This window comes from Colossoma macropomum, unplaced genomic scaffold (genome assembly GCF_904425465.1).
Source record: "Colossoma macropomum unplaced genomic scaffold, Colossoma_macropomum, whole genome shotgun sequence".
Lineage (NCBI taxonomy): Eukaryota > Metazoa > Chordata > Actinopteri > Characiformes > Serrasalmidae > Colossoma > Colossoma macropomum.
In genome coordinates this window covers 7,504,084-7,576,172 of record NW_023494790.1, presented here as the reverse complement: position 1 = coordinate 7,576,172, position 72,089 = coordinate 7,504,084, and the positions used below count along the sequence as shown (strand labels likewise).

General features: G+C 40.3%; 2 protein-coding genes across 2 annotated transcripts; both read left to right on the top strand.

The window, feature by feature from the left end:
- Positions 1–43,036: 43,036 nt before the first annotated feature.
- kcnj16 (potassium inwardly rectifying channel subfamily J member 16) lies at positions 43,037–59,349 on the top strand. Its single transcript, XM_036572010.1, has 2 exons — positions 43,037–43,172; positions 57,391–59,349. The coding sequence occupies exon 2, from the start codon at positions 57,407–57,409 to the stop codon at positions 58,502–58,504; it is 1,098 nt and encodes a 365-aa protein (XP_036427903.1). The 5' UTR covers positions 43,037–43,172; positions 57,391–57,406; the 3' UTR covers positions 58,505–59,349.
- Positions 59,350–62,798: 3,449 nt separating this feature from the next.
- Positions 62,799–68,120, top strand: kcnj2a (potassium inwardly rectifying channel subfamily J member 2a). Its single transcript, XM_036572009.1, has 2 exons — positions 62,799–62,959; positions 66,028–68,120. Exon 2 carries the CDS (start codon positions 66,285–66,287, stop codon positions 67,566–67,568), a length of 1,284 nt encoding a protein of 427 aa, XP_036427902.1. The 5' UTR covers positions 62,799–62,959; positions 66,028–66,284; the 3' UTR covers positions 67,569–68,120.
- Positions 68,121–72,089: the final 3,969 nt, after the last annotated feature.

Here is a 72,089-nt window from a genome sequence, read left to right as displayed (position 1 = left end):
TCAGCAGGTCAACTGTCACGAGGAAACATTGTGTATATGAAAATGAATTCATTTGAAAAGAGTGAACCTGTTCAAAGCCGAGCTCAGAAAAATGACTGACTCCTTGTGCTCAGCAAAGGGAGAGTAATTTAAACGCAGCTAATTAACTGAGCTTCTATTAGCAGCTAATTTTCTGCCATGGAAAGTCACCCCTTGATCTTAGGCTCTAAAATAAGCCTGCTGACAACAAAAGGAGAAAACAGCATCCAGGCCAATCCAAATGGACTTCCAGCTGCCAAAACAGATCAAGTTCAGGATCCTGGCATTCCCCCTGCCACTCCAAGCCACGTGCCAAATGTTTAATTGCACAGATATGACTGGATGTAAAAGCAACACGAAATGAGTAAAATTAGCCAAAACAACATGCCTCACTACTGCAACATCTGTCCAGCGTCTCCTCCCGTGTGAGTTTTCCCCTCACTGCTGCTGATCCTGTTATGAACACACACACACACACACACACACACACACACACACACACACAAACTATACAGTCCTCTATACCCAACACTGTGTTAAGGTATGCATTTTATTTATATCTCTACAGATTTTACAGCAGTTCTGAGCCTTTTAATGCGCTGCCTGCCATGTAATTAGTGACTACGGCTAAGTAATTCCCAGTAGGACGTTTTAAACACTTTCCACGGCTGCCCAGTTTGCTGCCTCTCAGCAGCACACTGGGCCTTTAGTGGAAAAAGCAGCCCCTTTCCCAAAACACACAAGATTTAAGAGTACATCAGCACAGCCTATTTCACAGATTATCCAATCCAGTGTAAAAATGTATTTCAATGGAAAAAGCTAAAAATAGATGGAAGGAAAGTTTTGTTTGTTTTTTTTCCAATTGTTTAAACATGTTCCATTTTGCATTTCCAAAACTAAACATGAACCCCAAACGGACTGAATTTTGACCAAATTCAAATTACTGAATAGCAAATTGCAGGGCAGAAGTAATCCAACTGGCAACGCATTAGGGCTTTTAAAAAAGAGCCTTTTAAAAATGAAAAAGAAAAATGACCTATGAGCTCAGGATGAGTAATAGTAAACAAACATTTATATCACAATGTTTTGGAGATTACTAGAGTAATTTGCATGAGGAAACTGGAGGTTGAGCATATAAAAATTTGCAGTCATACTTTTCTGCTCATTTTTGGCCTTTCATACACAAATTATGGCGCACGAAGACGAGGCACGTTGTCGTAGACATATCCTCAGCAGAGCGTTCCTGAGGGTGGAATACAGTGAGGAGAAAAAGTATTCAGGCACTTTTGTTTTTGTGATTTAATATAGTCCAGTGCATAAACCCACTTTAATTTTCACATAGAATGTCTTTTGACTTTGTGCTTATTATAAGCATAAATGAAAAACTATGTGTTCATAAGCATAAACAAAGATATGTTCAAAAATTAAATTGATAGAGCAAAAAATATTCAGGCACTACAAATCAACAGTAGTACTTTGTTGCAAAACTAGTGGTGGCAATTACAGCTTTGTGGCATCTATATTAAGAAGTAATTTGCTTTTTTCAGCAGTTTGTTTTGATTTTGGCCCATTTCTTTTAGCAATTATGGTAGATGTACAATTTCAAAATTCTCTAAAGGTTTTCAATGGGATTAAACTCAGGAGATGGCCAGGCCATACAAGAACCTTCACCTTTTTCAGATAGCAATCATGAATTTGGCTCTATGTTTAGGGTCATTGTCTCATTTAAACATCCATTTGTTCCCTTTTCTTGGACTTGGACAATTCTTCTCTAAACTGTCCCGGTGCATCTTTCCATTCATGGTTCCTTTAATGACCTGTAATGACCCAGCACCATATGCAGCCTCATATCAGGATTCTCCCACCTCTATACTTCACAGTGGGCTTGGTGTTCTTGGGATCAAATGTGCAACCCTTCTTTCTCCAAACATGATAAGCTGACCAGAGTACACTACACCAAAGAATTGTGATTTGTTTACTTATGTACTTATGTGAAATCAAAAGATTTCAGACATCATGTTTGTAAATTTTAAGTGTATATATCCACTAGAAGTATATCAGATAACACGTCTTTCAGTCTATTTACACTATATGTCCAAAAGTATCCAGAGAACCAGTGACAGCTGGTCATAATATTGGATTTAAGGGCTAACAAAAATTATACCTATCTATGAATCACATACTATACAATCACATTTAAAAGCCCCTTCCAGTCACAGCAATGTAACAATGCAATAAGCTGCCCAGCAAGCTGTCACACGTAAATATTTAAATGTTGATGTGCACCATTACCTAACAGCTATAGCAAGCTAAAAGAACAATCACACAAGCAGCACTGTATTTTTAATCACCTACTGTATGATCAAAACATGCCAAGATTTAAGTTAAATCATTATTGAAGGATTTTGTATAAATTTCTTCAAATGTCTGAGCACAGCTGCTATAGCACCACCGTTCGCTTGGAGTGAACATACTAATCCCATAAGGCAGCTAATAGAAATAAGCATTATTGCAGTTGTGGTAATTGGAAAAATTGTTATGAAGCCAATTAAAATGTTTCTGCATTACACTTTGCCATGCAGTCACATGCTTACAATGTCACTGTATCTGACTTTCAGTGTAGACAAATTTGTACAGTTCATATTCATATGTGCCAACAGAGTATTTTACAATGGCTTCGAGCCATTTGGCTCTTCATCTCAGCCAATCAGATTTTAGAACCAGACTCATTCACCTCAACTAGCAGACTGTGGGATGGTGGAGCTGAATATCACAGCGCAAATGGATGCAAAATATAAGGAGCATTTCAATACATGGAATACGTCACAAAGCATTTCACACAAAATCACAGATAGCTTGGTCTGTATGTAAATCAGCCACATCTTAGCCAATTCAACACATGAACCTAAGGTCACCATGGTCAACACCAAGCATCAGCTAGAGGAGTGTAAACCCCCCAGTATCAGGCTATGGAGCAGTGGAACTGTGTTCTCTGGTGTGATGGAGCTCCATCCAATACCTTTAGGATGAGTTGGAGTGATCCAGAACTGATCATCCAACATCAGTACCTGACCTCACTAATGCTGTTGTGACTGAAGGCAATTAAGTCCTCACAGCAATGTTCCAACATCTAGTGTAAAGTGTAGAGGCTGTTACTGCAGCAAAGGGGGGCAGACTCCTTATTAATAGCCTTGACTACAGAAGAAATGTTGGATGAGCAGGTGTCCACAAACCTTTAGACATGCAGTGAAGCAATCACTGCAATCAGAAATTTGAGTACATGATCTCTGATCTCTGCTAGAACAGGAAAATAAGGGCCGCAAAATGTAGGCCGCAAATGAAGCATGCTGAGTTTGAATGCAATGCGCTTTTTTTTGCAGATTTCAGAGTGCAATGCAGTAACAGTGCTTTTGGTTTGGCAGATATGGTGTAAGGTTTTGGATACAGAGCATCAGGTTAAATTTTATTGTTGAAGCGATTGGGGTAAAATAAAGAACCTGCTGCGTAATTGCTTCATTTGCATTGCCAGTCAAGCGTATGAGCCGTAGTAATGCTTTTGAAGAGAGAATGATGCAATGGCAGTCTGCACCTCAACATGATGTGTTTTGATCAGTCGGCCCCAAAAGTGAACGCTGAAACGCTGATGGTGCCTTCAGGCAACTCCGGCCAGATTTGCGGGGCAAAGGAGCAGCTTGATGGAAAAATTAGACCTGTGGTGGGGCATGTGTGTGTGTGTGCGTGTGTGTGTGTGTGTGTGTGTGTGTAGGTTTGGTGTGTGTGTATGTGTGTCTTTATTAAGCATCTGGATCTAATCAGTAACTGTTATTGAACTACTGAGAGCTCAGTGCAGTCACTGGATGCCCACCAGCTATATAGTGGCCCTCCAGTGGGAGAGATTTCACAACTATGCATTTGGACAAGTTGAGTTAAAAAGATCTTTATAAGTAAGACTTTATCCAAACTCATTACACCAAGAAAGTGTGCTAAACATTTCATTCAACTTCTCCAAAGATCACACTTGAGGATGTCATGGGGGCTTCGGAATATGCTGGACATTCAATCAAATATGAGTGATATAAGATCAAATCAAGTGCTAAAGACATTAGTTATTATTGTGAATGGGGACTCGAGCACTCAGGTAACCATCCAAGATGCTAGTATTCAAATACTGAAGTCACGATTTGGGTACTTATTAAGTTTCATCAAGGAAAGTCAGAGGAAATAAACCGGCTAACAAATCTGTTGTAGTTACATGTTTGTAATCCATTATATGTTTTGACAGGAATGTGAAATATGGTGAGTTTGCTCGTATTACAAGTAGGTATGTATATTATACTTTGCAGCTTTGAGACAATGTGAGTGCATTGTAAAAGACATACTGTTAGTTTGTGAATTAGACGGCAGAAGCAGCTCAGTTTTATCACTAACTAGGCTAACTACTGTAGCTGATGTTATCTAGGTCCACAAACAGTGAAAATATATTTTTCTGGCACATCGTTCACTGTGGACAAAAGACCACCTGTAAGAAACTGATGTAATCTCCAGCGGCATCCAGTGTTGTACCAGTTAGCTGTGTTAGCTCATTAGCTCATTTGAGACTCTGTTAGTCATTCAAAATGAAAACCTACCAATTTCCCTCAGCTAATTTTCAATAATGAATCACGCTTTAAAACATATTCCTTTGCATGCTGCTATTTTCAGCCAAAATCCTTTTTCTTCCATCCCTGCGGCTAGCTGATGACCTGTTTATTAACTCTTAAGGGTTCCTGGATATGAAATTACATCCATAGAAAAAACTGCAGCAAGCACAGAGAACATATTACTTCAAGACATATGTATGAATTGTTTTCAGTTGAACCCAAACGCTGTGGTATGTCAGTGACATTGATAGGATAGAAGGAACTCTCATCATCTTTGCTTCTCAGTGAGAATGTATTCTCATGAATTTGAGGCCATGAAGGATGAATGGCAGTGTTTCTCAACCCTGGTCCTGGAGGCCCCCTGCCCAGCATTTTTTTTAGTGTTTTAATTGCTCCTAGCACACCTGATCCAACATCAGCTCATTAATAGCCCATTAGTGTATTAAAGTGGGTGTGGTAAAGCAGGAAAAGTATTAATATGTGCAGGACAGTGGGCCTCCAGGACCAGGGTTGAGAAACACAGGTGTATGGCATCCATTTCAACATTTATGACTATTCTTCTATAGGTTACAACTGTATTGCAGGGGCTAAGTGTTGGCCTGGGGATGTCACAGCCACCCACTAGCGTTTTTGGCCTTGCTCTCTCTAGGGGAGTAAGATTGCCTTCTGTATCTCTATGTCACTAAGCATGATTCTAGCCAGTTATCTGTTATCTGTCATAACAGAATTGGAAGTTAGTGTTCTCCTCCAAGCATGTTGAACTGTTCAATCACATTGTGTTAGCAATAGTTTAGAAAGATGCATTAGTGCTTTACATGTCTTGGAAGAAGCACATGCTAGGCTTCACTCTCCCAGCATGGAGAGTGTGTGATGGGGATACCATGCTAGTGGGTTGTGGCATGCACTTGTCCCAGGGCCCGGATGACGACCATGAGAGCTGGCAGGAAGGCAGTTCTCCTATCCACGCTATCCTCGTAGGGCTCTGTCCTCGCTTGGGGTTCGAACCCAGAGCAAGGATGAAGCCCCACAAGGATGGGCGCATGCCACATTGGTGGATTTGACCGTGACCAAATTTGGGAGTAAATTGGGTAAAAATGCCAACAAAAAAGAATAAAAGCTGTACTGTTTATTATCTGTTTGGTATACAAATTGGCCATTAACTCTGTTGCAGTTATCACAGGTGAGATAGATGTAATTTTGTTTTCAGATTCTTCACTCATAGCTCACTAAAACCAGCTTGGACAATTATGTAAAAATTGCAGATTCTAAATTTGTATCAATATCACATTTTTTTAAAAAAGTTTTTGAATTTGTTGCTGTGCACTGTTTTGTTTTGCAGATATTTAATATTCTTGTAATGTTTTTGTCATTATTCAAATGAAATAAAAAAATTGGAAGCACAGATTCCAACCTGTTGATACAAAATGCAAATCAAATGTCAACATTATATCATGTAATTAAACAGCAAAATGAGAATAATAAATGTATACTTCTGTAAAAAGGGTTAATCGAGTGCGTGGTCTCACATCAGTTTTCAACACTGACCCCCACATTGAATCCGTATAAAATAACATCTGCCAATAATGTTAATTGAGCAGTCTGCCAATTTAGTCTGCCAATAATGTTAATTCAGTTTCGCTGAAGGCTTCGGCGCGGCGTCGGCAGCAGCAGTAGCGTGTGAACATCCGTTCAGCATGGCCGGGCTTCACGTTGTGTAATGAAACCTTCACTGCTACTACTTAACTCATTAACACTTACCACGGAGGAGAACACAACACGTTTCCTTCTGCTCTTTCTCTCTGTCTCGCACACACATACACATGTGCACACATAAACCACCGCTCGGAGGGAAAAATCGCAGGGCCCGAGAGCCAGACACGCAAGCGGATATACCTTGGAAGTGATCTTTCAGGAGGGGCTGCTGCATTTCATTTTTCATCGTTGGCCTGCCCGCTCCGTGGCCTCGCAGGACCAGCCCCTTGTCCACCAGTGCTGCAGATGTATGTTAACTAGTAGCAGAGGCCGCACGCTCTCAGATGCCTGTCAGGGCCGCCCACGAACTCGGCGCTCCATACCAGACGAGTGCATCACCTCGCTTTTGGAAAGAATGAACGCATTGCTTCCTAATGTGTTTCAAATGAGTGCAGGTATTTTGTGGGGGAATTGGCGCGCGGAGCAGTCCCACCATAGTCACACATGTAAACCATGAAGAGATCTGTTAAGTTATGGACTGGAAGAACCTTATGAGCTACATCAAGATAACGGTGGACGTAACAGTGGCCTGCAAGCAAAACTGCACAATATGGCTTTATTTAACCCCTTCAAGTCTAGACTAATTATTCAGTTTGCACTCTCAAAGCTTGTAGATATTATGAATATGTAAGGTGAAGTTACATACTGAAGAATGAAGCCACTGAAGGGTCGAGGGATTCAGAAATGAAAAAGAAACACTTCATAACATAATGATGGTCTGCGAGTGAGAAGTCTGATTCACAGTGATGCTTCCTGCAGAGTTCTGTGAGAAATGAGAGAGGTCAGTGCATGACTCAGTGTTTGCAAGCACTAAAATATTAATTCAATCAGGGAATGCATGATCAACTTCTTTCAGTCATGCATCCATATATTTGAATAATACGTGAACATAAAAGGCGATCCCCCTCGATCCAACAGTAGATGCAGCCCAAGCTGTAGTGTATTGTTTGAAGTGAGCTGACCTGCGGAGACGGAGCAGAAGCCCTGCCGAGATGACAGAGTCGACTTTGGGGAGGAAGACATCAGGGCCACTCAGAGCCCTCACAACATCCCCTTTAATTATTTTTATAATGCAAGTGAAAAAGTGAGTGGAAACTATGCACATTCCAGGCTCCTGTGGTGCTGAAGAGGGACTTTTTTTTTTCTTTTCTTCTATGGTACTGCTACAAGGTTGGATCAATTTACCCTCCACAATCTCACTCTCAAACACACACACACACACTTTTGTGTGATGGTTTGAGGTTTGGGCATGGGGACAGTATAAATACGTTCCTGCGTGTGGGGGCCTCAGTTCCTCTACCTGCCCCACTGCCCCCACTGTGCTGGTCCACACTGTATTCCTGCTGCAGTTGATTCTACTACCCCACAAACATCCTCCCTTTCTACTTTTACCCTTGCTTTATGTTGCTTTTTGGCAAACGAATCAAAGAGTTAATGGGGAAAAAAGCTCAATTCATACATGCTAATCTTAAAAAAAAGCGATAGGTCGACCAACAATCAAATGCAGTTTTGTTTGTTTGTTTTTGGGTGAGATTTTTCACCCAATTTCTCCCCAGTACGCCCCGTTTGGTCATGGCCAGTTTCTAGGAGTGTCCCATACATGCAAATCTAACCTGTTAATCTAACCTGTTAAAGCGATATCGAATGCAAATGCAAATCCAAAAATCGAATGCAATATTTTTGTCTGTGGGTGGGATTTTTCACCCAGTTTTTCACCCAAATTTTCCCCCAGTTTGGTCGTGGCCAATTCCTAGAAGTGTAACAATATAATGCATCCTATAGAATTCTTCAACTCAAGCCTATCAATTCAATACGCACAAGTATCAATGATACATTCAACAGGACCAAATAAAGTACTCTTAGTTTAATCTGATTACATTGTACACAAATGTATATGATATATTATGCCCACAATTTAGAACCCAGAGTTTAGAGCAGACCCTCCCTCTTCTGAAAATATCACTCTCTATTTACCCCAAAACCGAGAGCAGGGAGGAAAAGCACAATCCCTGTAGGCATGTTAGCTCAAGGCTAATATATTAGCCTATGGCAGGCACATTATTATAAAATACTGTGCTTTTTAATATTGAATGCTCTAATGAGCTGAAAATGGAAACATTAACATTAACCTATGGCAAATTTTCAGGCACTCCTAATTTTGGCTGTATTGAAAAATGTATTGGATTGGATTGTATCATGTGAATCATTGCACCTCAACCAGTTCCATGTGCTAGCTAGGTCTCTACCAAGCTGGGATTGTGAAGGTTACTATGTGCTTCCACCAAGACACATGAAGCCAGCCACTGCATCTCTCACCACGCTTGGAGGAGAACACTGACTGACAATTCCATTACATCTGCTAACAGAAGCCTGCTTTTCCTAACACCACACTGAGAGGTCAGATGAGAGGACCATCCAGAGAGAGCGATGCCAGTTATACTCTTTTGGATTCCCAGCAAAAGATGACTGCAGCATCACCAGGAATCGAACTAGCGATCTTCTGATAATAGGGCCAACACTTTGATGGTTGGGCAACTCAGGAGCTCCAAATTTATACAATTTTCCACCTTAACCTAAATGTCACTCATCCAAGACATGTTTGATGACTGAAGTTTGTGTCTTTCATTTTGCACTAGAGCTATGAGGCCAGCAAGTAATAGCTTATGCCTTTCTAGTTAGCATTGTAAAAACTGCATCCCTAAATCATCAAACAGCGCTGACTTGTTTAATAATTTCAAATAGACTCACATGTTTTCTGACACTGAATTACGTCGGCCTATTGTTATCTATTACAAAGCAAAGACACAGAAAAGACTCAGGCATCAAGATAATCAAGCTGCTACTGTTTTAGCTGCATGCAATATACATTTTGTTCATTTTAATAGTATTACAGTGTCACAGAAACCACACAAGCAAGTCTGTTTGAGATTACTTAACAACTAATTTAACCATCAGTTTGCACAGTGCTAATTGGTGGGATACAAGCTTCCATTGCTTGTTAGCAACAATAGCATTGTAGCTCCAGTGCAAAACTAAAGAAGCAAACTTCAGACACCAAACATGTCTTGGCTGATTGACTACATTACTGCTAAGGGGAAAACTGTGTACGTTTGATTTTTGGCTAAGCCATCACTTCACATCCCAACTCTTCTTTATTTAGACAGTTTGTTAGTAATTTTGCACCACTGGTGGCCAGCGACCCCTACTGCTTCTCTCTGAAGTCGTGTCTTCTCTTAAGCATGGTGTCATGACTCCAGCAGGACTGACCACACTGCACTCATCTCCTTTCCCCTGTGTCTCCTGCTCATCACTCCAGGTCTTCCACCCTTGCTCCTTGGACAGTTTTGGAGATTCGCAGCGGTTGACAGCAGTTTCTGGCAGCTTACCATCATCCTTCTCACCCCTATTGGCCTCTCTGTGGTGTGCCTTGACCTTTGACCTCATTGTCTGTTTTGTCCAGGCTGTTACCCCCAGTCTTTTTCTCTCCACTTTCTTCTCCCGCCCTCCAGCATCTTCTGTCCTCATGCTTATTGGCTTTCAAGTTTCCGTGCCTTCTGTTTGTCTACACGGAATGCTCTGCCTGTGACATTATGGTGCGTTCTGTTCCCGCGTTCTCCCCACGTCCACTCTTTCTTCCACCCCTCACTCCCTCCCTTCCTCCCTCCATCTCTTCTCCAGCCACCCTCCATCCTGGCCCTTTTTACCCCGGTCAGTTTCTCATTATGCTCACCCACCAGAATGTGGAACCGCTCCACTTCATGCGAGCGCAAAACCGCGAGTGTTGTTCTAGCTGGAGCGCACCCAAAATGGGCCTTCAGCCTGCATTCACCCCCACCTCCTTCTCCCCTACTCTCTCTCTCTTTCACTCTCTTCAGGAATAGAAAGGGGGGGGGGATGTGCTTGGTGACTGCTCTGTCTAGTTGCTTGTGTGTCCGGCCCTGAAGATGCTGTCGCTGATCCAGGCAGAAATGAGCTCCCTGATGGAAAAGCCAGAATGCTAGAGCTGAAAAGCAGCACTGAGGGTTTCAACTCTAAGAGAAGGCCCATGTGAGAGGATGGTGGAGGGCACTCATGTCCTGAGATCTACTGAGAATGGACTTCTTACAAGATTTAAGCCCAGTTCGTACTCAACCCTACCCCTTTGCCGTCATCTTGAGTCCCTGCCCATTTGCCCACAGACTGTACAAGTGCCCTCTTGGTCAGCGTGTTTAAGCGTTCCGTTGTAAGTATGCTGGTGAAAAATGGCTGCTGCTTTACATCGTTTTTTTGTTTGTTTTGTTTTGTTTTGTATGGTTTGTGTGTATGTTTTGATGTTTCCCTGCAGGCTGAGGAGTTTGCCATTATGTCCACCAAGATCGCAGCCGAAAGTGATTTTCCAACCGTGGCTCAGAGGCTTCTTGGTCTGTCCATTTGAGTGACACTGTATTGGGACTATGAGGCTGCCTGGACCTGCTCAACATTACATCACAGCTATGTGGCTGCTTGAGTCGACTGCTTGGTTGACGCTGCACTGCAGCTGTGGGGCTGCCTGGACCGAAGTGTTCAGGTGCATGAGCAGCGTTACACTGTGGCTAGGAGGCCACATGCAGGAAAATGCTACCCCTAGGACATTTTCGGCCTTCGAGGCTTCCTGGGCCGGCTGCCTGTGTGACGCCCTGTAGTTGTGGAATGAAACTTTCCCCATGGCTAAGGACTTTTTTTGGGCTAGCTAAGTGACTCTATACTGTGGTCATTGTAATGCCCCCCCTAGCTAGCTGTTGGAATGGTGGAGTTGTGTGCGCATGTGTGTTTGAGTGTTCTGCGTTGTTTTATTTATTGTTGATTATGTATTTTTTTTTCATTTTCTGATCTGTTTGTAAAGCGTCCTTGGGTTTGAGAAAGGCGCTATATAAATTGAACTTATTATGATTATTATCATTATTATCTGTTTCAAAGAGGCAAGGTGAAGCTTCGTCACGAGTATAGAGCTCACAAATCTGTTGTTCCATTAGCTTCATTGCTCTTCGGCACCCCCTCTGATGCAGAACCAGTTACCTGGAGAGATTTTGCCTCTGTTAACTCTGACCTGTCATGGATGCACAAAGTAGCACTGTGTTGGAAATCCCACCAGTTAAACGCTGGTAATATCTTTAGGAAAGCATCACATTGCATAGTGTAGTTATTGGTTATGAATCATTGAATTAAAGTAATTAGATAGCCTAATGGGTCACATGTTACAGCATTGTTTGTATGGGATAATGCACATCTAGGGGAGCCCCCAAAATGTTTGTGTCCTGGTGACTGACAGAATGCACTATATAAATTAAACTGATCTTGATGTGCATCGATGGGCCTACGAGGCCGTTTATACCTTGCATTAACGTGGGTTTCATGTGTGGATTATATCTGGATAAAGCACATCAGCACATACATCCTTTTCGTTTTACTTTTGTTTACACCTTTCGCAGACATGATACAAGTGGACAAGCTTGGCTTGGACACTTTGATTGGCCTGGAGTGCATGAAAACTCCACCCACATATAGCGCCTACCTCTCGTTTTAGTGTTTATTCTCTTACCTGCTAGTCATCACTCAGCAGAGGCATTTCCGCTCACATAACGAAAACACATTCCATTTACGCTTGTGTTAAATGCAGTGAAGATCCATCTCTGACCACCATCAAATGTGGTTTGAGTGATCAGATCATAATCTGATCACAATGGAGGTGTTTAGTCCTGAAATCAAGTGAAATCTGAACATGATCTGATCATTAAAAATGCATGTGAATACAGGTTAAGATGCACTGATGGGTCATTATGGAAATTTGTCATATATGAACATGTGGTAATGCTCAGAAAGTGGTCATGTATACATTGTGTGCCCACAGTTTGTAGACACCTGCTCAACCAGCATTTCTTCTGAAATCAATGGTATTAATAGGGAGTTTGTCCCCCTTTGCTACAGTAACAGCCTCTACTCTTCTGCATTTTCTGCTTTTCTCATTTTCTCATTTGTAAAGCACTTTGAATGACAGCAGTGTATGAATGGTGCTATATAAATGTGTATCAAAGGTTCTATATAAATGCCTTGATTACACAACCTTTGCATGCTCAATTGAATCAGCAATGGGAGCCCCGTAAAGTAGCTAAATCACTAATTAGAAGCAGTATATAGTGTGTATATGCTTTGGACATACAGTGTATCAGCTTGCCCAAAGTCTCTGTCCAATGATAGTTACTGTAGAGAGAAAGTGAGGCCAACTGTATGATGTAAGCTTCCACTATAATTCGCCTACCTTGGTGCACTGGCAGTGACTGAGAGCATTAACTGTGCTAGCATGAGGGTCTCAAATGGGTTCACTTTCATTCCGCTCGGACCACAGAGCTGTGTGTGACCACAGATGTGTCAGCCAAAAGATCAAACCCGCAGGGCAATCGTTCCCCAACTTAGATCCTCGTCAGAAGGTTCCTCTGTAAGCGTTTGGGTCATAAATGGGCCTAAGACACCTGCAGTTGCGGCCTGGATGAGAGAAAGTTTGCAGTGAGCTGTCTTGAAGTTATGTGGGTTTGTAATGTGCCGCTGAAAATGGAACAGGTCAAAGCGCAACGCCTGCCTTTCGGTCCATTAATATAACAAGAATTATTTTCATTATTCTTCTGGTTTGGTCTTTTTTTATATGTCTGGTGACTTCATGCGCTAAGTATTTGTGGCTCAGCACTCTTCGTGCCAAGAAATACCCAACAACGAAGGAAGGAAAAGAGGATGAAAAGAAATTATGCTCTTTTGAATACTTACTTCCTAAACTATGTATCTAGGGAAAATGCCAAGCATCACAGAACCATTAATTCGCACCGCTGCCAAACTTTCACAGCCGTACAGAGTCAAATTTGGCTAAGAACACAATCGATATATTTGCTATTCAACTGTAAACCAATCTGATCATACACCACAATTAACCACACAAGAAGAGACAGACCTGGAGTGAAATATCTATAATTATTAGATTTATTATGCTGCTAAAACGGAAGGTAAGGAATCAATTATTCAGACCCACCATATTCTCTTGCCAAATCAGGGCTCTGAATCCTAACTAGAAACATGACCAAATAAGCTGTTTCTAATGAGAACGATTTCTAGCCCTTACCCATAGCTGTCTCCTGCTCTGTTCTAGTGGGTAAGATTTACTGTTTGGTTGGGAGTTCAAAGCCATTTCAGTAAATTCTTCATTTAGGAACGAGGACAGGAGAAGTGAACTGTACCCTTATTATGAGCTGAAATGTTGTTGTTTTTTTCCTGCCTTTTATTGCAGGAGATTAATAAGAAAAGCACTGGAACACCCTCAAAGTCAGACCTTGACTACTCAAGACCTGCTAAATCATAATAAATTAACTTAAAAACGTACACCTCCTTCTTGGGCATTTGCCGCCCACTGCAGCCCCTTCCACCACTTGAGGCTCCAGGGGGCTTAACGGGGTTGAAGAGACTGGTGAGACTGATGAGAGAGAGGGAGAGAGGGAGAGAAAGAGAGAGGGCAAAGGAGGTCATGCCTCCATCTCTGCTTGGGATACAGGCAGCCAATCACCAACCAAGACTGCCAGCATCGTAGTCACTGAGCGAACAGGGGTGAGAATCCAGGGCATGAACTGATTCACACAAACCTCGCATGACCCCACAGGAGGAAAATAGCTCAACTCAGACAACTCTGGATATAAATACATTACATTATGTTATAGTTATTGTGATGAATTGGGTCACGGTGCTCTTTTCTTAGCAGATCGTGTGTAACATCAGTATTTCTAGAACACTGAACAACTGCATGAATCATTAAAAAAAGTTACAATCGCTCTTGTAAGGCTGCAGGCATCAATGACTGTTGTTAAAAGCCCTATATAAATGAACAGAATTGAAATGAATGGAATCTTCTGTTTTACAACATTGTGGCAAGTCGAGTAGTGTGAAAGCTGTTGCGAAAGCAGGAACTGGTAAATCTAGTAGTGTGAAAAAGCACTTTATTGGTGGCCTGGCCTTCATTTTCTCATGTGTCTCATGTGGGTACTACACAAATGAAAGGGTATGAGAGACTGATTGGAGTCTGGTCGACCGGAGATGGCTGTAGTCTAGTGTGGGATTTCATTGTTCTCTCATTGTTGCTGCGTGAGGGCTGCCATAAGCGTGTCCTGGAAAACCTGAGGGACAAAGAATGACATATGTAAACAAAAGTATGCATTTAAAAACATAAGGACATGTTTAGAAAGTGAAAATAGGAAAACAGAGTATTCAGACACCACAAACGAATAACATAAGTACTTTGTTGCAATTACAAGCCATTGCTGGCAATTACAGCTTTGAGACATTTACGGTAAGAAGTCATTTGCTTTTTGTAGAATGGTGGATCAATTTTGGCCCGTTTCTCTTGGCAAACCGTCTTCAGCTCCTCAAGATGACAAGGGTCCCTCTGTTGGATTTGTGATTTCAAAATCCTCCATGCATTTCCAATGAGATTCCTACCAGGAGACTGGCTAGGCCATGCAAGCATCTTCACCTTTTTTTAGAAACAACTTATTTTGGCTGTATGTTTGGGGTCATTGTGGTCAAATGTCCAGCTTCTCCTCCTTCTTGGAGATTAAATTCTCCCAGGACATTTCTCCATTCATGTTTCTGTTGATGACTTGTAATACTCCAGTGCCATTTACACAGAAGCAGCCTTGTCTTGATGCTCCCATCTTCGTGTTTTACTGGGTTGGGTGTCCTTGGGATCAAAGGTGCAATCCTTTCTACAAACATGATGAGCTGAATTATTGTTTCGTCTGACATGAATATTTTGTTTCAAAACAGTTCTGATTTGTCTAAGTGCTCATGCAAGTCAAGTCAAGTCAAAGTTTATTTACACTGATCAGGCATAATATTATGACCACCTCCTTGTTTCTATGCTCATTGTCCATTTTATCAGCTCCACTTACTATAAAGGTGCACTTTGTAGTTCTACAATTACAGACTGTGGTCCATCTGTTTCTCTGCGTACTTTGTTACCCTGTTCTTCAGTGGTCAGGACCCCCATGGACCCTCACAGAGCAGGTACTATTTGGGTGATGGATCATTCTCAGCACTGCAGTAACACTGACGTGGTGTGTTAGTGAGTGGATCAGACACAGCAGTGCTGCTGGAGTTTTTAGACACCTCAGTGTCACTGCTGGACTGAGAATAGTCCACCAACCAAAAAATATCCAGCCAACAGCGTCCTGTGGGCAGCGTCCTGTGACCACTGATGAAGGACTCAAGGATGACCAACGCAAACTGTGCAGCAGCAGTTGACCTATCGTCTCTGACTTTACATCTACAAGGTGGACTGACAAGGTAGGAGTGTCTAATAGAGTGGACAGTGAGTGTTTAAAAACTCCAGCAGCACTGCTGTGTCTGATCCACTCAGACCAGCACAACACACACTAACACACCACCACCATGTCAGTGTTACTGCAGTGCTGAGAACGGTCCACCACCCAAATAGTACCTGCTCTGTGAGGGTCCATGGGGGTCCTGAGCACTGAGGAACAGGGTAAAAGGGGGCTAACAAAGTACGCAGAGAAACAGATGGACTACAGTCTGTAACTGTAGAACTACAAAGTGCACCTATATAGTAAGTGGAGCTGATAAAATGGACAATGAGCATATAAACGAGGAGGTGGTCATAATGCTATGCCTGATCGGTGTGTATAGCGCTTCTTACAATAAGCATAATCACAAAGCAGCTTTACAGAAAAAACAGGCCTGAGCCCCCATAAGCAAACCAGTGGCGACAGTAGAAAGTAAAATCTCCCTAAGAGCAAGAGGAAGAAACCTTAAGAGGAACCAAGAGTCAAAAGGGGAACCCATCCTCCTCTGATCGACACCGGATAGCAAACAATAACATCAGAGAATGAGGTCTGACCATCAAAATAAGGGAAAAGAGGAAAAGCAGGAGAAGCAACATCTATGATTAGAAAATGCAGCAGTATCATCAAAAAAGTCAGTTCATGCAGGTGAGGTTTGCACAGCATTGTACAGCAGGAAGTTCCATGGTCCAGAAGGCCAGCGAGCAGTGGGCACCCGATCATGCAGATTTTAGACGTGCATCTCTGTGCTTCTCTTTTTCAGAGTTTTGAGTGGGCTGTAAGAACGGAGATGATTGCAGTGCAGTTCGTAGCTTCTTGTTCTCTGTGTTGCTTTTGTTCCTACTGCTTTCAGATCATCCTGCAACTCTTTTTCAGGCGACTGCTGGCTTCTCTCTTACCTTCCTTATCATCAGTCAGAGAGGAATCTTCCATGGTGCACCTGTGTGGGGACAGTTAGTTGTGGGTTGATGAATTTTCTAATTGCATATTGTCAAGCCAAATGCACTGACAGGGATCTTTAAGGTCTTTGCTATGGCTCTGTAGCTTTTTCCAGTGTTGTTTAATAATGTTGTCCCTGAGAACTTCCTTTCATTATCACCAAAATTGCCATGAGAAGTTCCTTCACTTTCAAGAGAAGAGAATTTCAACAGAACTGCTACTTGTTGCAGTGCCCAAACGATGGCACTGCTATTTAAAATGAAACCAGAAGCTTTTTATTTTAGCAGCAATATGTAGAATTGCAGTTTTTCCCTCATTAATCTATCTAAGCACTAAGTCAAAGGATATATGGATATTTTCCCTAGAAGTAAATTAAATAACAAAAGTAAAGTGTGAAAATATTTATTTCCCATGACTACAATTGCACATTTCACTTCTGGTCTGAGAGTAGGTCCCAAAAGTTTGAGGACAGTTTGCCTTTTGTTAAAAGTTTGGTTTTCAGTGCTTCTATTTAAAGTGAGAAGTATACCTGCCACAGTTTTGTGTCATATTATGCAACACTCGGTTTTACATTCTTCAAATTGTCTGTTTTGATATGAAAAGCAGATTTTGATTAAATTTGACAGTTTTCATTTCCAAACTCTTGTTAAAAGCACATATTGAAACTCTTTTGGCCTGAAAGCTTTTAGTCCTTTTGAGTGCTGACATTACAACAAGTGGATAAAATGTGTTGCCTTTGGCTTTATTACTGCTATCAGTTGTTAATTTAATTCTAATTCTGCAGTTTCAAAGGAAAATGGCAAGAATTAAAACCACTCTCTTAAATATTTCAAATTCTTGCGAACAGACCAAGGCAATGTGCTCATTTATCACAACGTTAGGCATCTCCAAACTTTTGACAGGCAGTGTTGTATTTCTGCTGAAAGCTACAAGCAACGGTGACAAAAAAGCAGCAATTAAACAGCTTAAAAAGTGCTACAAATATCTCCCTGAGGCTTTCATATTCTCACTCCAGCTGTTTGCCCTTCTGTTAATGAACTGTCAGCGCGCGTCACGTCATTGTGTGCCTTGATGAAGAACTGGAAAAATGCTACTTGCACGCATCACTGAGCTGTTGTTTAAAAAACTGGCTCGAAGACTAATGAAAAACGTCACAGAGTGCGTGCCAATAGACATTTCATACATAAGTTACTGAGTGTTCTTTTAAATGAATCATCCTGGGGTGGGCTGTTGCTGTGAGAGAGCGATGTGTGATCTCCGTCATTGTTTTGAATACGGTTTTATAAAAAAAAAAAGCACATTAAACTGGAATTGGGCTTTAAAAAGACTGATTTATCCTATCAATGCAGTACTTAGAAATAATTATTGAGTGAGCAAGGACCACCGGACAATTAAATGATATAATATGTAGGAGAATGTGAGCAATTGTGGGAAAATATCATGGAAAATATTAGCAGGATGGAAAATATTACAGGTAGTTGGATTCCATGAGATACTGTAATAATATAACGCTTTCTGTCTTCATGATGACAGAACTTCCAGAAAAACATTAGATTTCTTCTGATCCCACCTCCTCACATGCCACACACACACTCTTTCTCTCTCTCTCTCTCTCTCTCTCTCTCTCAGAAACACTTGCCTAATGAGTTGGTTTGGCCGTGGTTGCGATATGGGCAAGAAGGCACATTATGACTTAACTGGAGCTGACGAACTGAGGAATGAAGCATTCGTCTGATTCACACACATCTTGGGAGAGAGCGTGAATGAGAGAGAGTGAAGGAGAAAGAGAGCAAGTGCAAAACACAGAGCAAGTTCCAATGAAAAGGCCTGAGGGGCCCTGAGAACAGAAGAGTGAAGATGATGACATTGTTTTCAAGCAGCATCAAAAGATGATACATTTCTTACTCCTGTGACTGTCATCTTCCCTTAAAGCAGCACTATGTAGGATTTGGGCATTTGGAGTCCTCTTTGGTGGAAATATGTAATTGCACACAATGTGCAGAAGAACATTTTGTAACACTGGTTGTGCTTCGGATCCCCACAAAGGGATGAATCTACATGTCTTCCAAGGACATGAATGAATTGTCTGCTATTGTCATTGTTACGTGTAAGCACGTTTTTTTTTGTTTTTTTTGTTTTTTTGTGTTTGTACACATGTACTTTTGGTTAGTGGCAAGGGACGTTTAGAGTAGTTAGCTTTGGTTTCCTTTTTATTAGATTAGCTAAATACTTTTGGTTTCAGAGTAGGCAAGCGTGGTTCGGTTTGTTCTTTTCTTTGGTGCTGTCCAGTTTGATTCTTCCAGTATGGTACTAGGTATCACAGCACTCTGGTTTTATTGAGGTTTGTTTTAATACAAATGGCTTCAAAAGCTCTATTTTGGTCTGTTCCTCACACTTCTAATCAATTCTCACCAGTTCAGTATTTTAATGCCACGTTATTGATCCCACGCACCCTCGACAAAACGTGGGGTCGTAACAGGCATCATATCTTCATCAGTATGATGTAGATTTTACATTTGAGACTTATACATCAAGCCAGACCTTCTTTTTGGGCCTGTTTGTGTGATGTTAATACATAAAGACGTATGACGTCCCACCAATTCTCCCACCAAATCCGTCCTGATACCTCAGACTTTTAAATGATTATTTCAGGATTTATTTTACCATGTTTTTTTTCTTTTTTTACTCCATTCTCAGTAAAGCTACTGTTTTCAGTTTTAAAAGAAAAGTATCCTAAGTGCTGCTGTAACTGATGTATTGGGTTCTTGTGATGGTTAAAGTAATAGCACGGCAAAAAAACCAATATCGCTTAAAAAATAGTTTTGCACTCCAGCTACAAGGCTAATGTAACTAACAAGTAATGGACACATTTGTTTGAAACCAAATGAACTTGTAAAAAAGGAAATTGTGGAAAACTAAACTTTCCTGATTATTTTTGTTAAATAAAAAATAATAATGTCATATATAAACAAATTTCAAAACATACCATTCATTCTCCAGTCCATATTTAAGCAATAGAACACGAAAGGGAGTGTGTTATTGCGAAATAACATGACGGCTGTGATTTGGTCGCAGGCACGAGCCTGCGATAACACATGACCTCGAGTGTTCTATTGCTTTTACACAACAGTTAAATAAATAAAGTAAGAAATAAATAAACTGGGCTGTGAATGCGGTGTTTAATATGTTTTAATGTTAGCAGTTCCTTCCGCCAAATTATAGTTCTTTAGGAAGTAGTATAGTTTCCTTAGCAGCTTGTTGCTACGTCAGAGTAACGAGCTCCGCCCACTCGCTGCCCAGCCGGCAGTTCGTTCTCCAGCTCCACACAGACCAACTGACAGTTTGGGAATTTAGTGTAGCCTCATCTTCAGAGTCTGACCAAATTGGCTGTAGGTCAAATGTGATCTTATCCATTTTAAGTATCCATTTTCTGTTTGTGCGCAAAGTAAGAAGTAAAAACGTTCAAATGGCTTGAGCATCTCTTACAGGCGTCTCAGCAGAGTGATACAGCGTTTGTGAAAAAAACGTGATGTTATGGCAAAAAACCGCTTCTCAACCAATCAGCTTGCGTTCAACTGTTGCTCAACTGTTGTTTAAAGGAAAACTAAGCTTCAAAAACAGCCTTGAATTCATTGTTGCTGTAATGTCACAAAAGCCATTTCATTTGTGTAACATCCTGTCACCCTCTGTCCCTGTCTTTCTCTGGTTTTGCCTTTGTTTTCTTGTTTCTCTGTGTCATGTGCTTTTGTTTACATCTACCATGTGCCTTTGTCTTTTAGTGGCATGTGCTTTTGTTGTTGTGTTAGCTCCTCCCCTATCTTGCTCTGACTTCAGCCCCCACCTGTTCCTTGTTACCTAGCCCCGCCCTCTCGTTAGTCTCAGGTGTTCCTTGTGTACTGTGTTAGTATATAAACCCTTGTGTTTCCATTGTTCTCCAGCTAGCATTGGTTGATGTTTGATGGTGTGTGTTCCTGGTTTAGGTTTGTTATAGTTCTGTTCTTCTTTCCTTGTTTGTGTTTTCTAGACTTTGTTTTGTAGTTTAACCAGTCAGTTCATGTTCTTAGTAGTTGTTGCTACCTTACCCTTTGTTACCTTGTTTTAGTGCATTCTCCAAGGATATGTGCTTATTTGCATATGCAAAAACAAACTGTTGTTTGACCATGAGCCCCCAAAACTTTTGCACACTGTATATCCACCCATTCAACCTACAGAAGTGTAGCCCTACTTACACCCACATACACGTTATAGGAAGTGTTTCAGCCTGAACTGCTTTTTGAATGAGGCACAATACAGGGCAGCCAATCAGAGCAGAGCTGATTTATACAAATCAGTCCGGCAGAGTAAAGAAAAAAGGTATGTTTGATTTTAAGAGATAAAGAGAGACTGTTCATGAGATGTTTGTGTTAATATGAATTATGACTGTTTTTTGGTACATCAAGTCAAAATAAATTGTAAATGGACTTTAAAAAAAAGTTGGGTATGGGCCCCTTTAAGTAATCTCACCTAGACTTGCTTATGTGGTTTCTGACACTGATAGTTATCTAAAAACACAATCAGAATCACTTTATTGAATCACATCAGTTCAGAAAAGTGCAGAGAAAATTCAGATTGTATACTTTTAGTGAGGTATACATTATCATCATAGCTCCAGCGTGAGGGTAAAGAAGCAAGCAGATTGGATTTTTCTCCTTCAAACTACATCTTTAAAGCTTCTATTTTAATGAAACCTTCTTTGTAGCTGCAGAAAGGATTCTGAGGATCCATTTTAGAAGATGCTATGCCTTTTTTTTCTTATTCAAAAGAGAGAGACTACTGCGCATGATGTGAAAAGTAAATTGGTTGGATTTGTAAATGTGTAGTTGTTGAAGGTATTAATGAAACAAATAGCTACCTGTTTTGTGTCACTTCACCCTTGAGCAAGATCTGCACATTCTAGATGATAATATAAATGTTTATATTTATTAGTTGTGGATATGGTTGATTTTGGATTTTACTTTTGAGTTTTATAAGAACTATTTGCAGCTTTTTTAATACATACTATATAGGGAAATATGTGTTTGTGTGTGTGTATGTATATGTATGTGTGTGTGTATGTGTGTATATATATGTGTGTGTATATGTGTGTATATATGTATATATTTATATATGTGTGTGTGTGTGTGTGTGTATATATATATAGTGTATTTTTTTTCTTACATATGTATGTAACAAGGAAACTGCTGGTGTTATGTACACACACATAGTCTATGACTTTTTCACATTGCTAAAATAAACAATGAGTGTGGGTACAGGGTAGGCGTACCTAATAAAGTGGGCAGTGAGTATACATAAGACTGTAAACGAAAGATGGTTGGAGAGGAGGAGATGTGTGAATGAGAGTGGTAAGGGCAAACAAATTGTCCTAGAAAGCTCCTCTTTGCTTTAAAGTGAAAGAGTAATGAGTGTGCATGTGTGAATGTGTGTTTACGTAAGTTTAAGGATGTATGTACTGGTGTGTGTGTGTGTGTGTGTGTGTGAGAGAGAGAGAGAGAGAGACAGAGGAAAAAGAGTGCGCGTGGGAGAAAAGCGGGAGAGTGTGGAGGTAATTACCTGCAGCTGCTTGACTTAGCTGGGGGGGCAGGTGGGGGATAAATCTGTAACCACATCAGAAATTATCCATAAAATTTACAGCTTAGGAAAGCCATGTGTGTGGCTCTTAGCACCCTTTAACCCTCACTGCCTTCTCTCGCTCACTCTCTGAGCAGGACGGCAAGACAGGGGGCCAAACGTGTGGAAGGAAACCAAACCTGTCCCCCAGTCCTTAATCTTTTATAAGTAGCCCATATAACCTGCCCTTTCTGTTACATATGGACAGCATAAATCATGCAAAAAAACAACTAAATACATTGCTAATGGTACGTCTACATACCCCAACCAATCATTAACTTCTTTACAGGACAAAAAAATAGCTTCATAGTCTATCCATCAATGTAATAAGGTGGAATGACTTACAGATAAATGCCTAAAGAGACCGTGCAGGATATATATGGATTGTATATGTCTTGACTTAATTGATAAAATATATCCGTGAGTGAAAGTATGACCCAAAATTTCCACCGGAGCTGGAGCCGGCTGCACATCTGAAATGCATAAGTGCGTTATAAAAACATGTGCTTGTGCGCTACTGTAGATGACTGGCAGCATTCAGCGGACCGAATGAACCCAAAGTGCAGCCGGAAAGCTCTGGGCCTAGACTGAGTATCATGTATCTCCAAGTTGGAGTGCTGATCTAAGATCAGCCACTCTGCATGCTTCCTTGACAACATAGGCATTTGTATGCAGTACACAAACTGATCCTAAATTAGAAGTTGAATGTAAACACAGCACAGCTTTCAGGTTCGTCTAGGATTAGACAATAGGAAAGTGATGTGACATCCAATATATGTCTGAAAAGATTGTGCATTTCAATCAGAAACCACAAGAGGGCGCTTTCATTGCTTAGGGAAAAAAATAAAAATCTTGGCTGCCCTTGCAGTGCGTTACTGTGCCTTGTCACACTCTTAATCTCTAAAGGCCTGCATTCACAGATGAAGGCAAATAAATACTATTGTTCTTGGAGTCACACTTTTTTAAAATGAAGTAGCACAAATGAAGCATCTGAATACATTGAGGTCAATATCTTGATGTACTGTTTATACATTACTGACATTAAGTAGCTGTATTGTTGATATACTACATGAAGTAGACTTTATATGGTACTTCCGTTAAGGAAAATCTGATTTTACCCAAAACATAACCCTAATCTTAACCCTAACCTTAACCCCACCCCAAAACCTAATCCTAACACTCACCTGGCCCTAATCCTACCCTTAATCTCAACCCAAAACCTAATCCTAACCCTAACCTCAAACCAAGACCTAATTCTAAACCTGACCCTAATCTTAACCTCAACCCAAGACCTAATCCTAACCCTCATCCTGGCCCTAATCCTGACCCTAACCTTAACCTCAACCCAAGACCTAATCCTAACCCTCATCCTGGCCCTAATCCTAACCCTAACCTTAACCTAAAACTTAATCCTAGCTCTCACCTGGGCCCTAATCCTCACCCTATTCTTAACCAAAACCTAATCCAGTTAATCTCCAGTTACAGCATGGTGTCAGTGTGTCTATAACAGCTTGTTGAGGATGTTGAGATGGTCTGTATTAAACCCGTTCAGCGACCTCTCAGGTTAAACATCTACAGATATGAATTTGGACACGAAATAAAGTGACAAACAATTGAATTCAGCAGATTATAAACAAATTTTATTTACATAGTTAATTAAAAGTCTCTTGATAATCTACTGAACGTATTCACTGCTGCTACATTGATATATTGTTGATGTCGATATGATATGTTAGATTCTGTTGAGTGTTTATTGTATCTATAAAGGACCACTCGAAAGTGTAACCAAGATTTCTCGGCCTATTATGAGGATTCCATTTTCAAATTATAATTGGGTAAACAAAGCAATTGAAATCTGTCTTTTAGTTCTAAAGCCCCAAACTTTGATTTGTGGGGTGCAACCAGAGTAAGGTCATCACAATAACTTACCAAATAATTCCCTCACTGAGATGTAAACAAACTAATTCCAAGTGCTTTGATGTAAAATGGTGCATTGTAGAGAAACATAACAGCTCAGGTTTTTGGTGGTGATAGGAAGCAGGGGTCACTGCATCTACAACACAAATAGTCATTTTATTTACCATCCAAAATGACCAGTTACCCAACACATGCCTTTTGAGCTTTTATATGTAATGTTGTTGATTGTGGTCGTAACAGTTGTATGCAAAAGTTTGAATACTCTTAGTCAAAATACATATTTTGTCGATATTCTAAGTGAAAATAAAGTACCACATCATTACACACAGAAAATACATTTAAAAATGGATTATTTTCTGAAATTTTTAGCCCCATAATTTCTGTACATTTGCAGAATTGAACATATTATAGAAAATGAAAGCTTAAAATTCCTAAAATTCAGCAAATAAACAGTAACTAAAATGTACAGAAGTGTGTCCCCTGTAGAGGATATGTTGCCTTATTTTAACTTAGAAAATTGCCTGAATTTCTGTTGCTCTCGACCGAGAACGTATTTAAAAAGATGTCCCAGGCAATAGGCATCATATTCCTAACTATTTTGTGTTGTACCTTTCTGTGAAGGGGCTTTAAACACATTGGATGTCTGGTTCCTATCACCACCACTGTGAACAATTCTGACTCTGTAAGTTTATTTAGAATGTGGCATTTCACACCAAACCCCTCTGGTTGACTTTGTTTACATCTCAACCATTTAATTTCCCAGAAATTTTAAGAAATCTCTGTAATTCTCCTTTAAGCCCAAGTTGCTGCTATTGTGTTTACTAATGGCCTAGTCTTTGTCCAGGCTAGTCACACGTTAATGAGTTAATCACATTTTAGCTTTGCTATACAGCATTCTGATTGCATCATATGGTCACAGCTTTTGACCTCAATAATGGAAAATGTTGGGGGACCTAATACACATGTTTGGGGATGTAAGGAGAGAAAGAAAGAGAATAAGCGAGTGGGAAAGGCTTTTGTGTCCCCGGGATGATCCCCTTGGCTGTATTAGATGGCGTCAGTAGGCTCTAGGAGGTAATAAGTGTGTTTATTGTCGCAGGTGGGCCAGTGTGTGCATCTCTGTGCTGGAAACACAGCTGTAGAGAGCAGAGAAACTGTCTGCCGGACTGTGTGTGTATGTGTATGAGCTACCCAAGGCTCTTTCTCATATTGTGCTTTGCAGTTATGACATCTGACCTTAAGTTAGCAGGAGCGAGTATTAGTTCAAAAGCAATGTCAGATAACTCGCTCTTTCATTCTCTCTCTCTCTCTCTCCTTCTCGCTCGCTCTCTCTTTCTCTTCTAAGTCAGTTTACTTGTGTCTTATCAGATTGAGAGATTCCACTGAATCCTCGGAGGAATCCTGCCAATAACGTCTGACATTAGTGCTTCGCTACTGTGGCTGCAGCAGAAAACACCACTAACTCTGCAATGCCTTAACAAAACAGCTGTTCATTTTATCTGGACTTGTTGCGTATGTATAAAGAGACGTTGCTAGTGCTTGAGTCAACATTATTTGACCTTTTCTCAGTATTCAGCGTATGCACTCTTTGCCTTTATTACAGCTTGCGTTCTTTTTAGGAGCCTTGCTTTGAGACATTGAAATTTGGTTGCATTTTCTGTTTCTTGCAATCCAAGCAATCCCAAACACATTAAATAACGTTGTGGTCTGGACTCTGGGGTGGTCCGTCCATTGTTCTGAGAAGATATCATCTTTTTTTCGTGCATTTTCTTTTCTCAGTGAGGGCTTCAGCTGCACATCCTTTCAGACCCATAGCGAAGAGTTGTCTTCTCACAGTGGAGGGATGGACAGAAATGGTTGTGGATTTTTCCTTTAACTCAAAGATGAAAGCTTTAAGTGCTGTTTATCTGGGGACAGTCTTGATGGTCTACCATGTCTTGCATTGTGGTTAAGAGTCCCATTTTCTCTGTAGCTTTTAATAATTTTTTGAACTTCAGTTTTGGAAACTCCTGATTTTCCTTTGACGACCTTGATATAAACGAAGGGTGGTCTCCTACATTTGCACAGTGCTGTGCAATTGCATAATCATCTTGGCCCTGTTAGAAACTCCAAGTTATGCTGCTTGAAATAATAACAGTTGCTGGATATTAGTTTTGTTATGGCTCCAAAAGCTCACCTGAAACAGAGTCCAGCCACTTTCCTCCTCAGTTTAGCTGGACGAGGGAATGAAGAGCAGAGTGAGATGGATGTGACTGGCCTGGGTGACAGACAGAGAACAGCAACATGAGAGAATGGAGAGTAATTGAAAATGCAAGAGAGAGGGAGAGAGAGAGTCTGCCAGACACTGTGGTGAGTTTTGGCTGAGCTTCTGTTCCTCCTAAACAGCTGATTTCCTTCTCAACGTAAGCCTTAGGGCTGACTGTGTGGGTATGTGAGCTGACTTCTTCTCACTGGCTCTCGAAGTTCATCCTAGGACAGATTCTCATGCACCCAAACACCAGGCAGCCAAGAAACAAAAGACCTCATAGTGACATGCGCAGGGACCGCGAGTGTATGAGTGTGTGCTCTCAAAAGACCGCCAACTGCCGATAAGCAGCATTTCTTCGTGAAAGGAAAGAAAGGGGACACAAAATTGCGGTGGATCTCCAGGCCGAGGGTTTTAAGAGATAGCATCAAAAAGGTAGCGAGTCCATCGCAACGAGAACGTTGAACACATGGAAAAACCCAATGGCTGGAAACATTCACATGGCAATTCTCCTCCTCCACTTCTATCTACAAATAAACTCCGGCAGATTTTCCAAAGCTATGCCGAAGTGCGAGGGTGAGAGGGAAAGAGGAAAGCGAGAGAGAGAGAGAAAGAGAGAAAGACTAAATGTGCTGTTTGAGTCGTCTTCCATGACAAAGGCTTTCAGTGCTTAACCCATGTAATCCCTCCAGTCACAACTGTGACCGAGTTTGTGCAGCTCTAAAAGAGCTGTTCGTGTGCTTTCATCTGAACTGCAAACTGTAAATTATACGTTGTCTTGATTCCATATGTGGGTGGTATAATTGTTGACAGGACCGCAGCCATTGCACCTGAGAAAGACGATGTCCGCAGGAAGGAAGTCAGTAAAAATATTAGATTACAGCTTCATATGCTGCCATATTTGGTACATATAATCTTAACAGGGTCTATTATTGAAATTTGAAATAACTTGTACTGCCAGATGTATATCATGGTCACAGGAGATTTAATGTGGATGGTTATAATTGTGGTGGGTGGAATAACCTAGTGGTGCATGTTTACTGTTGAGAATCTATAAACTATAACCAATCAATCAGTTGTTTTCTTTCACATAGTCTCACTTTGTCTGAGAATAATTCAGACCCAATAGATTATATGCAGCACTTCCATCATTACATCAGTTTTTTTAACATAGTTTACTGGTTATTAATTCAAATTATTCTTATGTTTTTGTATGTCATGTATTTGGTTCTAGTTGACCATTTGTAAAATTATGACACTCCACATCAGATTCATCTCTAAAAGCCACATACTCCATCAAGTGAAGAAGAAACTGCCAACATCCCTTAAAACAAGCCTGCAGTGAGAACAATGGTGGCAGTAAATCTGTCAGAATAATTAGGCTAAGAAATGGTGCAAATGTGTTATTGAGGAATGTACACACAATGAGCACTTTCTTAGGAACACCAGTACACCTACTCATTCATGCAATTATCTAATCATCCAATCATGTGGCAGCAGTGCACTGCATAAAATGATTCAGATATAGGCCAGCAGCTTCAGGTAATGTTCACATCAACCATCAGAATGGGGGAAAAATGTGATCTCAGTGATTCTGGCTGTGGCATGATTGTTGGTGCCAGACAGGCTGGTTTGAGTATTTCTGTAACTACTGATCTCCTGGGATTTTCACAGACAACAGTCTCTAGAGTTTACTCAGAGTGGTGGAACAAAGAAAAACATCCAGTGAGTGGCAGTCCTGTAGACGGAAACGCCTTATTGATGAGATAGTAAGTGGCCAGGCTGGTTCGAGCTGAAAGAAAGGCTACTGTAACTCAACCACAACCACACTGTACAACTGTAGTGAGCAGAAAACCATCTCAGAATGCACAACATATTAAACCTTGAGGTGGATGGGCTACAACAGCAGAATACAACATCAGGTTCCACTTCTGTCAGCCATGAACAGCAAGCTGAGTCTGCAGTGGACACAGGCTCACCAAAACCCGGATAGTTGATGACTAGAAAAATGTAACCTGGTCTGATGAATCTTGATTTCTGCTGACACACAGTCCATAGGGTCAGAGTTTGGTGCCAACAGCATGAATCCATGGATACAACCCGCCTTGTGTCAACAGTCCAGGCTAGTGGAGGTGGTGTAATGGTATGGGGAATATTTTCTTGGCACATTTTGGGCCCATTAATACTAATCATTCATTGCTTGAACACCACAGCCTATTTGAGTATTGATGCGCATGTTTCTTTGATTAACTCCAGTGTCAGCTTTAGTGTTATCTTTAGCACTAGCACCTTTGGAAAAACGTTTCCGAAACATTTTCTGAAAAGGCATAGAGTTTGTATCATGGGACCTTTGAGGAGTAAAATTTATTTTGTTATTTATTAACAGTGAAGAATTTGGGATTAAATGCATTTGTCAGGAAGGAAAAAAATAGTAATTTGCCATCAAGGCGAGACAAATCAAAGGGTCAGTTTTAAGATGCTATGTATCAAATCAGAGCAAAAGATATGCATGACAACCTTGCAGCGTTTATAGTTACATTTTGTAAAGCCAGTATTCAGAAAAGTTATTTTTTTTACAATTTTTAATATATTTAGAGCATTCACCTACTAAATAAAAATAAATCTTCAAAAGAAACACCATCAATTCTTGTTTATTAACTATTTTAAAATCATAAAAAAGCACATTGCATATAGCAAACATGCTCATTAAAATTAAAAACGTCTTTGCAAAAACTGAAGTTCCTGCTAAAGCCTGAGTAGACTGATAAACCAGTGTGATGGGTCAGTTATCAGTCTCAATGTTAATAGACTAATCAAACTAATAATCTCCTCCACTCACCTTGTGAGTGATAAGTTAATAATTTCAGAAGTTCATTTAAATAAAAAAAATCAAATTTTGCATGAAACATATCAACAGAAAAATTACATCAAGAAAACTGCCAACCAGTAACAGCGAGGAACAGTGTGAAAGTAAAAATTACAGCCGTTTTTCCATGTGTCTTATCAATATGCATTCTGAATATATTCTAAATGTATTCTGAATATGTTACTCTGTATGTGCTGTAATGGAATACATTACTGAATACATTTTGGACAGTGTATTCAGGATTCAGCCATCACTACTTTTTCAAAGTATTTTGCCCAGCGCTGCAGCTTTGATTCTTGTAGTGACCTATGCTGTGTGCACTGACTAGGCACTCCTCACTCAGACAACTCCTTCAGGTGATGCCACAGTCACCTGGTCCCCATTAGAAGCCAAGAGGCTCCGCAGCTTCTCAGCTAAAACTGATAGTGTAATTGCTTGTAATATTTACTAAATTCCAGCGGAGTCTGACCCTCATAGGTAAAAGCTCAAGATTAAGAGATGCACATATGACGCAAATGACTTTTGGATGTCAAACAACATCTAGCACTGTTTTTGCTGAGCCACAGAAGTCACAGTGTGCTTTACTAGCACTTTACTTTATCTCGCTAGGGTTCGAAAGCAATATTGACTCAAACATTGGTGCTTGCTGATTTGTCTGATATAGCACTGATATTCAGTGGCTTGTTTTATGCCTATTACCCTTGTTCATTCTGTTCAACTTAAGAAATTAAAGCATAATTTTTGTCCATATAAAATTATATTGCTTGATATCTGTAATCAGATATTAGCTACACAAAACCATAGCTATCAGTATCAGTGATCAGAACCTAGAAACTGAATCTCAAAAAAGCATATAGGACATCTCTTTATGTACACTGACTATGGAGTTACATAACAAAAAGTGCTCATCTGTTAATGTAAGTGCACTCTCACTCTCAGGTATAAAGGTCATAGAGGTCAACGGCCACGAGGCCTTACTCACTGAGAAGATCCCTAATGCATTCACATTAGAAGAACAGAGCTTACTGTCCAGCACTGCCCAGCTGCTCAGCAAGTTCATCGATACATGAAAGATTCATTATTTTAGGACGCTATTATAACAATCCCTCTGCTCTGCATTGCAGAGGTATTAATGGAGCTATGTCCAGGATTATTCCCTTCAAAATATAGTCAAATGACCATGCTGATTCAGTACTTTTGACGCATGGTCAGGCTGCCGCCCTGAATACCCCTGCCAAGTCTGCACCCCACCGCTGTAATTTGCTATGCATTGTATTTAGGACATTTTTGGACGTGTGCCATGTGAGTTGATTCAGTCAGATTTAGCTCCAGGCGAGAAGGTCTTGTGCGATTGGCAGAAAGATTGTGTGAGTGTCAGAAAGAGAGACTGTGGGTTTTGATTTCTTTAAACGGGTTAAATTTTTTATATATATGTATATATATATATATATATATATATATATATATAAAATTCTTTTATAAAATCACAGACAGAGAGGAGAAAATCAAGCTCCACTCTTGCTTCAGATCTGAAAAAATCCATAAATCCAAAATCCATCTTCAGGAAAGAAATTTGCAAAACCAAATAATAAGGCCTCAACATCGCTGAATGTGTTCCATTACTTGGATCATGAGAATCAGAAATCCAACCAACTTCTAAGACTGAACTTTGGAGATTTCTTTGAAAAATTGAAGGCAAGTCTCCTAAAAAGAATGGACGCTGTAATAAAGGTAAAGGGTGGATACAATGAATATCAAAAAATGTAATATTATATTTAGCTAACCCAGATACCTTGCTAATAATTAAAGCACATGTAGATCATCTATACTGGGTTATCAAAAACATGATCAATACATCTTGTCACGCATCCCTTCAGCTAAACCCAGAACCCCCTGGGTGATCATATGACATCTAGGCCTCCCAGTTCCACCGATCAGAGATCAGCTTCACCTGTGTATTTTATCATGTGACTATATCCAGTTAGTTTATAAGCCCGGGCTTTAGGCTTAGTTACTTGCAAGGTATTGCTTGTTCTATAGAGCTACTGAGGTTCTCGTCTGTGTTCTGATTTATTCTTGTGTATCTGACTCTTTGTCTGTATTTATCAACTTTGCCTTTTGCCTGCTCCTTTTTGGATTTCGGTTGCCTGGACTCATGTTTGCATATTTTTTTACTCATTCTGGATCAGACCTTCGCCTGTTACTTCAAATGAGGATTGTGAACAAACAAGTAAAGCCTCTTTTTCACCTTTTCACCACAAGCGTCTGGCTAAATCTGTCTCTTTACAAATCTAGAGTTTAAGAGGTTAAGAAGACATGTCATCATGTATATGACTGATAGTAGCAGGCTACAGATCTGTGTGTAGCTCCCGCAAATAATTAAACTCCCATCCCCGCCTTTGACCTGTTGTACTAGTAATTTATTCACTAATGAAATGCCAAACACGCAGAGAGGTTCACACACAAGGACTTTGATCACTAGATGCGTCATACAGTAAGCTCATCTACAGTAGTGTGCAAAAGTCAGAGAACTTCATTAAGAGTTTGTCAAACTGACCATTACTTACAACTTATACATTTTTCAGCATCACAAAGAGACACAGATAACATGTTTAAGAGAAAATTACACAGAAATCCTCAACAACTTAATATAATATCAAATATTTCAGTATTCATTGTGTCCACCCTTTGCATTTAATACAGCTTCTATTCTTTTCAATATACTTGCTTTCAAGTTTTTAAAGAAATCTGCAGGGATATTTTTCCATATCTCTGTCCAGGCTGGGTGTTCTAGTGCAAATGGGCAGAATGGAAGGATGAACAGAAACACCTGTGGATTTTTTTAAGCGCTGTTTATCTGATGGTGACTAGTCTACCAGGCATGGTTGTTTGGAGTCCTATTTTCTCTATAACTTTTTTTCATTTTTTAACTCGTTTTCTTGTTTTTTTTTAACTTGTTTTCCTTCGACTTTTACCCTTTCTTACGCAAATGGATTAGTTTATATCTAATCTCCTCATGAATATCTCCTTTAGCCATTTTAGAAGCACATGAGAAAGAAATTCAGCTAAGGGAAGCTTCAACTTAATGGCGGTTTTGACTGGAAATGAAATAATTGAAAAGATGGTCTCTGACTTTAATTTGAGTTACTATTATAATAACTAAATAATAAACCAGCAGTTTAAGGGGTTAATGCAGTAAGTGCCACCACACTCAAACTCTAAGTAATAAGTGAAGGTAATTAGCACCATCGGCTGGTTCAGAGCGGTAAAATTCAGGCCCGAGGCTGTATATTTCTGCTGAGGTTAAAAATGAGGTCAGACGTTAGGTTTCCGTCAATCAACCCATCAGTCAGTTAGTCACCTAATCGATCAAGTTAACGTATTAACGTGAAGTGTTGACAGAGCATATTTAATTCCATCAATGACAGACCACAGACTATTCCGTGACTGTGCTTTATTCTCTCCATTTTCTGCAAAGTATCAACTTTGCCCTTTTTCCTTTTTTAGTTTGTCCTTTTTTTAACAGCGAGGCATACAAAAGTCCCTGTTAGGTAACAGCCTCTTTTTTACCACTGCAGCAACTTCATATTACAGAAAAGGAGGTCAGAGAAACTCTGACACTGGCACAACCCTGCAAACAGCACGGCTCAGCCAAAACTTCACTCAGTGTGTTTTGTGTTGGTTTGCTCCATTCTCTCTGTTCTATAGTCATTGTTTGGGTAGAGGGCTGGTGTGAGCTTCACGGCTCATCAGATAGACCAAACACGGCGACGCTTAGCACTGCCGGCTGCTCGCACTCATGTTAATCAGTGTACTCAGGCCCTCCACAGCGCAAATGAAAACAAGCCTGTCAGACATTCTTCATGGAAATCATTTTCCAACTAGAAACAGGAGAGGGAAAAGAGCGAGAGGAGAACGAGAGAAAAGAAAAACTTCCTGTCAAAATAGTCATGCAAAATTCTAATATAACGCATTCCGACAAAATTCTTTCAAACTGCAAGGGACCTGAAGCTCGATTCAGGCATCCAGAGGAGTTCTGTCCAAAGCTAGTAAACTTTCTGCTACTCAGAGACTAAAAACAAATGGTATTTTTAGTGCAGCTGGAGACAGATCATTTACATTCAATTATTTCCAAAAGAGAAAACTTGTTAAACCACTCGGCCCAAGGGCGCTGGATCGATTCATGAAAAAAAAAAAGAACAGAGGGAAAAAAACAATAATGGTTAGTGCTTAAAGTCAACAACATGGTTGAGAGGCAAATTCAACTACTATCTTGGCCAAATAGAACACTTAAAATATGACCCTGATTGAAACCAATAATACAGAGATTTACAATTTGAATCTCTTTTCGACAGTGGGTCAAGTTCAAGATCTCTGGAAAAAAACACAGGTCAAACAAAGGTCAAAGGCCTGATAGTTTCTGTGAAATGCAAAATACATGTCTGGAATCATCAGAGCAGCAGCTCGGTGCTAGGTTTTTTACTATAAAACTGCTACATGCAAGGTAAAATATACGTTCATACCTGCTACAAGCTTCAAATAAAACATGACACATTTTTTCAAGTCTGTGTTCAATCTAGAACACAGTCAATCACCGCTAGCTTAATGCTAACACACTACTGCAATCCCACTGAGGTGCTAATAAAAATTTGTATTATCGTACACACTTCAAAATGATGGTTCTTTAGAAGAAAATGGTTCTATACGGAACTATGAACACTCAAAGAACCCTTTGCATGATTAAAGGGTTCTATGCATCATGAAAGGGCTCTTCAGATTGATGGAGAATGTGCTGTAGATGATTCTGTATAGGACCTTACAGAGAAGGGTTCTGTATGGCACCAAAAAGGGTTCTTCTATTGTTATGATGTCAGGTTTGTTACAATAGAACAACGCTTTTTGATGCTATATAGAACTTTTTCAAAAAGACAGCATGGTGCGAACAGCCCTTTAATTTAACGTAAACGGTTCTTTGAATGCTCATGGTTCTATATAGAACCATTTTCTTTACTAAAGAATCCTCGAAGGACCATCATTTTTAAGGGTGTAGACACTGCTTTTGCCAAGTTTTGAAAATTATGGCCTAAAGTTACAATTTGCCACTGTTTTCCAGTGCTTAACCCTTAGAACCCGAAGTAAAATGCATAGTTGACTTCTAGGCTTCATAACTTCAGAAAGGTTTAAGCTACAGACATGATACACACATCAGAACATTCATCAGACCCGGCCCTAATTAGCTAGCACTGAGCTATGGGGTCAGCATCAGTGAGTAATTTGGCCTGGAAAATCACTCGAAATCCTACATTTATTGTCTAACTTTTAGCCTTCATATTCCAACAAAGGGTTAAAACATGACATGATTCACAGATCAGATCATTCAGCAGACTCTGCCCTCACCATCCAGAGTGATTTCATCCACCTGTGACCATCCATCAGCCAGCAATCCAGCTCCAAAATCACCCACAACCCACTCGCTACTGTTATATTACATCACTGCTTTCAGTCTTCATATCATGAACAAAGGGTTAAAAGTAGTGACATGAATCACACACCAGAACACTCAGAGGAACCTGCCATCACTAGCCAGAGTGAGAGAAACCAGCTCTAATATCCCACAACCCAGAAATACAGCACAAACACACAGACAGATCACTGTAGAACCTGCTATTAGCTCTCTACTTTGGCCTTCATTTGGCAACAAAAGGGTTAATGCTTAAAAAATCTACAAACAAAAAAGAAAACTTAGTGGGTTTCAATTATTTAGCCTAGAACATTTAGAGTCTTTCTTTCTCTAACACACCTGATTCAATTAATGATATGGTGGCAGTCACAACAGGCTCTACTCTACATTTCAAAGGGGGGTCAAGGGGGTGGCATGTAAAGTCGCACCTGCACGCCCCAACTCCTCCCGTCAAAAAGGACATTTATTGCTGTCAGTGTTGTTGTTTCATTAGTTGAAATGTGTTTATGTATTGGTTGTGTTTATGGTGTTACCTGTGGGTTGATTCGTGTGGTTTAGGGTTCAGTGGGTGTTGCATGGCTGTTGATAATATTCACTACTATTTTGACCGTGAGGCAGTTGCCTTTGTTCAATAAAAGAGCATTTTCCTTGAGCCGGAAAATGGCATCCTCTGGTTCTTCTATGTCGCCACTACAATACAACTATACCCTCTCTTTATAAGCCAAATTAAGCAAGAAAAGCACAATGCTGTGCATTGCATGGGGTCTGCGGGACTGACCTTGAAAAGCACTGAGCTAAAGCAAGCAAACATCTAAGGAGCCAATGCCAGTGTTGTCCAAGAGCGGAAACATAATCAATGTGAATTTGAGTGGAGGAAAGACAGAGTAAGGACAATGTAAGATAGACCCAATTGAGGGGGGAAAGAAAGGGTCTGGATGCAGAATGCAACATGGAAAAAGCGGGTTTGAGATGGAAAGTGGCGGGGGGAGCCAGGCGCTTGGGTCAGTCCAAGGCTCGTTTGGGCTGGGCCGCTGCAGGGCTGGAGGAAAGTGGCTGCTTGCTTCCCCTTATGCTGTTCCATCAGATTAGCGTCAACACACCGCCTCATCAGCGCTGACATGAGAACGCTTATGAAACTGAGACACAAACGTGCCAGAGCTTCTGAACAGCACCGGAGGGCCCCGATACACGAGCATTCACACCAATGCACGCATACTCGTTATCATACAGCAGCGCTAGATAACTCTTGGATGTAACACTACACTACGTTAGAGAGATGTTTTCACTAAAGGCAAAAGACAAGCGTTTTGGTCAGTGTGTTAGTAAGTATAACTGCAAAAATGCTCTAAAATGCCCTGTCTGCACATTTAAGTGTCTGGATGAATGGCTTTTACAGTGTGTGGCCACTCTGGATGATCGTTTTCCTCTACAGGACGCTAAACATCTACACCTAGCCATAGCTAAACCACACCCTTACTATCGCCCAGAGGCACAGCAGGGAATCACTGTGAAAATGGAAGTTTAGCCATAGTCAAAGATGGGATAGAGTAAAACAAAGCTTTATTATGAACCCAATGCACTCCAACACACATGAAATCGTACTGTTATGAATACAAACGCTCAATTACACGACATGCCCCAGCCATGTTGACCTTTAAGGTTTGCTGCACAAAGTACGGGCCTGGAAAAACCTCAAAAATGTGTTCTCCTGTCTCACTTTACCGCCTGTTTAGCCTGTCTTCATCAGTGACGTCTTCATCTACAGGAATGCCAACAAAGAATATAACTGGACAAAATGACCGAGCAGGGAACAGTGGGGAAGTAATGTGAATTCTTAACTTAATAACCAGATAGACCACCAGTTTTGCTGACAACTACATATTCTGACCATGAACTTCAATTTTAGTCCACATTATGAAACCCTTGGAAGCAGATAGCTTCCCAGTTTTTGCTTTGGATTCAAAATGTATTTATTTCTGAATGATTCATCAGATTAAGCAGATTCAGTGAAATGTAAGCTCAGCCTACATAAGAGTGAGAAAAGACGTCATATAAAAACCCCAAGTGAGAAAAAGTATGTAAACTACTATTAATCAACTCACTGCTAATCACTGCCTGGTTTCCCTAAACCACCAAAGCACAAATATTTTCATGATGGCCAAGGGAGAATCGCTTTAAACAGTCTTTCCCACAAGTATTTTACATTTTCTGAAATATAACAGGATCTAAAATTGGCGTTGTGTGTTGTCAGCGTGGGCAGTCTGACTATATTTACTGTTATTGTGATAAACTATGTCACAATATGCTTTTCTGACGGATATCATGGATATCGTCAGTACTTAAAGAACACAGACCGACTGCATGTTTCATTACAAAGAGAGCATAATTTTGTGTTCAGAGAATAAAAATTGTATTCATATTTTTTTTTTTTTTCGTATTTATTAAATGTGGCACTTTCATCATTCAAAACAGCAAATTTTACCCAATAAGTTTGCATGTATGGAAGCAACTGTTCACGCCGACTGTTGTGTGCAAAGGTTTGGGCACCCCTAGTCAAAAAACTCATTTTTATTGATTTTCTAAGTGAAAATAAGTAAATATATTCACTACAGAGAACAATCTCCTGCACAATTTGGTTCCTGTTTATTTACTGAATTTAACATATTGAGGGAAAAAAAACATAAAATATGGTCCGTGCAAAAGTTATGGCACATCATATGTATATCGCTGCTGCCGGAACAAAACCTCATATCTCCATTTTTGTTGTTTTTCAGTTTTTGCCATAATTTGAAAATGCTTGTTGACTTTTACGTTGTGTGTAAACTTCATGATGAATGGAATGAAAAAGTCTGGTTCTGGTTCCATACATATATGTCTCTCTCTCTCTCTCTCTCTCTCTCTCTCTATATATATATATATATATATATATATATATATATATATATACATATAAGTTGAAATTATGCACTAAAATTAGTAGAAAACATGCTATATTAATTTTACTTAAATCAGCAAAACATGTAATTTCACCAGTGGTATTCATACGATTACATATCCGTTGATTCTGGATTGAACAATGTCAGTTTATTGGGTTTGCTTTTGGCCACAGATTCTGATGTGGTCTCTGCTGTAATAAAAATACACAAAAGGCATTCGACTGGTGTTGAGCCATTTATTTCCTTTCAGAAGCTTTCTCCACTTGTAGAGCACATTCACAAAGCTATTTAAAGCCCGATCAAAATCATTAGCCTACTTGAACTGTTATTAGGAACTCTTTGGTGCTCTTCGGACATCTACAGCATAAATAAACCTGGCTCAAGTCTTTTCTTCCCTTAATGGTTTACATGTGAGAACAGCTAATGACCCACCTTTAAGCAGTGCTCATGCAGTCAGTGTATATACTGTAGGCAGGGTGGGCCGCCGAGGTCCCTGCAGAAATAATCCTGTTTCCTTGTTGATTCGTTTGTTTGTTTGTGTGTTTGCTTGAAGAGATAAACTTAAAGGAGGGATTCTTTTGGAACAATTAGACACTAAATACCCAGAACCTGTTAACACGCACACTCACACATGTACATACACCGGGCAGGCCAGGATCATGGACAAATCGAAATGCAACAAATTCCAATGCGGACATAAAAGATGTCCGGAAGCTAAAGAGTAACTACATATTCACGTCTGAAGCCACACAAAAGCCACAGGGAAATCATCAGAGATCACTATGCTGAGAGATCAGAGAACTGGAAGTGAAGTGGACACATGGCCTCAGGTAATGGGCCTAAATGATTTTAAGTGAAGTGCAGTTAAAAGGGTGAGAGCTTTGGCACACAGGCCACGTTTTCTAATTACCAAACCACATTAAAGGGCCTGATTGGATTACAGCACGGGACCCAGTGCTCTGTGATCCTGAAAGATGCTGCTGCACCAACAGAGGGACGGTGAGCCCTGGAGTGCCAAGGCAAAACAAAGCCCAAGACATGTCACTTAAACCAAATCCAATATGGCCAGGCCTCATTGAAAGCATGTGCACCAGTCTGTCTATAACTGTAATTCTAACTTTCAGAGCGTATAATGAAATAAGGTGAGCGAGCCTCATTACTTTGTTGCTGTTCCAAAATTACTGTCATATACTTTCATGTCTATAGCCAAAAATAGAGTGAGTATAGACAATTTACTTAGTTTTCGCTCCAGATCAGTCCACAAGAAAACATTTTTCTCCAAATTTCAGTAGTTGGTTTCAGATTAAAAAAGTAGAAAAAAAAAGATCACTAAGGTTAAAGTCATGTGTTTGTTCACCTTAATAAAAGTTGAATTTCAGTACACTCAAATGACTGAAATCACACTTTTATTTGTTATTAGTTTTGAAATGTAAATGAGTGAGTAGTGAGTACTGAGAGTCAGTATTGTTGTTTTAATAATAATAATAAAAAATTGTTAGGTTCACTTAACCAGAGTTTGGTCAACACAATCTTAAAAAAACCAACAACTTATACATCTGCATATTGAATAGTCTTTTCTCCTCATTTTACTTACACTGAGTGTTGTCCTACCATCCAGCATACGTTACATGTGTTGTGCATTTTTTCCTGATCTTTGGTTAACCGCCTAGTATTGTAGGCCATAAAAGACCATGTGAGCAGAGTTAAATACCAGCTAGACATCACAGTAACAACTTTCACGATGTATATCTAACTTTAATTGAACTGTGAACTTGTATTAGTTCTAGGGCTGCAATGAATATTCAATAAAATCTTTAACAATCTGATAGGGAAACATGTTTTGTCAGCAATAGCATGTGATAGCAGCATATCTAAAGAGAGCAAGCTAATCTGCCTGCATGTCATGCAAAAATAACAATTTATAGCCTTTTTTCATGTCAGTTTGGTGGTTCTTTGCTGTCGAATGTCAGTCATGCTCAAACAATAACTGTTTTATTAGAGGTTTTTTTTTTCCATTATCTTGTGGTATTTCAGGATTCATAAAGAAATTATAGTAATAGTAAAACAAGAGCAACAATGATACTAATAACTACAATATCAACATCAACAAATACATACATACATCATCTAAACCGCTTATCGTTCTGGGTCGCGGTGGGGTGCTGGAGCCTATCCCAGCTGTCATTGGGCGGAAGGCAGGAAACACCCTGGACAGGTCACATCAACAAATAATAAATAATTTTTCATTTAAGCATTAAAGTGAAACCCATTTTGAGCTCTGCTTATTCTTATAGTATAACATTCAATGATGCAAATAAATCACCACTTTTCACTCAAATCACTTTTGTGTGATTTCATCGTGTACAGATTACTCACTGATGTGTCTAAGAAGCTACTCAACTTAGCTACATAACCGTTTTGTGGAACCACTTGGCGAATCATTTCTAAGTAAATTTCAAGTAATTCAGTTGAATAAGTTACATTTACTGATAGCTAACTTGCTAACTCTTGTTAGCCAGTGGTTTTGTTCTTCTAGCTAATGACTGTAGTTAGCTATTTTAGCTAGCTACTTTGATAGCAGGCTCTCATTTCTGCTATGGCAACTTAATGTAAATGTTTTGTGTTGACACTTTTTATTCAGAAATGTTGCTATTAGTGCTGCTAGTCTAGCTAATCTTACATTTGTTCAGTCTGCCTTTCCATGGTTGACCCACCTATAATTATCACAGTAACCAGCAGCCGCTAAGCTAGTCATTTTGAGATCCAACAAACCTTAACTTACAAGCAACGAGTGGATTTGCCAGTTATCAAGGTCACAATTGTCAAGGTTGTCAAGGTCAGGAGCAGATTTAGAGATTCTGTGGCTCTAGGTAAAAGAAAAGAAATGGGGCCCAGCAGGTATACATTTTTAAATTAGTTGAGATTCGGGGCTCCCGAGTTGCACAGCCAACTACGCTGCAATAATGTCTAGTCAATCTAGTCAATATATCCAATAATTCTTATTTTAGGATTGCTGTAAGAATATTATTAGATTATTTAGCATATTCCTAGACTATTTTTACCTAGGTAATTATGTCACTATACTGGCAGATAATTTGTCTTATTTTAAGAAATATGCTTGAAACAAACAAAATTACATGTCAATATAGTAAGATAATTTGATACAGAGCAATGTAGAAATAAAGTAAGGAGTAGTGAGATTATGTTTTCCATAAGGTAATAAGTAACATAATCCCATTACAGCTTGGCAGAAGTAATTAGTAACTTGTGGTTGATTATTTTGAGTAATTACCCCAACACTGGAGCTATCTATACTGACAATAACAATAGCATTATGTATAGTCTACTGAGCCTGTGCAGGGCTCTGTCCTGACTGAAAAAACATAATTAGCTTTGAGACTAAAGTGACAAACTTTTTGCTTTCCTCTACATTTTTGTGTTTCTCTGCTTGGATAACTTTATTTCACTGACTCTCTCAACACCTGGAAAAACACACCGAAAAATCTCCTCTCAAAATGTAGATTATTGCCTAATTGCCTGCTTCACACCAGCTTGTCTTTACACAGTAGAGTCATTACATAACAACATGGAATAGTCCATTATAACCATGACCGGGGGGGTACACTGCCAGTACTGAAAATAATCGCTAGAATCACACAGAACAGCTGTTTTTAAGATGTGTACATATTTTGGAATAGGTTATTTAACAAGAACCCATATAGCATCTCATTTGTATTTTCATGGGGCCCTTGGCTCATGAGGCCCTAGGTGGCTGCCTACCTTTGCCTAAGGCAAAGACTGGCCCTGGTCAAGGTCATAAATAAACAGTGCTACTTCAGTGCAGTGTATCTTTTCTTTAAAAATGTTTCTCTCTCTTAGTTGGTTGATTCACAACAAGAACAGATTCAGGTTGTAGAACTTCTCATCTAAGCACTGTCACAATATACTGATGGAACTGTAATCTTTGGGTATTCAGTAATCAGCATTTGCTATCAGTAATCAGTAATGGACATTTGCTACCAGGCAACAATTGCCCGAGCATGTTACACATACCACTACGAGAAAATGCACTGACATTCAAGGGTCATTTTCACTTGTACCAGGACGCACCAGGTCCAGTAGCCAAGTATCTCCTTTTTCCTCCAAGCAGAAAAGCAGAAACAATCCATCCCACTACTGTTTATGAGTAAAGCTAACCTTCCAGGCAGATAAGGAGACAACATGCTCTAACGTCTGAAATCTGAGTGAGAGCCCGTTTCATACAAAGAACGGACGAACTGGTCCAGATGAGAGGGGCAGATACAAGCTCTCAGGTAGCTCTGAACCTGGGACATAAAGAATAGAGATTCCAGACTTTTTTGTCAACTCAAACACAATCTTCATTGTCAGACTGCTTTGGTACTAGTGTGGTTAAAGTGAAGCTCTGTTTTGCAGCTTTGTAAATTCAACTACGCTTCCTGGACGTCCTGCCAGCTTTTCTTATTTTGTTTTCCATTTCCAAAGCCTTTGAGGAACATTGCCAAACTGATTTAGATAATGCTGCTTTCAAGTGCAAAACGGGAGGTAGTTTTCACAGAGGAGGAACTTGTTCACCTTACCGAGTTATGTTTGCGTGGTTCGTGTAGGACACAAACACAGAGGGTGTGAAATGGTTGTTGTACCTTACTAACTAGCAATCAGCTGGCCTTTTTATCTTATTTATGGGTAATGCTTCCATTTTACATTCTACAGTCAACTGACTGCATGTAATATGATCATTACTGTGTTTTGACACATGTAACTTAAGCATTTCATTGTTTTCTAGCTAAAAACTTTGAGTAGCCTTGGTTATTGTGTAAGAATAAGCCATTGTCTCATGGAGGGTCAAGTGTAATCCTAGAAATTAACGTGCAGGTGCATGCGGTCACATGCACATGCTGTGTTTTGTGCTGGTTTCTAAGCACAGGGTTGGAACTCTAACTCAGCAGAGCAAGCGCTAATACAAACACATTTGTATTACTGTCTTTATGGGGGCACTGTAAACTGTATATTAGTGAACACTGCTTCACCTTAGTTCAACCTCTATGACTGAATGTAAATACTGAACGTTTCTTTACTGGAGTGGATAGGAATATGTCCTAACATCACAATGTTAGAATCACATGTTTGTATCATTGTGATTAAGTGTAGGCATAGCAGTATTTATCCCAGCAAAGAGATTAAAACAAAGTTCACACCCACCCACATGCACACACACAACTTTCACCCCCTGGGAATATGCGAGTGTGTTTCTCAGTAAAGGTACAGGTGGGTTGGTACTCTCGCACACTCTTGCCCAATCCGGCCTCTGCTGCCAGTTAAGCTCGAGTGTCCTGCTTTCACGTCCTCACTCCACACAAACTCAGCAGGGAAGAGGGACAGAGCAGGTAAGACACTTCTAATCCTCTTAGCTGATTAGGATCTCAGGTATCTCAGGAGTCCAGACACAGTTTGTGCTTTTAAGTCTATGAAAACAGAACCATTTATTTGAGGGACATTGCGAGGACATGAATTGAGACAAATCAGCCGAGCAATGAAACTGTCCCAAGCATCAAATTTGGCCAAACAATCTAGAACCATGACCATATTAAGCTGTGGATTGTGGGTGTGTGGCACTAGGGCAGAAAATGCGAGGTGTGGTTAGGACTCTCGGGCCTGGCTTCCGACACCCTTTCTCCATTCTGTGCGCCTGCGGTTCCCCTTTTCCTGTTGGAGTCAGGCAGGGATCAAATGTGGTGTGTGGGTGTGTGGAGATAAAGCACCCGCTGGGTGGGTCGGAGGGCCAACAGAAGGAAGGGCTGGAACCGGGTAAGAGGGACACTTGAGCCAGTGAGGGAGGAGATGCTTTATGCAAGAGCCCCTTGAACGTGAATGACATTGGAATAGGCTGTAATCTGAGGCATGTGATCACAGGAACCGAATCATACAGCCCGACAAGTGCAATCTGCTGACAACAGATGGCTGTCATGGATATCAGATCAAGATTAGATTCTTAAAAAGTGAGAGGTTGGGGGTGAGGCCCGCTGAGTCTGATAAACTTAAGATGAACAGGAAACTGTGAAGATCAAAGGCTGGATTACTATTACTATTAACATAGATGGAGGAAATGACAATGGAAACTATGTAAAATTATAAATTTAACTGAAACCAGATGGTCCCTCATTCGCAACTACATATCTGAATAATCAGTCTGCACTTTAAGGAGGTAAAGAGTCTTTTGGTAAACACTTCTTTTTTTGTCATTCGAGCCCCTCAAACTTTTTGACAGACGTAGAAAGTTCATAGTTTCATAAAATCTCACGATTTCAAATTCCTAAAAATGCCACAAACCAGCTCACAGAAAAACCCCAATAAGTTCTGAATTGTTACGGTAAGAGCTGGGGTGGGGTTGGCATTCATAATTGTTTGCATTACCAACATTCTTTCTGGTACCATTCATGAGATTTTCATATTTCCAACAAACACTGTGTGAGAGCAGGTGTCAAACACAATCTCTTTTATTCCTATTGCTCTTTTTTTCACTGCCAACATCAAGTATGTTGGTAATTGTAGAGGGACCCGTAATGGACATCAGCATTTTAGCCTCTAGCAGAGGCAGGAGCACTGACCAAGAGGTATGTGCGCTTTACCTCACGCACAACTCAGTCCCTTACAGTCTCCTCCAAGCCATGGTTACACAACCTTCAACTTTGCTAAACTTAGCTCTTCCGTTCCAGTCCGTAGGATCCCTTAATGGAGTTGGTGAAACTTTAGCTAAATAATATACACTAGACTTCTAGTGCACAGAAACAGTGAAGGTCAGAATGGGTGAATAAAGACCTAAGGCAAAACAGAAAAAAAAAATGACCTGATCTCCACACGGGATGGTCTCGTCCCAGTGAACCCTGAATGGCTGGAAGAATGTTATTTGCTTAAAGTGGGCATGTAATGGACTTGTAAGGGCCTGAAGCAGTACAGGAAACATAACATTGGCAATGGAGCTCAGAATGCTGCCACATGACTTAGATGACAAGGAGCTAAAGGCCATGTCCCCGTCCAGTTCCCCATTAGCAGCAGGGCGTACACTGTTAGAAATACAGGTTCTGTGCAGGTACGTTTTTTGTTCATCAAGGTACAAACCATGTAAATGTTCCCTCAAAGGTACAACAGGGGTTTTAAGGTCCAATTGTGAACCTTAAATACATTTTCCCAGGTAAAAAGTATATTTGTACCTTTTCATAACCAAATGTTTTAAAACAGAGCAATAAAACAAAAAAAGTCTGGAGACGAGACGGGGTGTGTGGAGTCAACACAACTTAGAAAATATGATTTCAGTGGATTATGGTACAATTATGTTCCTTGACTAAAGGTACTGAGCTGCACCCTTGAGGGTCCCCCCCAGTGACAAGAGGGGCACTGCCCCAATGACAGTTCCGTACCTTTTTTCTGAGTGTGGAACCACCAACGAGCCCTGAAACTGAAAACTACTATATGAGGAAAGGAGTGGGTGGACCATGTGGTTGTGACTAAGAAGTTATCTTCCTGAAACACTATCCTTACATGACAACGTGTAGCGTGAGTATAAATTTGTGCTGGAAAGACAACAAGAGAAAGGTGGAGAGAAAAGAAAGGCAGACAGAGTATGTATTGTTATACTCTTTGACCATGTCTATATGTGACACTCGCTTTTGTGGCAGTGTTGACGTCTGTGCTGATACTCGCGCTAATATGCTGTTTTGTACACAGTGAGTTCCAGGTTGATGAAACACACTGTTCTGATACACAACATTACACAGTCGCTGTTTTGGCCTAATACACATCAAATACTGAAGTCACTCTTTGAGTATTTGTTACATTTCATCATGGGAAGACAAATTATACATAATATATAAGCTAATGTTAATTTTCTTTGTGAGTTCAGACCATCCCTTCAGCATGTGGTGGTAGTGTGAGGGAAGACTGATTGAGGGAGGGGAGAGAACTGAGGAACAGAGAGGAGATGGGGTGGTGGTGGGGATTGCGAACACTTCGTCACTGGAACAGAAGGTGAGGGCGTGAATTTATATTGTGTTAGATTGGGAGAAGGAGGGGTTTCAGCCATTTTCTTCCCCCCCAAACTTCAGTTATACCCTAACTACATATAATATACAGGCTGACAGGTTAATGTTTTAACATGACTGTACAATGTGACAGTTTTGAAAGCAAGTTTATTATAGTTTGCTACTACAAAACACGAGTGCCTTAACATGGGTGCAATACCAACAAGGCATTGTTTAGGAAGTGTCTGAGAAGGCAGAGATAGCGTGGCCAGCTCTGGCACAAACTTTTTGCCAAGAGGCTATCTACTATGTACCAAAAATACTCAAAAAAGAATGAAAATATATCTCTCTGATTGAGTAACATGTTGGAAGATCATCCACTGAGAAGGAAGACCATGTACATATGACGAGTCCTCATCAGCAGCCAATATTGTACTGGTTAGCGTTAGCTCATTAGCTCCTCTGAAGATGTAGCTCCTGTGACGCATCCAACGTAAAAACCTGCCGATTTCTTTCAGCTATTTTTGAAAAATCAAATAAGTTTTCAAATTTTAACCTCATCTAAAAAGTAAGCCTACAGCGCTATACTCCATTTTTGTTTCCCTTTCTTACAGTTAACCACATTTCCATTCATTAACTCTTACGCATACTCGAATATCAAAATTAGCGCATGTCCCTATTTGATACATGCTTCATTTATGTAAGCTACAGGTAAATTAGGTTTTATGAAGCTGGAATTTTCTAGCAAAATGTCTGTCAAAGTTAAGCTAAGCTAACTTTGACTTTATGCAACTGTACCATATGGCAGAACATTTTTTGCCATTGCAAACCCTATTTTGGCATTAAAAAAGTCACTGTGATGATGTACTAGGTGCAATGGCTCTTTAGCAGCCTAGATCAAAGAAGCAGTCACAGCTCTTATGCACTTTTGTCTTATTGCATATGCATCTATAGGATATCCTTCTCAAAGTGCAAAATACTGGGAGGGTATTATTATAATAAAGCACCTACACTGATTGACCGAGGCTGATATTAAAAACTAACTGTGTGCTGTTTAATGCCTGTCTTTTTCAACCACTTTGTATTAACAGTATTTAAACTATTTGAACTATTTTAAATGTCTGCCATCTCACATTACTCTAAATATGAATCCTAGGACCAATTCGTTTTAATACAACAATGTTTTAAACTGCTGTTTTGTTATACTTTGGCTGTGTTTTACAACACTCATTACAGTGTCTTAAAAGCAGGTTTTATCTGAATAAAGATTCAGGAGTTTTCTTTTTCTAAATTATATAATTTCTGTATTAATAAAGCGACTCATTTCACAGCCTTTGATGGACTGCACATAGCTAACCACAAGTTCGAAATCATACAGTTCCCAAACAAACAGATGCACACAGTGAAATTGAAGAGGGATTTTATAATATTGCATGGAAGTTCAGCTCATCTCTCCAGGCAAAAAATGAACAGAAACTCAAAATAATTACAGATTTCTTTCCAACTTTCGACTTACTAAATCAAAATCTTGAGAAAAGAAATCATTATTGCGCCCTAGTGAGTCAGGAGGGTATGTTGTGCTGGTCATATGCTAATTTCAATGTTGTGCCTGTGTTCATTTGCATGGAAAATTTTAGAAGATAACCTGCTAAATTGGCCACCTCCACCAGCACAGTGTGGGTAAAGAGCACCTCTTTTAGTAAATCTGCCCCCAGTTCTTTACTCTTGGGTAATATTTTGAAAATTAAGTTGGTTGGCTAAATGTTCACTGAGAATTCTGAAATATTGTTGTTGTCAGCAGTGTTCACATATAAAATACTAAAAATAGCTGCTCTTAGTCTTATCTTTCTGCATATATACACACTTGCAACAATCACTTGGGTGTTATTTACAGTGTATCTGTGAGCAGAACAAACATGCACAGTTGGAAAGGTTGCTAAGTATAAACTGTGCCCTCTTGTGTTATGTGAAGTGTGGACTATGCAGAAGCAGGTCTCCACTTTCTCTTTCTGAAGTCTTCTCAGTGATATGAGTAAACAGAAGGCTGAACGGTGTGTATTCAAAGCATGCAGAGGTCATCAGTAGGACGTGGTGTTTCTCAAAATGACCATTCCTTTTGACTTTTGGGCTTCCTGCATTACTCAGGTTTTATCCATACAATCTCTTACTCATGTAACTACTTGGTAGCAAAGCAAGGAAGGGTTGGAGTGAGTATCCTATGTGACTCACTGTAAATGCTGGCATTGTTCATCTCACAGACTGAACAGCAAACTGCTTGCATTTTACCGTCTTCTAGTTTTGTCTAACATGGTTTTGCAGTATTTAAAAATAATGAACAAATTGATTTAAGCCTTGTCGTATCCTGATGGACCAACGAGACTTTGATGAGCTCATGAGACCCACATATTTAACCATGTTAGGACTTAATGCGTTTTAAGGCGAGGAATTACCAGAGAGTTGGCTCTGATTAAGCCGTGTCAAGGGATCGTTGTAAATGTCTTCAGAAACTTTCATTGTAGGTAACAGAAAAGGCTTTGTGCACAGAGAGATGTGCATCTTCATTAGCTTCTATTAGTTGCGACTTGGCAGGAGTGAGAGTGCTCATGGTATGTTTGCGAACGAAGCAATGTGGTGGCCTGCTCCAGAGCACTGGGGACACGGGGGCACCTATAGGACAGCAAGAGTAGAAGCTCTGTAACTATACATTTACATTCTGTCTCCTTTAAATCAGGCAGCGCAATGAAAATAATTTGGTTTGTCGGTTTTACGGCTCTTTCTTGTAGGAATATGCACAGTTCCCTAAATCTGTTTTACAAATCCATAATTTCAAATCATAAATCTAGTCTGCTGTGGGCGCTGGTCAGATGAAAAGAAAGAAAGAAAGAAAATTGATCCAGAGTAATAAAATAAGATTTACAACAAACGCACAATGAACTTAGCTGTGAGTTCAGTCATGTAGTTATCTGTTATTCAAAGAAATGAAAGAAAATGGACTGAAAGTTGGTTGCAATGAAAGGTGGCATCAGGAAATGTGTTGGACTTCCCTTGCAGAAAGACGATGTGTTACAGGTCAGCAAAATGTGTGACAAAAAGCAATACTGAAATGCTTTCTTTTCATCCTTTTATTAATTAGAGTCAATTTCAGGGCTAAACTTCCACTAAAAAAAAACAGATTAGGCCCACTAGAGAAATCTTGTTCAGATCTTGAGTAGAGTAGACCTCTGAAGTTGTGTGGTTGCTCTCCAGTTGGCGTCAAGCCCATATCAGGAACTCTGAGTGAAAGCTGGTTTTCTCTACAGGAACAATGAACACTGTTTTCAGAAAGTGTAGCTGTTGCACTCTGTGGTAATTTAAATGTTCCAAAGATGATAAATTTTGCTGTACAGACATTCTTCCTCCAAACGTTGCTGGAACATCTGAATTCCGAGGTTGTTAAGGTGCCGAAATCCGAATATTGCTGCAGACCAACTAATACTGCCTCACCTTAAATTGACATTATATAACGGATAGTTCAGGTAAAATCTGACTGACCAACCTGCATTCAAAGCCATTATAAAATACATGATATACACACACCTATAACCGCCTCACAACAACTGAACTCTGTATTACTGCACTACGTCATGAAAACTCCTTGTGCTGTTAACGGAATCATCTTTGACTGTAATGCTGCTTGTATAGACCACTGAGTGTACTGATGAAGTAAGAACCCTTTTTTCATTAAACTGCAGGGCTGACAACTTATTTTCTTAACTGGAACTAGGCTGGTCAGCTAGCTAACAGGCTAAAAGATAGGCAACAGGCTAAACAACTCCATCATTAACATCACAGGTTTGAATTAAAGTACTTACGGTATGATTCGTTTTAAAACGGCAGTATAGAAGTCTAAATAATGTCACTTGAATGCCTTACACACTTCAAATGTCCATGTATTATTTATTTCATTATAACCATTACAACCATTGCTTCACCTGTTTTGTTTTGTTTCTGTATTTTAATATTTTATATTAACGCTGTTCGGCATCAACCAGAGGAGGATGGATTCCCCTTTTGAGTCTTGGTTCCTCTCAAGGTTTCTTCCTCTTGCTTATAAGGAGTTTTTCCTTGCCACTGTTGCTATTGGCGACGCTCATGGGGGCTTGGACCCAGATTTTTCTGTAAAGCTGCTTTTTGACAACACCTGTTGTAAAAAGCGTTACATAAATAAACTTTGACTTGCCTTGACATGTTTCAGTCAGAAGTAGCGTCAAACCCAGGCTGAATCCCAAACGGCTCCATACTCCCTAAATAGTGTGCTAGATGAGGAAGTTTAGAAATTCTAGCCTCTACAGCCAAATTGTGCATCATTTATCAAGCATGGATGTGGCAAATGTCCCAAATGATTATTTTTTTTACCAATATTATGCACAGTTGGGGTGCAGGATCCAGTATTTAAATTCCTAAGTAGTGCACTGCGTAGGGAGAGAGGAGCGCCCCAGCCTGAGAAGAGGGGCGCCACTGGATTGGTGCTAAATAAGACTCGCGGTGGTAATTTGGTGACCAAAAAGTACTTATAAAGCAAAAGTTTTTGCATTAAACAGTGCTGTGTTATCATATGTTCATTGTTATATGACAAAAGTTAAAAAAAAATATGAAATGACCGCAGTGTACGGCGATGGGTGACCAAATGTTCTTCTCATTCAGCTGTCAATGGTTGCTTGGCAACGACACCATAGTCTAAAGGAACTACATTTCTTGGCAGAACACTTGTTTATGTCAATTATTATCAATAAAAAAAATATTTTCTGAAAAATTGTGTACTTTATCTTATTTTATGTTGGCTGCTGTTTTATAAAAGCCATAAGCCACTTGAGGCTCGTCATTGCTGGATTTTATCATGGGGAAGGGACTCGCATGGCTTATTCCTTTATCATAAGACTGGCAATCTCGCCGACAAAACCCATGCAAACCAACAAGCTCATATCAGCTTTGGAGCATTTTGTTTTATGATTTTCAAATACGCCATAAATTTTTCTCATACAGAAAACAAACTTAGACCCAGAGCTCCTAATATGGACATAAAGCCAACTGCAGAATGACACACAACCTCAAAGAGCTTTGTTGTGGAGTTTGTACTAAGAAAGCAACACCATGAAAGTTCCAGTATTACAACCTCAATTGTGTATGTTGGAAACCTGTCACCCAAGGCACATGACTTTCAGCAAGGATGACATTCTGCCTGTCTCGTGAGACTTCACACAATCTGGCAACCACAGCCATGCCTGTGTCCAGGAAAAAAAAAAGCTGAGGTTTGTATGTATGAAGTCCTAAAGTAGAACAGGCCATGCCTTCTCCTCATCTTCATAATCATGAGGATATTAAAAGGCAAGAGCTACTCCTAAATCAGCACTCTTAATCTGACCACATGTTCAGTTCACGCAGTTCAGCCCTTCAGCAAGTGAAGCCTGTAGCCCAGCAGGGTGGGGTTAGCGTTTAGCACTGAGGACGCTAGTAGCGGTTTGGCTGTGACTGGTCTGTCTCTTGCCTGTGGATTGCACGGTGAGATGCTTCCAGTTTCCATCTTTTCTTTTCTCGCCCCTTCTCTCACCCCGGGTGTCTGGAGTGGACCAGCGCTTCCTCCGCTGGCTATGGGACAGAGCTCTGCACTCCACCCAGGCAACAGTCACTTCACACGGCCAGGAGAAGCCCATTTAAGCCTCACCCAGGAGCGCTAAGCCATCAGAGTGCAAAGAAAATGGGTAGTAGGAGGTCACAACAGCCAAGCATGCATGTACCTGCCTCAGCAGAGCAAACGCTTCATATTAGATTAGATGTTTTACATTAGACATCAATAAGGTGCTCTAAAGATGATGCTTTCAAAGACTGTTACATGACATGTATAATAGTGTAACAATGATTAAAAAAGGCTTTAAAATGATCTTTGCAAAGTGTTAAAGCATTTATGATGCAATACCCTGCACACCTTTCGTAAAAGCATATCAGAATAAAAGTCCTTTGTTGTTGGCTGTGACATTTGAGGAAATCACAATTTATGAGAATTTATCAAACATTTTCCAATTATTCGAATACTTTAAAAGTTGTTTTTATGGTGCAACAAATTGTGATTTTAAGGTTTCAAACATAAAATTATGCCAAACTATTTGACTGATTGATTGATTGATTGATTGATTGATTGATTGATTGATTGAGGCTTTTTAATAATTTACTTAATCTGCATATATGCTTGGACAGTCACACTATATGACATTTTTAGGTTTTGGGAGATGAATTTTAATATGATTCAGTGAAAATGCATTCATACAAAGGAGGTACTGTAGAAAAAACATGACACATGTCACATAGTTATTAAATTATTAATGGGCTTGACCACAAAAAATGCATGTCTTGTCACTGACCTACAAACTTATACACAGAATTCTGTGTTAAATATTTAGGTATTTGTCCAGTGATTGTGCACCGACAGTGACAGTGATTGGAGTATGTCCCATGTTAAAGAAGCTTAGATAAACAGTTGTGAGAACTACAGAAATGCAACAGACGCTCAAGCATTTTTCTTTTTCGATAACATTACAAATATGGAGAACGGATACGGTGACATATGAATTGGGGATGTGGACAGGTGCTGGAAAACATGACTGAGAAGGCAGAGATGCTCAGAGAGTGCGGCTGGTGCTCTGGTGTGGCTTTTTCGCTAGCTAGGCTAACTACTCTAGCTAATGTTAGGTAGATCCAGAAACAATGAAAGTACATTTCACTGACAAAGTAATATGGCACATCGACCATTGAGGAGAAAAGAGCTCATGTAGGAGATAAAGAGTCTCCATGAACAACCAGCTTTGTCTCCATTAGTGTTGTTCATTAGCCTATCTAAAGAGGCAGCGTCTGTCCTTAATCAGATACAGAAGCTACTTCATATTTCTCTCTGCTATTACTGAATAATATGGGTAGTTTCAAATGTTGACCTCTAGTGCTATTGTCTAAAAACTAAAGCCAAATTTTCGCCAAAATCTGATTTTGTCACCACTTTGTTGTTGCTTTTTCCTTCCTTGCCGTTAACCGGATATGTGTTGATTAAGTCTTATGGATACTCAGATATCAAAATTAGTTCAAATGCACACACTTAGTATGAATAAGACACAGCAAAGAAATGTGAAGTGATGATCATTCCTGGTCAAATAGCATGGAAGAGCACAGAAAACCTACAAATTCTTAACTGTGTACAAAAATTAGATAAACAAAACAAAAGATACTACATTCCTCTGAGCAGGCCCACCATCCGATGCCATGCAGTTGCTGAGAATGCTGTAAACTGGCGAGATCCGTCTTGTTGCGAGAAAATCTCCAGGCAACTAATCTATTATGATAAACTGTATTGACACTAAGCAAAGAGGAAAGTATGGAAAAAAAATAGAGAATTACAAACGGTAAACATTCCCAGATTGACATCCAAAAATAGACCTAGGAAGTGAGCAAAGATTACCAGTCGAGCAAATGACAGACAGGAATATGAAAGAACACGTGAATAAAATTATGACAAAACCCACTGTGGAAAAACTATGGAATGAATTCTCTCCATCAATGCCCCCCCCCCAAACCACCGCCACCGACACACACACGCACACCACAGAACAGACACACACGCATACACAAGGATACACACTCTTTCTCTCTGCTCCATTTGTCTACTTTTCAAAGTATCCAAGCTTTTCATGGTCAACCAAAAGAGAAGAAAAGACACAATGCTTGTCCATTTACAGGCGATGTTGCCATGGAGAGAGAGAGAGAGAAGAGGCAGAGAACACAGACTGGAGAATTCCACTGATCGGCCAGTCCGCTTTTTGATACGTAGCAGACGATTTCGCTTAATTATTTCCTTTAACGGTAAAAGTAGGAAAAGCAGGCGGAAAATGGGCAAGCCAGGGCCGGGTGAGTGAAAGGCCATGTGGTCCACTGACAACAACACACTCAGAGGGAGCATGCCTGCATCTCAACACAGCCGCAGAGTTAGAGCGCTGGCCAGCAGCGAGCTAGGGCCGCTCATTTATCTGTCACTTACAGGCACTGCTTTGGGAGAGGAAATGGAAATAAAACTTTATCTGTGCGGGCGTAGTGTTTTTGGGGTTGTGGCTTGGTTTCATTCATTGAACAGCGCGATGGGTCCTGCGTCAAGGCCAGCTGTAAATGCACTCGCAAGAACGGTTGCCCATAATTCAAACTACAGCACAGAAGTAAGTGAATGATGTACATATACAGTATTAGTACGTGGAGCTTGAAGTATTTGTCCGAACCTGACACGATGTGAGTCAGGACGGGTCTTTTTGTGCGCTCTGGTCAGTTTCAGCCTAAAAATTTGATGATGTGGGTTGAGTTTGGATCGAAGAGAAAGTTCTTTGGCTGTATTGGGGTTCGGACCAAAGTTTCAGGCCCGATTAAAGCTCTAGTTGTAAGGGTGCTTGAGTTCACTAAGCCCCTATAAAAATCAATGTGGAAAACATGTATGTATGCATGTCTGTATGTATGTATGTTATGAACTCATTCTCTAAACACTGTAGGTCACCCATACCGGTAGGTGGTGAACCTTCACTCAGATGTGACAGTGACAAAGATTAGCTCTGTTTCGGTTTGTGGCTGAGAACATGTGCAAGTATGTGTGTTCTTATTTGTGTAAACCCTGAACAAACCCTAAACCGCTTTGTCATAACCTATAAAAACGTGACTCTGTGGTTCTCACTTGTGCATGTGAACGAGTGTGTACGTGTGTGAGTGTGGGTACGTGTGGTTGGGTAGATGTGTGTGTCCATGAGTGAAATGAAGCATAAACAACACTCTGTTCCAGGGGGAAAAGTCCACATTGCAAAGTAATTGCACTGCCAGTGATGCTGCAACTGCACAATAGTACAGGTAGATGTCAATTATATCATATGCTGTAACTTCAGAACACAAAACGTGTTCGTTTACAGTACAGAGTAATCTCTGAATGGGTGTCAACATTGCTAAAGCTCTGCCAGAACACAGAAGCCGGTCAACATTTGAGTGACTTCAATCTTGAGGCCTGTTAGAGTCCCTAGATTAGAGTCCCACTCGGAATTGATGACTTTGCCAGAGGGGACATCTGTAACGAAATTTTCACACATTGAGTCCAAATATTTGTGTCATTAAGGTCATACGATCAAACGAAAAGATGATGCGAATGTATAGGACTGCTTTACACCCTGTAGCTGCCATGGTAATCTCCCTTTTAATCAGCCTGTATGATCTGATTGACAGCATAGCTAGGATGGAGAAAGATCTATCGCTCAGACCACATCATTGAGATGTTTTGTGATTCAGGAGGAAATTAATAGAGGAGACTAAATGTGCAGCAATGGTATAATAAATATTTGGTGAATATGAGCTTTTTTCTCAACACACGGCAACATCCACCTAAGAAATCACAGAGATGTGTGTCCAGACAGAACTCAAATGATCAAACCACTTCTGAATTCAGTGAATTAAAAAAGACAGCATATTTAACAGCCGATTTAATTGGAAATAAGCGCCTATAAATAAGGAAATTACCCCCGGACCCCATGTTTATCCCATCCAAACTGGGCTCTTTCTGGATTACAAGAATTACAGAAAAATGTATTTAGCATTGGTTTAACACATTAGTTGCCTAAATAGTAGAGTTATGATCCATCACAAGCTCTCATCTCGGATCTTCCGCATTCCCTTCTGATATCCTTCTATGCAGTGTCCCCCCAGTGCCAGTCTTGAAGTACCCTCCACACAGTTTAGGATTTTCCCTGGTCTAGGACACAGTCTAGCTGGTCTGAGAACCATTGATTCACTTCTTGTGGTAATTACCAAACTCTTTGTGAGCTGAATCAGAGTGTGGCCATGTCTGAGAAAGGAATCTGGGCACTTCATCACTGCTCCAGCACTGGGAGTGGACAATGCCACTCCAATGTTATTCGGTTAACAACCACCCTCAGGCCTCTAAACAAAATGATAAAATCACAGACGCTTCTACACTAATTCTCCTCCAGTATTTTTTGGGTCCAATGCAGCACGCATGTACATATTTGTAAAACAGTGATTCATTGCAAGAACAGAGAAAGAAAAGAAAAAAGACATAAGAATACATGGTCAATATATGCATATCACTGTTAAGTCTTCCCAGCATAACAAACCAAACGTAATTTGACTAGGGAGTGTTCAGGGATTTGCATATGGTTGTTCACCAATCATAAATTATTTCAAATTGGGAAGCATATTAGTATGAAGTAGCCACTTCCACTCAGAGTGAGGGTCACAGTGTCTTTTTTGGACAACGTTGGGGGAAGTCCCTGAGCCATTGCTCATTCTACCCACTTTCATTGGTGGCCTGCTGAAAGTCTGTTTCCAGCTGCCCTGGTGTTAAATCACCACCCTGGAACAACCAGCCTCCCTGACCACAACCCTTCTTCCACCTCCACCCAGGCAGCTCCGCCCACGCCACCGTCACTCTCCGCAACACTGATGACCAACACACAAAATATGCCTCTGTTTACTAAATAGCTTAGTTTTTACTGTTGCCATATTTAGGCGTTGTTCATTAAAGTACCAGAGTACCAGAATTGTGTTAAAGACTCACTCTAAAGAACAGCCAGGAAGGTTGTCAAATCATGAAAAATACTAATGAAACTGCTAATACATAATAATAATATACATTGTTTTAATACTTATATAGTAGTAGTATATAGTGCTAATATTATTTGTATTACTATATTATTATTATGTTATAACTATAGAATTACTGTATACTATATATTAAATTAATGAACTAGTAATTCCTTATAAAATCAAAACTGACAGTTTCAGTTTCCCCATTCATCTTATCCTCATTCACTCCTGCCACACTTATTGAAATATGCTTTACAACACGTTCACAACACATCAGAACATGTTTTTTCCTTTCAAACAGGATTTCCCTTTCTTCTGTAAACAGAATGCCTTCCAAATAATTTATGATTTTGGTGGTCAATGGATGTTATTAACTCATAATATCCACCATCACTAATGAAGCAAATAGTGGAGCACTATTGCACTATCTGTACTGGGAAGTTATGATTGTATATGTTGTAATAATGTTCTTTGTGAACATGGAAATCATCGCACATTTTTTTATTACAATCAAATGTTTGACTTATTAACAGCAATACCAGGTCTTTTGTGCTGCTTATGAGGTTTCTCATTACCTTCCTCCGGATGGTTACAATCAATGGATCTGTTGTTAATCATAGTTAAAAACCAACATCCTCTGCAAATTTAATGCTCTTTGAGAAGCACTACATGGCTTTGCTAGATAAACAGACAAATCTCAGGCATTACACAGTGTTACTTGAGAATCATTTAAAGCAGTAGTTCCAACCTTTTTGTGAAAAACTGACAAATCAAGGTCTTCAAGATCATCTGAATATGAAAGCCAGGTGTTTTAGGCTGAACTCAAAAATACAGGCCAACAGATTTCCATGAGCAGGGCCAGTCACTCAAGACCATCTTACCCTGTCGATGCTAAGGCCTTGATTCTGATAGGAAGCACTCATGAGTCTGTTTTTGTTTCCAGATCTCAGGACAGCAGCATGAACTCAAGCACGGCACAATACTCCAACATCCAACACTGTAACAATGACCTCAGCGTTTGCACCGATGATGGCTGCTACTCCAAGAAGAGACGCTACGTGCGCAAAGACGGCAGTTGCAACATGATCTTCCGGCATGTTCCTGGAGAATGGCTCCTGTATGTAACAGACATCTTCACCACCCTGGTAGAGATCCGCTGGAGGGTCATGTTTCTCACCTTTGCCCTTTCCTATATCCTGTCCTGGCTGTTTTTTGGGATCCTCTTCTGGATCATCGCACTTGCCCATGGTGACGTAAAGGATCCAACGAACGAGCCGTGCGTCTATGAGGTGCGGAGCTTCACGGCAGCCTTCCTCTTCTCTCTGGAGACACAGACGACCATTGGCTACGGTGCACGTGGCATGTCCGAGAACTGCATGCTGGCCATAATCATTGTGACCATCCAGGACATCATAAGCGTCTTCATCGACACTTTCATAATCGGGATTGTCATAGCCAAGATGGCATCAGCCCGGAAGAGAGCGCAGACGGTGGGATTCAGCAACACTGCGGTGATTAACCTGCGCAATGGACATCTGTGCCTGTCATGGCGGGTGGGCGACTTCCGTCGAAACCACATCGTAGAGGGGACTGCGCATGCGCAGCTAGTTCGACAGATAGCACACATGACTGGCAAAGTTGACATATCCTACCATGACCTAGAAATCCAAAATAACCACGTCATTTTGGCCACGCCAACCACCATTGTCCATAAAATTGGTCCCAGCAGCCCTATGTATAAGACAAGCCTGCAAGATCTGCGGAGAGACAGCTTTGAGCTAGTGGTGTCGTTCACCTACACAGATGACTGCACTGGGATTCTCCACCAGACACGCACCTCCTACACCCCCAGCGAAATCCTCTGGGGCCAGCAGTTTCAGGAGATGCTGAGAGTTAACCGAAAACACTACAGAGTGGACTATGCCCTGTTTCACCAGACCATTAAAGTCCCACTGCTGGAAATTAGCGCAGAGGAGTACGAACTAAAGAAGCATTCTGCTTGTCCTAAACATGAGCCACAAAACGCCAGTCCTTCTGAGGTGTCTCAGGAGTTGTGACTGGGAGAAATCTTGGGTTGAAAGTGCACAATAACTGGTAGTGTTCTTTAAAACGATACATTATAGCAGTGACCCAGGAGGATAAGCGACTTAGATAATGTGTGTATGTGTGTGTATAGCAGCGTAATGTATCTCTAGGACACTATAGCACCTAGGGTATATGAAAGAAAGGCCATGTGAGTCACTCTTGTATAGTAGCAGTCACAAGAGGGCATGATCAGTAAAACCTATCTGAATCACTTTAAAGAGGCCTGTAGCTTTGTGCTTTACATATAAATCTAAGATATTTCAAATATTTAGAATATTATGCTCCAGCACTTGCAATGTAAATGCATTACTCTGGATGCCATTAAGGAATAACACCTACCCTATATAAGCACATTCTAATTAGCAAAGCACATATGAATGTAAGTGGGAGTTCCCCACATGTAGTGGTAGGCTTCTGATCCTACAGATATTAGAATACATATATGGCATAAGAACTATGCTGGTATTTCAGTGTGTATGTGACTTGTAAATGTATGAAATGTTTCTGACCAGTGCCCGCACTGCAGCCTTCTAAACATGGCAGCTTTGAAAAATGACCAAGACCAAGAAAAAGTGTCTTGAAAATGAAGATCAACCATGTGTCTAGGAAAACTGACCCTGAAGAGCTGGACACAACAATCTAATATAATAAACATGCAACAAATATGCCTGTTTTATCCACCGTAGGGTTAATTGCATTTTCAGCACATAATTTATAATTGAAATAAATGTTAGCCTCATGATTTCAGTCTTATTTGTAAGTTGTTTGTACAGTGAACAAGTAGCCTAATGTGCCAGGGCAAACTCGGGACACTCAATTAAAGATGCTTCTCTAAATTGTTTTAGTTGGTGTCCTGTCTGGTTATTTCTAATATATATATATATATATATATATATTATATATATATATATATATTGTGGAAATGTTCTGACAAAATAGTATGATCCTGATACAGTGTCTTATATACCTAAGACTTTGAGACTCCATCTCTTTTTCTCTATATTATATTATATTATAATTTGAAATATGAACTCCTATTTTGCCATTGGCTTTTTCATTGTCTGTTCAAGACTTGTTTATATCATATTATGATCATTCTAGCAAGACTTTATGGATAATACTCAAGTTACTCAGTTAAGCCATTATGGGAAACTGTAGGCTATATTCCATGCTGTACTTCTACATCAGGTGTACATGGGGTTGCACATATCCTACACTCCTATCTTTCCTGTATAAAACACAGAGAAACTTTAATATGTTCATTACTTTGATATGTCACTAAGGTACTCTAATAGAGATGCCTGAAAAGGTCATAAAGTCATGACTTAAAACCTTGAATGGGATATGGGTCAGTTCTGATGACAGTGATGTTAACCTGACCAGGTTTACACCTATGATCCCATTTTTCCTTTAGTATCATCTGAAAAAGTGCAGGCCCCTCAAAGTGACCTACTTAAAAAGTGACTCCACTGATTTTCCAAAAACATTCAACATAATTAAGTGGCTGAGATGTAAATAAAGCCATTCAGAGTGGTTTGGTTTGAAATGCTCCATTCTGAAGAAACATACTGAGTAACAATGGTTTTGATAGGAACCAGACGTCCACCTCTAAAAGCTCCTTCACAGAAAGTTATTACATGAACATGTTAGTTGTATGCTGCTTGATGTCTGACACATTGTTTTATAATAGTTTTGCGATATAATTTTGGCTTAAAATGTCTTTGAAACTATTTTTTTTTATAATAGTCTGCCCAAAAAACATCAGATTTATGACTATTTTACCATCATCAACTCAGAAAACATGTGCAGGTTCACTGGTGGTTTTGGATAGTAAATAAAATGGCTATATTTGTGTTGTAGACATGGCGACTCCTGGTTCCAATCACCACCACTGTAAAGAAATCTGAGTCTCTACAATAATTCATTTCACGTCAAACCACTCTGCATGTCTCTGTGCGTGCACTGCTAGTCAATCCTAACGTAAGAGAAGATTTTCCGCTAGCCAGTCCGAGCGATGGCAGCGTTTATTAGAATAACTGCAAGACAAGCATTAAATGGGTAATTCATCAATTCTTACATTTTTTTGTATAAGTCAGTAATGGAGATGTAAATCAAAGTCACTCTGTTTTGCTTCATATGTATCCACCATGAATGAATGAATTAGCTTGAAGTTAAATACTTTATTATTACTTTATTAATACTTTATTATTACTTTATTAATATTTTATTAATTACAAATATCTCAAATCAATGTCCCAGTCATCAGGCAGCATATTCATAACCATTTCAACGTTATAACTTTTTGTAATGAAGCTTTCAAAATGTATTAAACGCTTCAGACGTCTGGTTCCTATCACATCCACTACAAACTTCTGACTATTCTTTTACCTGTTTGATAAGATTCTCTAACATTAAGCATTTCACACCAAACCGCTCTGAATGACTGTTCACATCTTAAACGTTTAATAATGGAGAAATTCTGAGGCTTCTGAATTTCCTACGTTTTCTAAGGTTGCTATGGTAACGTTGCCGCCTTCGCAACCGCCCGATTCGCTGGGGCTGATTACGAGGATAAACGGTAAGCCAATCGCAGCGCAGGACGCGACATTCCACTGGCCAATCCCAGCGCCGCAAGGCGGGGTTTCACGGAATACGGGTGGGAAAACGAAGCAAAACAACGCCTCCAGTCCTCCACCTTGTGGTCAGAAACAGCTGCGTCCGAGCGCAGCGCCTCAAACGGAGCCGAAAGGTAAACAGTAGCTACGCTCAGACGGCCGTGTCGGGGCTATAAATAGTCTGAATTATTTATAGACCGGACAAGAAAGGAACTAAAACGAGCGCCTCGAAAACAGCTTCACAAACAAAGTCCAGAGCACGGCTCATTGGCTGTGATCAGTAAGCGGTGTTTGACATGGAGCCCTGTGGAAGCACGCAGCGGCCGGGAAAGAGAGAGGGGGCAAGGGAAGGCGAGCTGGTACCGGCCTGGAGTGATGGATGGATCTCTGGGGGGGAAAAACTGATAGTTTTCTTTCTTTACGTCTTTATGAAGTTAGTGCCAAAAACTCTTGCTGAGGTCAGATGTGGGACGTAGTGTGTGTGTGTGTGTGTGTGTGTGTGTGTGTGTATGTGGTGGGGAAGCCGGGTATACCCTGTTTTAGTCCACAGAATATTTCAATATATCCTCTCATTCACATCCAAACATTTAATTCGTCCAAACTAGAGGTGACATGAAGCCAACAGGTGAAAACCCTACATCTGAAGTTAAACCAAGGGTCACTATTGGCCCACCAGTACGTTCCTAATTAGCATATCACAACAAATGACAACCCATGACGAGATAATGGCTGAACTACCTGTATGGGCTTAAATACTCCACACAAAGGAATGTATAGACTAGTTTACTGGCTGCAATTCTTAAGTCAGTGATTATGAATTTATAAATGATATTAAAAGTTTATACCTCAGTCTAAAAACGTCTGTTTGCTCTTCTTCACCCTCATTATCATCATTAAATCCTGAAGACCATGCTCATGTTTTCTTGGTGTCCTCACTGATTCACTATTTGTTTGTTTTGTGTTGAGAAGACTGTCTGAAATAAGGACCTGACATTGCATCATCTCTCAGATTCCTCATGTTAAACGTACATTCAAACACAGCTTTTTCCACTACTTCTGTTCAGCGCACTCAAGAACAGCTGATGTACTGTGGCATTGTTTAAATGATAGTACTTCTGCTTAAGTACATTGCTGAGAGGCAAAACTACTTTTTTATTGCGTTACAGCTCCATTTTGGTCGCCGACAGACAATTTTATGCCTAATTCTGTTCTGTTGGTTCAGCATCAGCATCGCACAGTTCTCAGTCTGTAGCTTTAGCATCTTATTTTAGACCAAAAGGGGAAAGAATAGCGCCAAGTAAACCTCAGTTCTGACAGCTATGCACTAAGAAGATCCAGTGCAGTTCTGTTCAGGACTCGCTACTGGAGGAGTCTTCATGTCTAACATTTCCTCCACCCAGTCAAACTGTTTTTATGTGGCTACTTTCGCTTCTTCTCCACTCACTCTTTCATTCAAACAGCGAGGTCTGGGTGTATTTCAGTCCCTCTGCCCTCCTCTGCTTTACTATCTGCTTCTCCTCGTCTCCGCTCAGGTCTCCATTTATCCGCGTTCCTTCGGCCCCCCCTCCCCGATTGGCCGGTGGTGGAGCTGGGGGCGGAGCCAGCCGGCGCGTTCTATTTAAATGGGTTTGGCCGCGCGCGTGAGGGAAAATTCAGATCTCTTTTGGGCTTGGCACGTGGAAGCGGAGGACGGAGTGAGTGTGGAGAAGAAGAGAGAAGTCTCGCGTGCGTGTGTGGATGGTGTAAACGTTCTCGGTGGATGTACTGAAGGGGGCAGCTCAATGTTTTACTCAAGATACCGATGACTAACAGGTAAGACTTCAGTAATAAAGCGTTTATTAAAGAAACGTTTGGGGGCACGTCGCCGACAGGACGCTCGCGAGCTTATGTGAAAGTGTCATTCATAGTATATTCACGTATTTAAAGTGTATACGTGAATATACGACGTCTAAGATATGAATGACGCTACGTATACACACGTATACGTGGATGTACATTGTATACTATATATATATATATATATATATATATATATATATATATATATATATACATATATATATATATAACGTATATATGTAAACAGAATGTATATAATGTATATGTATACAGCTATACATATTCAAAAAGAATGAGGATGTTGGGTTGGGAGTTTAATTCATGTATCTAAGCTACTGGTTATTGCACTTGTCTATATATTCTGCATATATTAAAGCCTACACTATATTGACATTATAGGTCACAAAAACTCTTAGGCTTTTCATTCAACTTACTGTGCATTTCCTCAGTAAAGTTTTAGGCTAAATTTGAATATGCTTTACAACTATTCTACAAGCTTTAGAAGGAAAAAAAAAACTACTTTATCTTGCCAAAGCATTAAAAAATACTCAGCATAGCATAATAATTGAAGGCATGCAGCATGTATTATAGAAAGTGTTACTGCTTAACAGCATTTAAACAACCAATGAGTTAGAAATGGCCTGTGCAATAATTGCACAATTGCACATAGGGACTGCCCGTCCTGCACCTGTTGTAGCTCGTTCGTGCCTTTCTAGAGATGCATTCCCGTTGGATTACAGTCAGCAAAAAAGGCAATACGTTGTAGGCTACATGGGGATACCGCCTACCGGTGCCTTTCAGTTTGTGGTCAGTTGGTCATTTCTTGGGCTAATCACCACCTCATGGTCGTTGTCCTGGTTTTGTTTCGAGCAAAAGTCAGAGAATGGAGGGCACACGGTCAGTTCAGTGCTGTTTAAGACTCTTGTTTGACTGATTGATAAGAGGCTGGCCACTCTCGGAGAACCCTATCAGAGGGGTAGTAATTGCTCTGAGGAAGGAATTTGCCCAAAATATCCAGCCCCAGAAATATGTTGAACAAGCATCAGATTGCATTAGATAAAAAAGCTGGATTTTTATGTAACATTTTCCACTGGGTTTCCCTGTTCCACACTATTAAAATAAACACTTCTCCTGAGACGTAAACATTGTCATTTTGCATTTCATTTGCTTAAAAAGAAAATAATCTCTCATGCTAACCTTAATCTGCCTGTATGTGTTGCCAGGTGCTCCATTGTTAAGATGACAGAATAGGTTTTGCCAGCAGAACCCAAAGGCAGCATGCTTTAAATCTTCCTTCCAAATCATTCTGAATCACATTTAGTTGATCAACAAAAGAGAACGTCCTCCATTAAAAGGCGAGCCCACTTGATCTTACAAGATGCATGCACACAAAGACTGTGAACTTTTATCGCATTAGCATATCTCACAACTGAGACTCTTTTATTCCTTCACAAAATCACTTTAGAACCTCTTTGAAGTCTTTTAGCATTCCTTGTATTTAGAGAATTAGAGCTCATTTCTGAGGGCAGGTTGCTAAGACAGTGGCTCAAAAACATGTAGTACAGACTAAGGGCCTTAATGAGTGATGCTTTAGCTCTGCCAAGCAGATCTCTTAGGCCTACCATTATACAGCTGAGAGGAGATGAGGTCCCAGCGGATGAGCTCTCGAGTCCCCTCTATCTCTGCGCAGTGCACCCTGCAGAACGAAGGCCTCAGCTTGTTGTTTTCCCCCTCTGTTGGCGCTTAAGTAATAGTTTGTCCTCTCGTTTTGTTCAGTATTTGTTCTATTATTTCTAATATATTATGCATCAGAACGCAGCTCAGTAGGGTTAGTGGTTTCCTGCCAGCTCAATATTTTTTTTCCCATATAAAAAAAAAACAAAAAAAAACAAAACAACAACAAAAACTTACTTTGAGTATTTGAATGGGGTCAGAAATATTGAAAAAGAAAGCTCATGTTCCACAGAACTATAAACATAGTTTTGTTTTCATAGTGGCTATCGGCATTTTCAGTTTCACATTTGCAACCATTAGCGTACATATGAAATATCCATGAATAGCCACAGTCACAGTCGTGGATCACAGTGAAAAGCATTCTAAATACTCCACGTTTCAGAGAGTGGTTGGAAAAGTTTCCAGGACTCTGCAGCTGGTTAGAGAAATCTAGCCATTGTGTACCAGTGCACTGGTAAAGGACATAGTCATGCAAAACATTTTCCATCCTCCCTGACTGTGATTAGCAAAGTATGTGAAAATAGGCGTTAATAATGCACCGGTGAGCAATAAGGCTGGTGGAGCGCAGAGCTAGCAGTGTGACAAATATGCTGGTGTGGCATTAACTAGTGCTGCTAGCGACTGCTGGAGAGCAGAATTGTGCTTGAGGCAATTAGAAATTCCTGTCCGTTCTGCTGCTGAGCCCTAATTGCAGCAGCACATTTATTGTTTGTTCCATAGGTGGAACTGTACAAAAACAGATCGGACAAGCATTGTTGGCAAAGCCTGATGTAGTGTTAACGTGACATAAGCTTGAGTTTCCATGGGATCTGATGGAGATGTTGTGACCTGGAGTCAAACATTGAAGTTATCATATCATTGCAGTGCTGCCAACAAAAGCGACTGACAATCAAAAAGGACCCTCAACCAATTACTCTCCAATCTCTCAGCCCTCAAGGAATGGGAAATGGCAAACTAGGGGTTTTCTATTCAAAACCAAATGAATTATTTTTGGCCTCATAGTAGGAGCTGCTGGCTCTCATGTGCAACATTTATTAGGCTAACTTTGGTATTAGTCCCAACAGACACTAAACACAGTGTTAAATTTAGGTATCAGGAGCTTAATTTGCAAAATGTCAACTTTTTAAACCCAGAACATGAGGAGAAATGCATTCTAAGGGAAATGTATTTCAGCCTGAATGTTTAGTGCAGTCATTGTTGCCTGAAACCGAGAGGCAAGTCTTTAAACTCTGAACCACAAAGATGTTGTATTTCTCAGGTTTCTACCAATTAAGACTAACTGTCTCCCTGTCTCTTGTTTCGGATAGGACAACCTCATTGATGAGTACGAGGGAGCAGATGAGAGTGGAGTGATCGGCACACTCTTGGCCCTGCCGACCTTTCCATCAATCAAAAGATCCAGCTGGAGCAGAGCGACGCCCGCTGCGTCCGGCTCTCCACAGTCCCACCATTTCCTGCTTGTGTTGGTTCCCGTAGCGTTTCAAAACTGTTTCTCCAACGCTTTTTCCAGAAACTCAGACTGTTTTCCAAAGCAGAAGCAGCACAGGCCTCCCAGACTGAGGTGATGGGAAGTGTGCGGGCCAACCGCTACAGCATTGTGTCATCAGAGGAGGACGGAATGAAGTTGGCCACTATGGCAGTACCAAACGGCTACGGGAACGGGAAGAGTAAGGTGCACACTCGGCACCAGCCCCAGAGCAGGTTCGTCAAGAAGGACGGACACTGCAACGTGCAGTTCATCAACGTCAGTGAGAAGGGTCAGCGGTACTTGGCCGACATATTTACCACCTGCGTGGACATTCGCTGGCGCTGGATGTTTGTCATCTTCTGCTTGGCTTTCCTTCTCTCGTGGCTGTTCTTCGGATGTATCTTCTGGCTGGTGGCCATCTTCCACGGAGACCTTGAAAACAAGAGCCCAAAATGCGTTTCGAATGTGAGCACCTTCACCGCAGCTTTTCTCTTCTCTATTGAGACTCAGACCACCATTGGCTATGGCTACCGCTATGTGACGGACGAGTGTCCCATTGCCGTCTTCATGGTGGTATTCCAGAGCATCGTGGGCTGCATTATTGACGCTTTCATCATTGGTGCTGTCATGGCTAAGATGGCTAAGCCCAAGAAGCGTAACGAGACACTGGTGTTCAGCCACAATGCTACTGTGGCCATGAGGGACAATAAGCTGTGTCTGATGTGGAGGGTAGGGAACCTACGCAAGAGCCACCTGGTGGAGGCCCACGTTCGGGCGCAGCTCCTGAAATCTCGTACCACTGCAGAGGGAGAATTCATCCCTCTCGACCAAATGGACATTGACGTGGGCTTCGACAGTGGCATCGACCGAATCTTCCTGGTTTCTCCCATCACCATTGTCCACGAGATTGATGAGGACAGTCCCTTCTATGACATGAGCAAGCAAGACCTGGACAGCTCGGAGTTTGAGATTGTGGTGATCCTGGAAGGCATGGTGGAAGCCACGGCAATGACCACCCAGTGTCGTAGCTCATACCTGGCCAGCGAGATCCTCTGGGGCCACCGCTTCGAGCCTGTCCTGTTTGAGGAGAAGAACTACTACAAAGTAGACTATTCTCGCTTTCACAAGACGTATGAAGTGCCCAGCACCCCCCTGTGCAGCGCGAGGGAACTTGCAGAGAAAAAATACATCCTTTCCAACCCCAACTCTTTCTGTTACGAGAACGAGGTGGTGCTTCCGAACAAAGAGGAGAAGGAGGAAGGGGACGGGGGTGGACTTGGGCCCGTGAACACACACACTGACACTGGCTCGGACTCTGACCACAATCAGGCCAGCGTCCCCCTAGAGCCACGGCCGCTGAGGCGAGAATCGGAAATATGACTGCTCCGACCTCACGGGAAGGTCTAGCAGATGCCTCTCGGTCGAATAGGCATGTAGACTTGAACTGAGGCCTGTAGGGGATGCAGACTTAAGCTGACGGTACAGCTGTGAAGAGGGGTTAATAGACGAACTGAACAAGAGTGTTCTTACGAATATGCATGGTTTAAAAATACAGAATAAGACAAAAAAAAAATCACAGACTAGTGGCATTGCACTGTAAGAGGAGTGCACGTAAAGAGGAGGGAGGGGGTTATTCAATTATGCAACACTACCTTTCAGACTGTTGATTCTGTATGTCACAAAGTGGAGAGGATGTAACTGCTATGCAAAACTTGAAAACATCAGGCATGTCCTCCTGTGCATTTGTCCACACTTGCATTAATTCTTTTAAATCTGTTGTGGTGGCCAGGTTTATAATCTAGATGAAACTCAATGCTTGAATGAAGTTCTGATGTCAAGTTTATAACTTTTCCCAGTTGTTTCCACAGTAGAAAATGGTTACAGAACAACTTTGCTAGCCAAACAATGCTTACTTACCTAAAGGTAAAGTTATACCTTAATGATTTTCTCATTTCAGTTTAGACAACAATGGTAACACGTCAGATAACTATGTCACAATTGATGTAGCCCCATTTTTGAAAATATATAAATACACTAGCTATTCTATTATCCAGTATATTTATTAGCATATATACCACCACATATTTTTCTATTTTCAGTATGAGTCTTAGGGCCTTAGTTGGATCAGAGGTACCCTTAAAATAGTCCTTTTGGGGACTTATGACTTACATGCGTGTGACCTGTGGCCACAATACACAAGAATTCACTCATAGTTAATGTAAGAAGAGCGGAGCTTAACTGCAGGCTTCGCAGTGGTATAGGAGCTTGGGGGAAATGCAAGGAACATGCCTGTTTACAGCGCTAACTCCCACAGGGTCAGAATGGTGTCACAGCCAGACACAGCAGTCATCCCGTCCACTGGGACAGAGAGGGTGAGAATGTGCTAATGAATGTTTTTTCTATACATGCTGCTATGTTGCATATTATAATAGGGTTTTGGAGAAACCAAAGAGTATTCTACAACAATCTGTGATAAAGAATGCATCAGATTCTTATACAGATGCTAGAAGTAGGTATATTGGAGAGAGAAGAAAAAGAAAAATTAGGAATATTTTGCAAATGGAGAGATTTTTTGTTTGTTTGTTTGCTTGTTTTTCAATACATTTATTTTATCAGCTATTTTCATATTCAAAGCCAAATGTTTGTAAGACAAAGATGAAATAATGTATAAGGAAACCCGTTAAAATAAGACGGCTACAGGTTAGCCTCATGTTTTGTTTTTTTTTTAAAGTAGCCCCCACACCAAGTGTCAGTGTTACTAATATTTTTAGTGCTAAGTGTTTTGAGGTTATGAAATTGTTGCTAAAAAACCTGTAGATTTAAAGCAACCTGTATGAAGTGAACATATATTCTTTTACAAGAAAAACATAGATGTGCAATGTGTAAAACTGCACTGTATTAAGACCTGGAGATTGAAGGTAGCTAATCTTTTGTAGCATTGGATAGAAAACACGACTATCCTACACTTTACCCTTACAGAGTTTAGCTCGTCTAATGTTTCACAACTTCTCAATCAACACTAACCTCTAACTTCGCCTGACAAACTGCAATACAACCCTAATGGCTCGTTCGGGACATGTACCAGGGCATTGGAAGCCATGTAGGATTGAGTAATTAGACTGAGATCACATGCCATGATCCAATAGCAGGACCGCGTCACCAGCATTGCGCTCAGGACTGCACATCAGACGTGTGCCCAAGCTATCACATAGCCCCTGATTTCGTGATATCAGATGATATCATGCCATCAAACCACTCTGCACCAGTGTCTGTACTTTACTAACACCTGTTGTGAAGTGTCTACCAGAGCAAATTCTCTCCAACGCTCTCTAAAAAGGAGATAAAATCAGACCAACAGATCCTTTTTTTTTTAGAAATATCTGTTTTCCAAAAACAAACACTACACATGGCATATTGACCGTGTGAAGCGTTCAAATCAACATGTTCGTTATGTGTTGTTGTTGTTTTAGCCATTTAATTTCTGTTGCATTTATTCGAGAAACACTAGGTTAGTAGCCATGATCAGTGGGCCTGATGAGTACTGACCTACAGCTGGTTCTATCACAAACAGAAAGACCCCCTTTAAACGACAGATGGCCTACGTGCAGCGTTTCTCCTTGGTTTGTAAATATCCCAGTACCTTTTGCAGTCTTTTTGTATCAGTCTTCCTTGTACTGCAAAAAATAAAATCTAAAAAAAAAACAAAAAACAATGGAATGTACAGATTTTTATATTATGATTAATATTATTGAAGTTATTATTATTGTAATTATTATTGTACATGCTATTTTATTTCCTTTTTTTCAATAAAATATGAATGAATGATAAAAATGTTGTTGTGGTTGTGCACAAAATTTCCAGCCATTATGTACAAGTTATAAATTTTTCAGGAGATATTTCTGAGGACATTAGATAGAAGATAGTCCACTTGCATTAAAAAAAGGGGAAAGCAAAATAAGTGGAATAAAAAAAAATCAGTCAACATCACTAAATGTGTTTGAGATTACTTGTTTAAGGAAAAACAGAAAATGCAACCAACTTCCAAGACTGAACTTTGGAGGTGTGGGAGAATATCCATGCAGAGCAAGTCTCCTGAAAAGAAAGGAAGCTGTAATAAATGGACACTGGATACTGGAAAAAATTCTATTATTTTTAGATGCTGAGGCTTCTGTATCATTTCAAATTTGAAATATCTATTCTGCTTTTTTCCCAACACTGAAAAATAAATAACTTGTCAATCGTTACTGGAATTTTGACCGTAAATTAAATAAACAAAGGGTGATCTCTGACTTTTGCACAGCACTGTACAATATTTGTAAATCAAAACAGTTAAATAAGTACAGAATATGCACTGAATTAAGGTCTGTTTACACAGACACAGCATCATCTACATCTTCACAAGGAAAATGTGTATGTAAAAGAGACAAAAGGCAAAAATAATACACATTTTAACCATAAATGTCATTTTAACTCTCTACTTTGTCATATCCATCTTGGAAATATCAGCGTCCCTCTCATGGATACAGTTTATAAGGCATAAAAGGTCAGCTATGTTTTAAACAGCCCTTACATAAAACATTCATAAAGCAGTGGCCATCTTCTTGGACATTAAGCAGGACCAAGAAGTTCTTAGAAAGGCTTAGCATGCCTCCGTCAGACCCGCCCCCCCCAACCCGTCTTTCTCATCGTCCTTTCATTAAAAAGATTACTCATCTGCAGATGCAGAAGTCACATGTTTGGAAACCCAGGCCAAAAGAAAAGTGCCATGTCATGCTCCAAGGTGCCAGTCAGGCTGTCGCAGGCCATATTCACACTGTCCACCTGCTGTTGTGTAATTATTATCTAATCACAGCCGCATCTATTCATTCCAAAGTGGCTCTGACTCAATGTTAAAAGGCCCTGATGTTGCGCTTCTGAGCCTAATCCACCGTCATTATGACAAGGTGAGAAGTCCCAGGTTGTTGATGAGAGGAAACGGGCTTCGTTTTGAATAATACGGGCTGACAGTGGCTCTGGCCTTTGCCTCCAATGCGGACGGGGTATGATTTATGTTTCAGAGAAGTGATGGAGACACTGTGCTCAGGTCTAGCTGGATGGAAAAAATCCCCATCTGTGGGACAGCGAGATTGACACTAATGTCAACTTAAGGGAGTCTGGACTTCTGAAACTGTGGAAAAGGAGAACAAACTCTGTGTGTGTGTGCAGAGAGAGAGAGAGAGAGAGAGAGAGAGAGAGAAGAGAGAGAGAGAGCGAGAGCAGGAGAGAGAGAGAGAGAGAGAGAGATCTCTATTTGCTAATGGTCATTACAAGATCCATTAATAAGAAAGATGGACAGGAAAAGCAAAAGGGATGGATGAGATGGAGAGAGCGAAAAAAGGAGGGAAAGAAAAAAGCAGCCTCTTAACTATGGAATCATTTTCATTTAATATTAAATCTCTTTAATTGCATCAGCTAAAAGCATATGTTGCATAACTGATAATATTTATATAATATAATATTTTATGCTGCAACTCTCAATTTACATTGATTGTAAATGACAGTATACAAGAAATTATTTGTATTTTAATATCTGCAATCAGATACTGGAAAAATGGCAGCACATACACTCAAAACTGATTTCTTTATATTTATATTGATAAATAATAATAGTTTATTCAATAATAACTTATACAGCATGTCTTACTAATAGCATTGAAATCTGTCAGGTATTTTTTAGATGTTTTATTCTATCACACTTAAAAAAAAAAAAATGGTTCTTTAAGGGTTCCTTTTAATAAGGAAAATGGTTCTATATAGAACCACCAGCACTCAAAGAACACTTTGCATGAATAAAGAGTTCTTTGCATCATGAAAGCGTTCTTCAGAATGATGGAGAATGTAATATGGATGGTTCTATATGAA

Excerpts from the sequence above, each read along its gene's own strand:
- kcnj16 (XM_036572010.1), top strand. The coding sequence starts at position 57,407 with ATGAACTCAAGCACGGCACAATACTCCAACATCCAACACTGTAACAAT.
- kcnj2a (XM_036572009.1), top strand. The coding sequence starts at position 66,285 with ATGGGAAGTGTGCGGGCCAACCGCTACAGCATTGTGTCATCAGAGGAG.